The 72089-nt window shown below is 33.4% G+C and overlaps 3 protein-coding genes across 5 annotated transcripts in view; all 3 read left to right on the top strand.

The window, feature by feature from the left end:
- LOC103567665 (killer cell lectin-like receptor subfamily I member 1) overlaps window positions 1–7596 on the top strand; it is a 12275-nt gene extending 4679 nt beyond the window's left edge. For both annotated transcript variants that reach the window (XR_011539981.1, XM_070619082.1), the window contains exons 3-6: window positions 432–530; window positions 674–742; window positions 6311–6906; window positions 7433–7596. Coding sequence is in view for 1 of the 2 variants with exons in the window: in XM_070619082.1 (XP_070475183.1) it covers window positions 432–530; window positions 674–742; window positions 6311–6522 (380 nt within the window). In the remaining variant the exon portion in view is untranslated. The remainder of the gene's footprint in view (window positions 1–431; window positions 531–673; window positions 743–6310; window positions 6907–7432) is intronic.
- A 39184-nt stretch (window positions 7597–46780) lies between these two features.
- LOC103563738 (NKG2-A/NKG2-B type II integral membrane protein-like) lies at window positions 46781–52726 on the top strand. 2 transcript variants are annotated; one of them, XM_008539181.2, is made up of 6 exons: window positions 46781–47015; window positions 47415–47510; window positions 47990–48043; window positions 48579–48727; window positions 50376–50476; window positions 50796–52726. In XM_008539181.2, the coding sequence occupies exons 1-6, from the start codon at window positions 46829–46831 to the stop codon at window positions 50920–50922; spliced, it is 714 nt and encodes a 237-aa protein (XP_008537403.2). In that variant the 5' UTR covers window positions 46781–46828; the 3' UTR covers window positions 50923–52726. The 2 variants fall into 2 exon arrangements, with proteins under 2 accessions (XP_008537403.2, XP_070475182.1); XM_070619081.1 differs by lacking the exon at window positions 47990–48043 and having other exon boundaries at window positions 50796–51699.
- Window positions 52727–55464: 2738 nt separating this feature from the next.
- On the top strand, window positions 55465–65774 carry LOC103563734 (NKG2-A/NKG2-B type II integral membrane protein-like). The gene is made up of 7 exons (XM_008539177.2): window positions 55465–55706; window positions 57477–57671; window positions 58043–58141; window positions 58627–58680; window positions 59302–59453; window positions 63745–63848; window positions 64079–65774. The coding sequence occupies exons 1-7, from the start codon at window positions 55577–55579 to the stop codon at window positions 64197–64199; spliced, it is 855 nt and encodes a 284-aa protein (XP_008537399.1). The 5' UTR covers window positions 55465–55576; the 3' UTR covers window positions 64200–65774.
- The last annotated feature ends 6315 nt before the right edge of the window (window positions 65775–72089 follow it).

Genomic DNA, 72089 nt, shown 5'->3' with positions numbered 1-72089 from the left:
ATTAATATTCACATGGAATTTAGAATTCAATATTTTTATTTGCATGATAAGTTTTTTCCTAGGTGTATTTAATTTCCAAGTTTGACAGCAAAGAGAGTACATTTTAGGATTGCACAGTGTTAATTTGTAGAACACTAGGCAAAGGATGCTGGAAGATGCTGGTGAGAGTGGTTAAGGTGTCATACCTTGGGCCTCAAATGAGATAGGGGAGAAACGAGGTCAAAAAGGAGCTATAGTGAGGAAGGAAATTTGGGTATCGAAGAACTGGTGTTCTCATTGTGGCTAAGGGGTAATTTTATTCAGGACAAACACATTAAAAATTAGAAAAATATATAGTTGCCCTCGGAGAGTGAGATATAACGGTTTTAAGTTTCATATTTGATGACTTCTAGGAAATGATAAAACTTAATCATTGTTTCTGTTTTCTTTAGTGTCTGACTACCTATCTATAGCATGGCAAGCAACAACTGGGAGTCTAGGGGTCTTGTGTATAATCTTGATGACAACAGTGGGTGTCTTGCTTGCAAACTGTAAGTGATCGAGAAAGTAATTTGTTGTTACAAAAAGTATATCAGCACTATATTTCATTAACTTGTTATCAAGACTGAATTTTTACATTGTTTTAATAATTTTATCCTAAATAGTACTAATACTACCATTATTTTTGTCATAGTATTTTTTACCAGAGAAGAGCAAAACCAAAAAATAGCACTTATTCCCAGTCTACCTTCTAAAAATGGTGGTAAGTATTAACTTTGTTCAGTCAACTTCTACTGCTTCTGATTACTGGGGCTAAAGGTTACATTTTTCTGAAACCCATAGACCTTCAATGAATCATGATGAACAAATGCAGTTTTATCTATGCTCAATCTCTTCTCAGGGAAATAGTCTTATTGAGTAAAATAAGAAAGACGACACAATAGAAGGTGAAAAGATCCAAAGTATTATATAGATGAGGTAACTGTTGTTTGTGATTTTATTATTATAAGGAGAAAAATGAGATTTAAAATATGCTAAATGCCAAATATTAGCTATTCATATTGCTGGTGTTTTTTTTTTTTCCTATTCACCTAGTTTGAAAATAAAAATTAACCAAATAGGAAATAATTAGAAAAATGAAAATTAAGTGAATTTTTATTACACACACTCTAACATGGTTAAAATTTGAAAAGACTGACAGAAACAAGTGTTGGTAAGGATTTGGAGCCAATGTACTAGCACACATCCCCAGCAATTCCATTGTTAAACATTTCAGCAAGAGAAATGAAAACGTATGTCCACAAAAGGCACATACACAAATGTTTGTAGACATTTTGTTTAAAATAACTCAAAATTGTAAGCAATCTAAATATTAATCAACAGATGAATGGATTGATAAATTGTGGTTTAGTCATATAAGGGTCTACTCAGCAATGAAAAAGAATGAAATACTTATACACATAACCTGGATAAATGCAAAAACATTATTCTGAGTGAGGTCAGATGAAGAAAAGTTCATATTAAAGAATTACGTTTATATGAGTTGCTAAAAAATAATCTACGGTGATGTAAATCAGACCCATGGCTGCTCTGGTGAGGTGGGAGTGTGGGAGCATTAGTTGGAAAGGAATATTAGCGAACTTTTGAAGTGATGAAAATATTCTAAATCTTAATTGGGGAGGTAGTTACAAAGGAATATTCATTTGTCAAAATTCATCAAATTATATACTTCAAAGCAGTGATTTTATTGTATGTAAGCCACACCTCAATAGAGTTGATTTAAAAATAGTACAGGAAGACCTAATTAAGGGCAATGGTTTCTTGGTTGCCCATCCTCCTCTCTTAGTCTTGCACTGGCAAATGCTCTCAACTCTTCAAGCTCTTTCTTTACTACCTCTATGTTTCAAAATAATACGCTTATACTGCTATTTTTTGAGTTATTCATTTTAGATAGTATAAGTTGTTTTCTTATCATTATTAGTAAGAAAACAATGGCCATAGCTTTCCATTCTTCTTTCCCATTTTCTCCCTAACGTGCTGTCATGATCACATGATGACCTCTCTACTAAAGCCCTTTGGTCTCTATTTCAAATCTGGATTAACTGCACTCTAGATAAAGTGCTCAATTACACAGGATTTCTTTTGCTGTTTTTTTTTGTGTGTGTGTTATAAATCCTACATGGATTCCGTATTTTAATTTTTTATAGGTTTTGTGTACCATTACTTGCTTCTTTCAGAACTTAGTGACCTCCTAGAATTAGTTCGTGGGACATATATTTTTGAGTCTTTGAATTATCTTTAAGAGGTTTTCTATTTTGCTCTCTTGTTGAAAAAATACATTTTATAAGATATTATTGGTTGAAAAATGCATTTTATAAGATATTATTTCATTTTCTTCTTCCTTCAATGTACTTACAAGTGTAACAGTATTTATATGATATCCTTGGTGACATTTTTAAAATTACTTTCAAATTTTTTTAGCTTATTTCTTATTTTATTCCTTTCTTCTGAAATTTCTCAATAATATGCTTTTGTGTGGAAGTTGTTTATTTCTATTTTTTATTTTAATTGTATACTCAGTGGGTTCTTTCAGTCTACAGTCATAGCTACTTAAAATTGAATTATTATTTTGATTTTTTGCTGGATTATTAATTTGAATTTTTGTTATTTCTTTGTTAGCCTTCTCCATTCTATTTCCTTTTTTAGCAGTTTTTCCTTTTTTTATTCTGGGATTCTTTTTCTGTAATTTTATCAGTTGTCTTTGTTTTATTATCTTCCTCTCCTGCTTTCTACATTTCTGTTCTTGTTCTAGTCTGCTTTGGTTCAGACGTTAGCTTGTACCTCTCCCATATTTTAATTATCTTATTTTTATTTTCCAAGAGATCGGTTTTTGTTCTCTGGTTTTTAAAATTTTTTACAGGAACTTGTTCATCATTGAAGGAACCCAAATTATGTATTTCAGATAATTTTACATATATTGAGTTTGTTCGGGATTTTTAGTTTGCCCTTTCTATTTTCTCTCCATTTTTAAATTTCATGTTTTTGTTTTCCATGATGATGACTTTCATCAAATATCTTCCAATCCTGACTATTTAGATGCACGTTAGAGTGTTGCATTAAAAAGGCTGAGTAGGAATCTGTTTGAGTTAGAAGGCACTTGGTTGTAAGTTGTTTGGAAGCCAAGTGCCCATTTTGTTGCAAGCATGCCCCTTTCCTCCCCCAACCCCAAAATGTTAATTTCTGGAAATTATGATATCTAAAGATGGATTTTATATTATTATTGCCTGTAGGGACAATAGACTTACCTGCTGTTATTTCGGAGAAAAGACGTTAATGGCAGCACCATTCACTAATGGAGCTTAGCCCTGTTATATTTTGGCCTCGTCTTTCAGGTCTACCTTCTAATTATTTGTTCCCCTTGATCTTAAGCCTGTTGATTTCAATTCCCCAAAGAATTACCTTCTGTTCATCTTATAGACTAGGAGAATGGGAAGTTAAATTTCGGTAGGCAAAATGGGCAAACAATATTTCCGAACATAGTTTCAATCCATCCTGGATCTCCACCATCCCTAATGCTTGTCCTTCAGTATTTTATGACTCCACATCTGATCTTCTTAAGGTTTTTGAGGAATGAATAATCTAGTTTCTCAAATGCTGACTGTTTACGTTGTCATCTTCTCACATTTGCTCAATCATTTAATATCATATTATTTCTTTTCTGTCTTCTAGGGATTCAGTTAAACATATTGTCAGCTTTTTTCTCTTTCTTTCTGTATTTCTGCATCCCTCTTCCTCTTTCTCTTCTTCCTTTTTCTCTTTATTTCTTATTTCTTTACTACTGCTTTGGTTGCATTTCTAACTTTAATGGTTAATAGATACCTCTCAAGCTCTATTCCCCTAAGAGAAAGGAGGTTTGAGATTACTGTGAGGAGGTAGGGAACCAGAGTTGCTGCTCTAATATTCACCTAAAGGATGATGCCCACCAGCTCGGGCGTCTATGTTTATATGTCAATGAAACCCAGCTTCCCCTTTTCTCTTGCCTATCTTCAGTTGTCTAGATGGATAAAATTTTGAAAATTTAAAATAAACTGTTAGTTTTATATCTAGTTTTCCAATAAAACAAAAGAAATCATCAAGGGTTAAAAATGGAGAAAAAGTTTGAAATGAGAGTGATATACTGACTATGAAGTTACCAGTATTTGGGTTATTTCCTTTTTTAATAAATCAACAGTCTGGATGGAACGGCTACAAGAGAGGCAGAGGATGAGGCTTTCACTTAACGTGAACAAGAGAATTAAAAATTAGTTTATCACATAAAGCTTGAGGTTAATGAGAAAAACATTCTATGTTAGCTCAAGTTCTAGTTGAATATAAAGACCTCCCTGTAATTTCCTAGACAGGCATACTTAGAATGTAAACTTGCATTTCCTGTGGGATGCTGAGTTTGGAGGATCCCAGGTCACCACAGGAAAGCAGATGTAGATCATCCATCTAAGATAAGAGTACTAAATCAGACCCAGGTATTTGTTATATGTGAAAATTAATTTAAAATACCAAATTGCATAGGGAAAAAGTCATGAATTGTACTTAGTTGAAATAACAAAGAAAATGTCTAGATGAAATGCATTCAGGTAATGGAAGTGTCAGATACAGAATAAAAACTAGATGTCTTTCAAATATTTAAAGGGATTATAAGTGAAATTAAAGATATACAAAAATCCGATATGGAAAATACGACAGATGTTTACAAAAGGACCAAACAGGAACTTAGTCTTTGCCTGGATGTTTTAAGAAACAGAGGCTGAGGCAAGGAATAAAGGGATGAAGCTTTATTTGAGAGAGGAAAATCCAGTTCCGTAAGGGTGAGTAAAGAGTGGGAACATGAAAATTAAAGTAACGAAAATAATGTGCTGTGATTCTGCTTATTATTTCACAATGAACAGCAAATTGACACAGCAAATCACTTAGGAAGTGTATTTTTGTTCAGTAAGCTTAATTGTTTTGGAAAGACTGCAAAGGGCACCTATGTATTTGAATAATCCATGACGGAGAGGAAAGAAAAAGAATAAAACATAACACGTAGAGTGAGGGTGGAGGCAAAAATATGAATGAGAGAAATTTGTAAAAGAAGAAATTCAAAGTATAGTTATTATAAGGAAAGATGCTCACTTTCACTGGCAATTAGGAAATGTTTTTATTAAATAATGGTATATTATTTAAAATCTGAAAGATTGGTATAGATTTGTAAAAATATGAGAATTTGAAAATGTTAAAATATACCAAGCAGATTAAAGGAAGACATACACTGTTGGTGAAATTATGGTGAGTAAAATCAAACATAGGGTTTCTTTAAAAATTATACTTTTTACTCTTCACTATTTATCTCACATAGATTCTTGTAGAGATACACTAGCAGACATGTAAAAGGATGTTTGTTACAAAAATTCGTGAAAAAGATAAAAAAATTTTAAAATTGATCATTAAACTCAAAGGCTTAGATATCTGTGATATATATATACACCATTACATATATAATAATAATCATATATATGTAATGATACATATATTATTATTATACAAATGTTAACATTATTGGTCTTGATCTACTTGACTTGACATGTATACTTCTTGCAAAAATAATGTTGAATGAAAAATATGTTGATGTCATCTCAATAAACAAAAATGCAAAATAATATGTTTTTATGCCTCTGAAAATATATATCAGTATTTAAAATGACCTTGATGAGAAGAATGTAAACCAATGTTTCTCCTCAGAAAGAGAGAGAGGAAAAGAGAGAGGGGAAAATGCAATTGTCTTCTTCAAGACAAAAGCAAGTTTAACTCTGTATTTTTGATGATGATAAAAAGATTATAAAAATATGAAAATTGTATATATTTATTAAATAGTTAAATGACAATTTTAAAGTAATTACTGAATTTTATTGTATGTATTTAAAATCAATAGTAATCTTGAAGAAAATTGAAATTGTTTATTAATTGCCTTTTTTGTTTGTATAATTATATAGTTTAGACATTTAAATAGGCATGCATAATTTTAGTCATGTCAAACATGTTTATAATATTATTTGAAATGTACCTTCCTTATAGGTGCAATTTCATAACAATTTTTAAACTGAAAAGTCAAGTCAGCAAAATATGATTATTGTTAGCTATAGGTTGTATAAAATTACTCAGAAGTGTTACAAACAATGCTCAAATTTTGCTTTCTATTTAATATCTATCTGTGTAACAAACACAAAGATCTAGTAATTGTGTTAATAGTAGTTACTCATAGTACAGAACATGCATTTAACATGTTTATATTTTCTAGAATGTTCCTGTGATCTTTGTTCAAGTCACTGGATTGGATTTGGAAATAGCTGTTATCATCATTCCAGTGAACTCAAAACCTGGCCAGAGAGCCATGCTGCCTGTGCCAAGCTGAATTCCCATCTTCTGAAGATAGATATCAATGAAGAGCTGATAGGGCAGACACTTCTGCTTTTGTGTTATACTGTAACTGTATTTGTTTGGAAGCATTAGTGATTAACACCATAATGTGGGAAACCTGAAGTTCTCAAAAGTATAAGATATTTTCTTACTTAGACCAATTTTCTTATGGAGAAATTAGAGAAACTCCATCATTTGAACATTTAATGCTAAAAAGAAAGAACATTAACAAATAGGATATCTTGAGAAAAATTCTATTACTACCAAGTGGATGTGTATAAGCCCTTGGAAGACCTTTTATTAACCATTGAGTCAGGAAGGAGAGGATTATAATATGCACACATTTCTGATTTATGATTTTTTTTCCCAATAGGAAATCTTATCAATCTTTCAAATGAAAGGATGGATAGGTCTCAAAATCAATGAAACAAATGGGTTCTGGTTATGGGAAGATGGCATCAAAGGGATCCAAAGTGTGTAAGTACAGTGAAAATAACTGGACTTTTCTGAGTGTATGTGGGATGTGCGTGTGTGTATGTTACCTGTATAAGGCATAGAAAGCGCAACTAAGAAAAAGAAAGAACCATGGTATTTGAGGATCAACATGTAGGAAATAATCGTGAGAGAATTGCCAGCCCTTTCTAAGTAATTTCATCTTTAAGACATTTACATTTTTAACTTTACTGGACTCTTAGAAGAAATTTGTGCATAGTTTTAGGCGAGTTTATAAATTATGTTTATAAACTTCTATCACATTATTATTATTTGTTATTTGACTCATAATTCTAATTAAACAAGCAGGGTAGGATTAAACACTGTCTAATATTCTGTTAGGTTTAATGTTTTGTTATTGAATACTGTCAATCTTCAGGTTATTTTATTTTGTTCTTGTTTGATTTGTTTTATTTTTTTTTATGTTGTTTATTCTTGCTAATTTTAAGGTTGGCATTTAAAATTGGCATTTTCAGATACCACACCTTGCTTTTTAATTTTTTTTACACAGAGTAAAATTTCTGAAAGGAGAGAACCATAGCTGTGCATATATAGAAGGAAAATATGTTTATGCGGATGACTGTTCATCTCGGAAAAGTTATGTCTGCGAGTTTAGTATTTAGCAACTGGTTTACTAACGCATGCTCTTATTGAGTTCTAATTAATAAAACATTTACAAAATACTTTGGTTATTTATTGCTTTTATAAAATGCTTTATAAGTTATTGCTAAGCTGGTTTTGAACTCAGAATATTTATTTACATTTTTAAACCTTTAAATTGTATTGGGAGGAAAATTTGCTACCCACAAATTCCTTGGGGGTAATTATCTTCCCTATCAAAGCACACATTATTATCAATTCATCAAACAAAGTTATAAAACATCTTTTGTGAATTAAACATCTTTGCTAAATCATGGCAATACAAAGACAGGAAAGGTTTCTCTATCAGTTAGGATTCTGGCATGAAACAGACACCATTTCAGATTGCTCAAAAGATTTAATGAAGGTACTACTTACAGTGGTCAGGACAGGTTTAATGGGGAAACAAGAAATAAATAAAATTTAAGGTAAGAAAGATTAAGACACTCAGAGACTAGCAACAGTCAGAAGCCATTACCATTGCTAGATGGTGATAGTAATAATAATAGTGAAAGTATCTGGCACTAGTTCTGGAGAGCCAATTTTTCACATTTCTTCGTTTCTTCTCAACTCAACTTTTAGTATCTTCATGTTGGTAACATGAAGTGTACCAACATGGCTTTGCATTATGAAAATCTGCAAATACTCTGACTCTTGCCTTCAAATATTTCTGTGCTGCCCCTTGGCCAAATGCACTATGTAGCCAGCTAGAGTTGTGTTCTAGTGGTTAAGATTTGGTGCTCTCACTGCTCCAGTCCAGGTTCTTTTCCTGGTCATGAAACCACATCACCTGTCTTCTGTCATATTTTGGCAGCCGCATGTTGCTGTAATACTGAAAGCCATGCCAATGGTGTTTCAAATACTATCAGGGTCAATTCATGGTGGTCAGGTTTCCACAAAGCTTCCAGACTAAAATGGACTACAAAGAAAGACCATAGCCATCCACTTCTGAAAAAATTGGCCATGAAAACTTTGTGAATGGCAGCGGAGCATTGTTTGATATAGCACCGGAAGGTGAGAAGATGGTGCAAACAAAGACCCAGCATGGTTCTTCTATGCTGTACATAGAGTTGCTAGGAGTTGGAATTGACTTGCCAGCACTAACAATAACAACAAAAGCCAGCTAGAGAGGGAAGCTTAGGGAGCAGAGCAAGAAAAGATGAAAAATAGATTTGGGTGGGATGTTACAAATCTAGAATAATCAACAGGTTACTACCTTTTTTCCACTTATCATGCATAGCTGCCCTTCATATAGATAAAAATTATCTTACCTATAACAGAGGGACAGCACAAAGATCCTTCAGCCAGCATAGGGTAGTGGACTAATATCAGTTCAGTGAACATCCAACTTGCAACTTAAAATGTAGTTCTGGACATCACCAGTCCTTCTTATACAAAGTAACAGAGAAAGGTGGGGAGAATGCAGAGTCCCTGTCTGTGTAACTGATTATGAGGACAAACTTGATAATTTTAACTTTCTTCTTCATCAGTTAACCTATGTTTCTTTTTCCTGCTCAGGTTTGTTAACTGATGACATGAGTTAAAGCTCTATTGCACCTGTATACAAAATCCTGTCTCTAGTGTATTACCAGAGTCACCCATTGAATCATATTATTGAAGATGTGAATACTGGAAAACTCCTGAATGAATTACTAGTGTTTCAGGCATAGTTCTCTTTATCCTCACTGTATAACAGCAACACAACATTCCTTTGATAACTGGTATCATTAACTCGAGCTTCTATAGCAAGTTTCTTTGATTCTTTGTTACATGGCATGGAGTTCAAAAGGCTAAAGGAAATCCATAAGATGATCCTCTTGTCCAGTTGTTTATTGAGAGTTTCTTCTGCAGTAGATTCTCTCTGATGGGAATTTGGGTAGTACACAAATATTTTAACAGTTTTTTCTTATTCTTAGAGATCTATTAAACTTATTGTTATTTTACCAAGACTCTGATAAGTCTGCAATGATTAGACATTGATGTTAAACACAGAGAAAAACAGATTGACTGATTGGAGTTCTGACCACTGGGTTGACATTTACTTCACCACTTTCTTACAAGGACATCTCTAAGTGGAATTCTAATGCTACAGCTGTCCATATTGAACTAGTGCCAGTATCTTGTACAGGACTGTCTGTAAAGTAGGTCACTATTTTTCCTATTCTTTTCATCTGTTTTAGGTAAGTACACCAATCTTGTGTGTGAAGAGTCATCCCATGATCTGTGGCACACTAGGCACATAATAGAATCCAGAGTTTTTATAATGTATCATTCACAAGGTCCAAAATATAAGTAAATATTATTATGCAGGCTCATTTATAATCTATAAAATGTGAATGTATTAGTTTCCAGTGGCTACTGTAACCAATTACAAAAAACTTGGTGGCTTTAAACAATAAACATTTATTCTGTCATAATTCTGGAGGCCAGAAGTCCATATGAGTGTCGTTGGGCCAAAATCAAGGTGTCAATAAAGCCAAACTCCCTCCAGAGTAGAATTCACTCTTTGCCTCTTCCAGCTTCTGGAGATTGTCAACATTCCTTGGTTTGTGGCCAGATTACTCCAATTTTTAAGCCTGTGTCTTTAAATCTCTCTCTACCCATCTTCACATTGCCTGGTCTGTATATCAGTGTTAAATCTGCTTCTGCCACCCTCTTATAAGGATGCACGTGATTGTCTTTAGGGACCACTTAGAGAATCCAAAATAATATCCCCATCTTAAGATCCTTTACTTAAATCTTTTGCCATATAAGATAATAGTCACACATTCCAGGAATGAGGACCTGATATATTTGGGGGCATTTTTCAGCCTACCACAATGACTAATAGTTAAGAACAAAAAGAACAGATAAAAACTAATAAAAACAGATAAAAATGGGAGCAGGGTGCTCCCATTTTTGCATTTAGCATAAAAAAGCTTTAGAGCACTTTCAATACTTTAAAAGAAAATGTGGTTAGAGTGAGTGAACAGATATGGAATCTTAGCAGAGAAATGAAAATTATGAAAGAAAACCAAACAAAATCTCTAGAATTAAAAGAGCCATAACTGAAATGAAAATTTCTAATACTTAAAATATTTTAAGATATAATGGCTAAAAGCTTTCCAAATTTAGTTATAAAAATATAACTTACATAAAAATTCAAGAAGTTCAGCAAACCTAAAGAAGGATAAATAAAAGGAAAACTCTGCATAAAGACATCTTTGTCAAACTTCTGAAATTTAAAAATGAAGAAAATATATTGAATATAATCACAGAAAAATGATTATGGAGAGACTGCAGAACAACTTTAAAGGCTGAAGGAAAAATAAATTTAAAAATGCCTATTGAGGGCTGGCCCAGTGGCAAAGTAGTTAAGTGTGCATATTCCACTTTGGCGGCCTGGGGTTTGCTGGATTGGATCCCAGATGCGAACATGGCATCACTTGACAAGCCATGTTATGGCAGGTGTCCCATGTATAAAACAGAGGAAGATGGGAACAGATGTTAGCTCAAGGCCAGTCTTCTTCAGAAAAAAAGAGGAGGATTGGCAGCAGATGTTAGCTCAGGGCTAATCTTCCTCAAAAAAAGAAATGCCTATGGAGACTTCTGGTTTCTGGTCCAGCATATAAGAAGCTTGGAAGTCATCACCTTCATCCTAACAAGAAAAAACTGAACAAACTTAAGATCAAAAACTCTCCTTATATTCTTCAGAGAATTAAGGTCACAGGGCAAACTACTGCCCCCCAAATTAGAGAGACGGGGGGCAGACATGGAGAGTCAAATTTCAATGGAGCAGAAGTCCAAGACCAAATATCACTGCTCAAGTAGGAAGCAGGGTAGGAAAAGATAAACTGTATTTGACATGTTGCCAGAATCTCAGTGTGGACAAGCATGAGACCTAAAACTCAAGAAAGGGGCAGTCCTAATGGTCGACCACAGTTTCTTAGTTTTACCCCTAAGAGCCTTACTAGTTCTCATGGTGAGTGTTGGAGAAAAAACTGGTGTTTCTGACATGGAAGGGAAACATAGCCAATTTAAAATACACTTAGAGAATTCTGTTCTTAAAAAGGCCTCCCCTCAATGGAAACTACTTTACCAGAACCTAATCAAGCGTACTTTTACCAGAGCCTAACCAACCTGGGGGAAAAGTAATACCCAACTGCAACCTACTCTAGCTTTTCATGTGATGGAAGGGAAATGACCAATGCCAGCCCCCTCTAATCTTTCTGTGTCACATTAAGTGTGAGGAGGGAACTAAGAAGCACTTGTGAATATGATAGCCCAGGGGCACAGGCTCATTAGAAGACTGAGATCTAATTATAAAACTATAGAGTGCTTTCCCTCCTCCCACATCCAACGAGTACATCAATAGAGCTCTTGCATAACAACGAGAATGCAGCTATAACAACTGCATGTCTTAGAGCATATTCAAGATATCTCTGGGGAAACCCAAAGAAAACAGGAGAGACAAAAACATGGAAACCAGAGGAATATTTGCCTCCAACATTTATAGCTATAACATATAATACACAGCTTAATTCTTAGGCAGATATGCAAAAAGTCTCACACTGACACTGAGGTCTATTTGTCTCAGTTCCTTTACACAGTAGATATATCATGAATAAATTTTGACAACAATAACAAAAAATACAAAGAATGCTAAAAGGTTCAAAGCACAGCTTGAAGAAACAAAGAAAACATCAGAACCAGAATCAGATATGGCAAATATACTGGAATTATGAGACCGGGAACTTTAAACAGCTATCATTAATATGATAAGAGCTCCAATGCAAAAAAGTGGGCAACATACATGAATTATTGGATAATATAATAAAGGAAATAGAAACTCTAAGAAACAAACAAAAGAAAATGCCGGAAATAACAAAAATGTATAAAAATAAAGAATATCTTCAAAAGGTTTAACAATAGATGGAACATGGCTGAAGAAAGAATAAATGAACTTGAAGAAATGTCAATAGCAACTTCTTAAACAAATGCAAAGAATAAAAAGAATTAAAAAGATGAAGAAGAATCTCCAAAGGCTGTGAGACAATTACAAAAGTTATAATATATGCTTAATAGGGATACCAGAAGGAGAAGAAAGACAGAAAGGAACAGAAGAAATATTTGAGGTAATAATGACTGAGAATTTTCCAAAGTTAAAGAAAAACACAAAACCATAGACCCAGGAAGTTCATAGAATACCAAGCAAGATAAATACTAAAAAGAAAAAAAAAATCGATACCTAGGTATGTTCAATTCAAAGAGCTAAAATCAAAGACAAAGGGGAAATCTTAAGAGAAACAAAAGGGGGGAAAACCCAAACAAAACCTTACCTATAGAGGAGCAAGGATTTCTTTTCAGAAACCATGTAAGCAGGAAGAGAGTGGAGTGAAATATTTAAGATGTTGAAAGGAAAAAAATAGTCATTATAGAATCCTGTACTCAGAGAAATTAGCCTTCAGAAGTGAAGGAGAAATAAAGACTTTCTCAGACAGACAAAAACAGATGGAATTCAGGCCACTAGATCTGCCTTGCAAGACATGTTAAAAGAAGTTCTTCAGAAGGAAGGAAATGATATGGGTCAGAACTAAGATCTAAAGAAAGAAAGGAAGCACTTTATGTTTCATATTCCTAATTGATCTAACAGATAAAAGTTTGTTCAATATACTGATAGCGACGATGTACTCTGTGACTGTAGCTTATGGATAAATGAAATGAATGACAGCAATGCTTTGAGGGAACTGAAGAAAGAATTGAGAACACTCTGTTACAAGATACGTGCACTACCTGTGAAAATGCAGTTACCTGAAACAATGTTGTTTGAAGGTGGACTTTGATTAGTTGTAAATGTCTACTGCAAACTATAGATCAACTAATGAAAAGGTAAAGAAAAAAAGAAGTCAATTGATATACTAAAAGAGGAGAGAAAATGGACTCAGATAAATGTTCATTTTAAATGAGAAAGGTAGAAAAAAAGACTGAAAAACAAACAAAGAACAAGGGCAATGAATAAAAAACTATTAAAAATATGGTATATATTAATCCACCTATGTCAATAATTACTTTAAATGTCAATGGTATAAATACACCAATTACAACACAGAGACTGTAATAGTGGATAAAAATCAAGACATAACTGTATGTTATCTACAAGAAACTCATTTTAAACATAAAGACACATATAGACTAAAAGTAAGGGGATGGAGAAGGATATACCATACTCACAAAAAACAGAAAAAAGCTATAGTAGCTCTATTAATTTCAGACAAAGTAGACTTCAGAGCAAGGAAGATTGTCATGGCTAAAGAGGAGCATTATATATTGATAAAGGTGTTAATTCTCCAAGAGGACATAACAACCCTTAATATGTATGCACCTAAAAACAGAGCACCAATAATACATAAGGCAAATACTGATAACACTGAAAGGAGAAATAGATCAATCCTCTATTATAATTAAGGACTTCAACACCCCTCTCTTAGGAAATGACAGATCCAGCAGGCAGAAAGTCAGTAAGGACATAGTTTCATAGGAAAGCACAGTTGATCAACTGGAGCCAACAACAGCAGAATATGTATTATTTGTAAACTCATACAAAATATTCACCAAGATAGACCACATTCTGGGCCATAATGCATACTTTAACAAATTCAAAAGAGCAGAAATCATGCGAACTATTGCCTCATACTACAATGGAATTAAAGTAAATCACTACTACAAAGACAGTGGAAAAATCTCAAAAAAATTAGAGATTAAATGATATATTTCTAAATATCACATGGATCACAGAAGAAGTCTAAAGAGAAATTGAAACAATATTCGTACTAAATAAAAAAGAAAATACAACTTATTAAAATCTGTGAGATGTAATGAAAACAGTGCCTAGAGGAAAATTTTTACGTTGAATGCATATATTAGAAAAGAAGGAAGATCTAAGACCAATAATCTAAGCTTGCACATCACAGAACTGGAAAAAAAGAGCAAATTAAATCCAAAGTAAGCAGAGGAAAAAAAGTAACAAAAATTAGAGTAGAAATGAACAAAATGAAAATAGGAAATCAATAGAGAAAATCAATGAAGTCAAAAGCTGCTTCTTTGAAAAGATCAAGAAAATCGGCAAGCCAGTCTAAGAAAAACAGGAAGAAAAATAGTTTATAAAACATTAACAGATCATCAAAATTTAAATTTGTAAGCATAAGTTTATCTTTGTATAAACATCAACAAGAAGCAACATGGTGAATGTAATTTAGGAGTACGTGTGGTATTTAACTTAAAACTTAAATTAATTAAAATTAAATATATTTAAAAACTCAGTTCTTCAGTAATATTAGTCGCATTTCAAGTGCTCAATAGCCACAAGTGGCTAGTGACCACCATATTGTACAGTAGAGATAAAAATAGTTCCCTCATAACATAAATTTCTATTGGGCAGTGTTATAAGGTTTTCAAATGCTCAAAGTTTTAAAATAAGACCAAATAATTTATCAAAGTCATAATAACAACTTATATCCTACCAGCAATGTATAAGCAATCCCACTGATATTCAGCTTCTCTGGCATATTATAATATCACTTCATATTTTGGCAAAATGAATGCTTGTAAGCGATATCTCACTATGGTGCTAATTTTCATTTCCTTTTACAAACTGAGGTGCATGTATTTATTGGCAAACACATTCTTCTGTACAATGCCTGTTTTTGTGTCTGTTCATGTTTCTCTTAGTTTTCTCTTAAATTTTCTCTTTAGATTTGTAGGAATTCCTTAACAATTCTTGATTAATCCCTTCTTGGTTACATTTGCAGCAAACATTTTTCAAATTTGTCACCTGTTTTTTTCACCTTTTTCATTTTATTGAGGTCATAATAATTTATAATATTGTAAGAGATAAAGTGTACATTAACATTTATCAGTCATCACATATATGTGCCCCTTTACCCCTTATGCCCACCCCACAGCCCTCTAACCCTCTGGTAACCACTAATCTATTCTCTTTGTCTGTGTATTTGTTAATCTTCCACATATGAGTGAAATCACGTGGTGTTTTTCTTTCTCTGTCTGGCTTATTTTGCTTAACATAATATCCTCAAGCTCTGTCCATGTTGTTGCAAATGGGACATTTTTGTTTTTTAGACTGAGTAGTATTCCATTGTATATATATATACCACATCTTCTTTATCCATTCATCAGTTGATGGGCACTTGGGTTGCTTCCACATCTTGGCTATTGTGAATAATGCGGCAATGAACATAGGGGTGCATAAGTCACTTTGAATTGTTGATTTCAGGTTATTTGGATAGCTGGGCCATATGGAATTTCTATTCTTAATTTTTCGAGAAATCTCTATACTGTTTTACATAGTGACTGCATCCGTTTGCATTCCCAGCAGCAGTGTATAAAGATTCCCTTTTCTCCACTTCATATCCGACATTTATTTTGTCTTGATAATTATGCCCATTCTAACAGGTGTAAGGTAATATCTCATTGTAGTTTAGATTTGCATTTCCCTAATGATTAGTGATGTTGAAGAGAAATAATAAAAATCAGAGCAGAAATAAATGCTATTGAATCAAAAAAGGCTGTAGACAGGATCAATGAAACAAAGAGCTGGCTCTTTGACAAGATAAATAAAAATGGCAAACCCCTAGCCAGCTTACAAAGAAAAAAGATAGAAAGCTCAAATAAACAAAATCAGAAATGAAAGAGGAAAAATAACAGCATACTCCACAGAAATACAAAAGATTACAAGTGAATACTATGAAAAACTATATGCCAACTAAATGGATAACCTAGAGGAAATGAATAAATTCTTAGACTCTTACAAAATCCCCAAGCTGAGTCAAGAATAGACAGACGATCTGAATAGACCAATCGCAAGGAAAGAGATTGAAACAGCAATCAGAAGCATCCCAAAGAATAAAACCCCAGGACCAGATGGCTTTCCTGGGAAATTCTACCAAACATTCAGAGAGGATTTAACACCTACCCTTTTCAAGCTATTTCAAAAGATTAGGGCGGATGGATCACTTCCTAACACGTTCTACAAGGCAAACATCACTCTGATACAAAAGCCTGACAAGGACCAAACAAAAAAGGAGAAATGCAGGCCAATATCGCTGACGAACATAGAGGCAAAAATCTCAACATAATTTTAGCAACCCAAATTCAGCAATTCATCAAAAGGATCATACATCATGATCAAGTAGGATTCATACCAGGGACACAGGTATGGTTCAACATCTGAAAATCAATCAACATGATATGGCACATCAAAAAATTGAGGAATAAAAATCACATGATCATCTCAATAGATGCAGAGAAAGCATTTGACAAGATCCAACAGCCATTTATGATAAAAAAAACTCTGAATAAAATGGGGACAGAAGGGAACTACCTCAACATAGTAAAGGCCATATATGACAAACCCACAGACAACATCATACTCAATGGGCGAAAACTTAGGGCCATTCCCCTAAGAACAAGAAGAAGACAAGGATGCCCACTATCACCACTCTTATTTACCATAGTACTGAAGGTTTTTGCCAGATCAATTAGGCAAGAGAAAGAATAAAAGAATAGGCAAATAGGGAGTGAAGAAGTGAAACTCTTGCTGTTGGCAGACAGCATGATCATATATATAGAAAACTCCAAAAAATCCATCAGAAAACTAATAGAAATAATTACCAACTACAGTAAAGGTACAAGGTACAGAATCAACTTACAAAAATCAGTTGCTTTTCTATACTCCAATAATGAACTTACAGAAAGAGAACTCAAGGAGACAGTTCCATTTGCAATCACAAAAGAATCAAGTACCTAGGAATAAATTTAACCAGGGAGGTGAAGGACTTACACAATGAAAACTATAAGAAATTACTGAGAGAAATTGATAATGACTTAAAGAGATGGAAAGAGATTCCTTGCTCATGGATTGGAAGAATAAATGTAGTTAAAATGTCCATACTGCCCAAAGCAATCTACAGATTCAGTGCAATCCCTATCAGAATCCCAATGACATTCTTCATGGAAATAGAGTAAAGAATACTAAAATTCATATGGGGCAATCAAAGACCCTGAATTGCTAAGGCAATCCTGAGAAAAAAGAACAAAGCTGAAGGCATCACAATTCCTGACTTCAAAATGTACTACAAAGCCATAGTGAACAACACAGCATGATCCTGGTACAAAAATAGGTGAAAGGATCAATGAAACAGAACTGAAAGCCCCAGGCATAAAACCGTATCTCTACAGACAGCTAATCTTTGACAAAAGTGCCAAGAACATACAATGGAGAAAAGACAGTCTCTGCAATAGATAGTGTTGGGAAAACTGGATAGCCACGTGCAAAAGAATGAAGGTAGACCACTATCTCATGCCATACACAAAAATAAACTCAAAAGGGATCAAAGACTTGAAGATATGACCTGAAACCATAAAACCCCTGGAAGATAATATTGGTAGTACATTTTGACATTTAACTATAAAGGATCTTTTCAAATACCATGGCCCAAGACAAGGGAAACAAAAGAAAAAATAAACAAGTGGGAATTCATCAGACCAAAGAGCTTCTGCAAGGTCAGATAAACTAGGATCAAAACAAAGAGTCAACCCACTTATTGGGAGAAAATATTTGCAAATCATATATCTGACAAGGGGTTAAACTCCATAATATATGAGGAAATCTCACAAGTGAACAATAAGAAAGCAAACAACCTGATGAAAAAGTGGGTAGAGGGGATGAACAGACATTTTTCCAAAGAAGATATACAGATTAAAAGATGTTCAACATCACTAACCATCAGGGAAATGCAAATCAAAGCTACACTAAGATACCACCTTACGCATGTTAAAATGGCTATAATCAGTAAGACTAAAAATAGCAAATGTTGGAGAGGGTGTGGAGAGAAGGGAGCCCTCATACTCACCGGTGGGAATGCAAACTGGTGTAGCCACTATGGAAAACAGTATGGAGATTCCTCAGAAAAACTAAAAATAGAACTACCATATGACCCAGCTCTCCCACTACTGGGTGTCTACCCAAACAATTTGAAATCAACAATCCAAAGTAACACATGCACTCCTATGTTCATTGCAGCACTATTCACAATAGCCAAGACATGTAAGCAACCCAAGTGCCCATCAAACGATGATTGGAAAAAGAAGATGTGATACATATATGTATATATATATATATACATATACATATATATACCTATATATACCTATATATATGCATACAAAATGGAATATCACTCAGCCAGAAAAAAAAAGACAAATTCATCCCATTTGCAATGACATGGAAGGACCTGGAAAGAATTATGCTAAGCAAAATAAGCCAGTCTGAGAAAGACAAACACCAGATGATTTCACTCATATGTGGAATATAAAAAGTACTTGGACAATGCAAACAGCTCAGTGATTACCAGGGCAAGAGGGATGGGGGTTGGGCACAGGAGGTCAAGGGGAGCACTTATGTGATGACAGTCAAGAAATAATGTACAACTGAAATCTCACATAGATGTACACTATGTATTCAATTAAAAACAAAATCTTCCAATCCGTAAGCATGGATTATTTTTCCATTTCTCTATGTCTTCTTCAGTTTCTTTCAACAATGACTTAAGGCTTTCAGTGTACAGGTCTTTCATCTCCTAGTTAAATTTATTCCTAGATATTTTATTGTTTTCCTTGCAGTTGTAAATGGGATTGCATTCTTGGTTTATATTTCTACTAGTTGCTTGTTAGTGTATAGAAACGCAAATGATTTTTTGTGTTGTTTTCCTACTCTAAAACTTTACTGTATTTGTTAATTATTTCTAATAGTTTTTTTGTGGATTCTTTAGGGTTTTCTACGTATAGAGTCATGTCATCCAAGAAAAGTGAAAGTTTCACTTCTTTCTTTCCGATTTTGATCCCTGTTATTTCTTTTTCTTGCTAAATTGATCAGGCTGGGACTTTTAACACCATGTTGAAAGATTGTAGTGAGAGCATTCATTCTTGTCTTGCTCCTGTTCTTAGAGGAATAGCCTTCGGTTTTTCACCATTGGATATGATGTTCGCTGTGGGTTTGTCATATAAAGCCTTTATTATAATGGGGTATGATGAGGTACCATTTTTATTGAAAGTTTTTATCATAAATGAGTGTTGAATCTTGTCAAATGCTTTCTCTGCATCTATTGAGACGCTCATGTGATATTTATTCTTCATTTGTTAGTTTAGTGTATCACATTGATTGACTTGCAGGTGTGAAACCATCCCTGTGTCCCTGGAATAAATCCCACTTGACTACGGCGTATGATCTTTTAAATGTATTGTTGTATTTGATTTGATAATACTTTATTGTGGATGTTTGCATCTAGCATCATCAGTGATATTGACCTGTAATTTTTCTTTTTTTGGTGTCCTTCTCTAGTTTTGGTATCAGGGTAATGGTGGACTTGCAAAGTGTTAGGAAGCATCCCTCCTCTTCAAATTTTTGGAAGAGATTGAGAAGCATAAGTATTAAATCTTCTTTGAATGTTTGATAGAATTCACCAGAGAAGCTATCTGGTCCCGGACTTTTACTTTTTGGGAAGTTTTTTTTTTCTTTTTTTTAATTGAGTTAATGATAGGTTACAATCTTGTGTGATTTCAGTTGTACATTAATGTTTGTCATTCGTGTTGTAGGTGCACCACTTCACCCTTTGTGCCAACCCCCAACCCCACCTTTCCCCTGGTAGCCACTAATCTGTTCTCTTTGTCCACATGTTTAAATTCCTCATATGAGTGGAGTCATACAGAGATTATCCTTCTCTAACTGGCTTATTTCACTTAACATAATTCCCTCAAGGTCCATCCATGTTGTTGCAAATGGGATGATTTTGTTCTGTTTTGCAGCTGAGTAGTATTCCATTGTATATATGTACCACAACTTCTTTATCCATTCATCTGTTGATGGGCACTTAGGTTGCTTCCATGTCTTGGCTATTGTAAATAATGCTGCACTGAACATTGGGGTGCATAGGACTTTTGGAATTTCTGACTTCAAGCTCTTTGTATAGATACCCAATAGTGGAATGGCTGGATCGTATGGTAGTTCTATTTTTAATTTTTTGAGGAATCTTCATACTGTTTTCCATAGTGGCTGCACCAGTTTGCATTCCCACCAGCAGTGTATGAGGGTTCCATTCTCTCCACAACCTCTCCAACATTTGTTACTATTATATTTAGATATTTTTGTCATTCTAATGGGTGTAAGGTGATATCTTAGTGTAGTTTTGAGTTGCATTTCCCTGATGATCAGCGATGACAAGCATCTTTTCATGTGCCTATTGGCCATCCATATATCTTTTTGGAGAAATGTCTGTTCATGTCTCCAGCCCATTTTTTGATCGGGTTGTTTGATTTTTTGTTGTTGAGTTCTGAGAGTTCTTTATATATTATGGATATTAAGCCTTTGTCAGATATATGACTTGCAAATATTTTTTCCCAGTTAGTGGGTTGTTTGTTTGTTTCAATCCTGTTGTCATTTGCCTTGAAGAAGCTCTGTAGTCTGATGAAGTCCCATTTGTTTATTCTTTCTATTTTCTCCCTTCTCTGAGAAGACATGGTGTCCAAAAAGGTCCTTTTAATACTGATGTCAAAGAGTGTACTGCCTACATTTTCTTCTAGAAGCCTTATGGTTTCAGGTCTCACCTTTAGGTCTTTGATCCATTTTGAGTTTGTTTTGGTGAATGGTGAAAAAGAATGGTCAATTTCCATTCTTTTACATATGGCTTTCCAGTTTTCCCAGCACCATTTGTTGAAAAGACTTTCTTTTCTACATTGTATGCACTCTGCTCCTTTGTCGAAGATAAGCTGTCCATAGATGTGTGGTTTTACTTCTGGGCTTTCAATTCTGTTCCATTGATCTGTGCACATGTTTTTGTACCAGTACCATGCTGTTTTGATTACTGTAGCTTTGTAGTAAGTTTTGAAGTCAGGGATTGTAATGACTCCCGTTTTGTTCTTTTTTCTCAGGATTGCTTGAGCAATCCGGGGTCTTTTGTTGCCCCATATAAATTTTAGGATTCTTTGTTCTAATTCTGTAAAGAATCTCATTGGGATTCTGATTGGGATAGCGTTAAATCTGTAAATTGCTTTAGGTAGAACGGACATTTTAACTATGTTTATTCTTCCAATCCATGTTCATGGAATGTCTTTCCATGTCCTTATGTCGTCATCCAATTCTCTCAGAAAGACCTTGTAATTTTCATTATATAAGTCCTTCACTTCCTTAGTTAAATTTACCCCTAGGTATTTTATTCTTTTTGTTGCTATTGTGAATGGTATTGTGTTCTTGAGTTCTTTTTCTGTTAGTTCGTTGTTAGAATATAGAAATGCTACTGATTTATGCAAAGTGATTTTATACCCTGCAACTTTGCTGTAGTTGTTGATTACTTCTAAGAGTCTTCCAATGGATTCTTTGGGGTTTTCTATATATAAGAGCATGTCGTCTGCAAATAGCGAGTTTCACTTCTTCCCTCCCTATTTGGATTTCTTTTATTCCTTTATCTTGCCTGATTGCTCTGGCCAGGACCTCCAGTACTATGTTAAATGAGTGGTGATAGAAGACATCCTTGTCTCATTCCTGTTTTCAGGGGGATGGCACTCAGTTTTTGCCCATTGAGTATGATGTGGGCTGTGGGCTTGTCATATATGGCCTTTATTATGTTGAGGTAGTTGCCTTCTATGCCCATTTTGTTCAGAGTTTTTATCATAAATGGCTGTTGGATCTTGTCAAATGCTTTCTCTGCATCTATTGAGATGATCATGTGGTTTTTATTCCTCAGTTTGTTGATGTGGTGTATCACGTTGATTGATTTGCAGATGTTGAACCATCCCTGTTTCCCTGGTATGAATCCCTCTTGATCATGATCTATGATCCTTTTGATGAATTGCTGAATTCTGGTGGCCAAAATTTTGTTTAGAATTTTTGCATCAATATTCATCAGTGATATTGGCCTGTAGTTCTCTTTTTTCGTGGCGTCCTTGTCTGGCTTTGGTATCAGCGTGATGTTGCCCTCATAGAATGTGTTAGGAAGTCTTCCATCCTCCCTAATTTTTTGGAATAGCTTGAAAAGGATAGGTGTTAAATCCTCTCTGAAAGTTTGGTAGAATTCCCCAGGGAAGCCATCTGGTCTTGGGGTTTTATTCTTTGGGATGTTTTTGATTGCTGTTTCAATCTCTTTCCTTATGATTGGTCTGTTCAAATTGTCTGCTTCTTCTTGAGTGAGCTTTGGGAGATTGTAGGAGTCCAAGAATTTATCCATTTCCTCTAGGTTATCCATTCTGTTAGCATAGAGTTTTCCATAGTATTCTCTTATAATCCATTGTATTTCTGCAGAGTCTGTTGTTATTTCTCCCTGTTCATTTCTGATTTTGTTTATTTGAGCTTTCTCCCTTTTTTTTCTTTCTAAGTCTGGCTAGGGGTTTGTCAATTTTATTTATCTTCTCAAAGAACCAGCTCTTTGTTTCATTGATCCTTTCTACCGCCTTTTTCGTTTCAATGGTATTTATTTCTGCTCTGATTTTTATTATTTCTCTCCTGCTGCCTTTGGGCTTTATTTGTTCTTCTTTCTCTAGTTCAGTTAGGTGTAGTTTAAGATTGCTTATTTGAGATTTTTGTTGTTGGTTAAGATGTGCCTGTATTGCGATGGATTTTCCTCTTAATACAGCTTTTGCTATATCCCATATGAGTTGGTATGGCGTGTTACCATTTTCATTAGTTTCCAGGTATTTTTTTATTTCTTCTTTAATTTTGTCAATGATCCATTGCTTGTTCAGTAGTGTATTGTTTAGTCTCCACATCTTTGTGCCTTTCTCAGCTTTTTTCTTGTAATTAATTTCTAGCCTTATAGCATTATGATCAGAGAAGATGCTTGTTATTATTTCAATTTTTTTAAATTTGTAGAGGCTTGCCTTGTTTCCCAACATATGGTCTATCCTTGAGAATGTTCCATGTGCACTTGAGAAGAATGTGTATTCTGCTTTTTTAGGGTGAAGTGATCTATATATGTCTATTAAGTCCAATCGTTTTAATTTTTCATTTAGCTCCACTATTTCTTTGTTGATTTTCTGTCTGGATGATCTGTCCATTGATGTGAGTGGGGTGTTGAGGTCTCCTACTATTATAGTGTTGTTTTTAACATCTTCCTTTAGGTCTGTTAATAGTTGCTTTATTAACCTTGGTGCTCCTATGTTGGGTGCATAGATATTTATGTGTTTTTTCTTCTTGATGAAGTGTCCCTTTGATCATTATATACTGTCCCTGTGTGTTTCTCTTTACCTGTCTTATTTTGAAATCCACTTTGTCTGATATAAGAATTGCAACACCGACTTTTTTTTCCTTGCTATTAGCTTGAAGTATGGTCCTCTGCCCCTTCACTCTGAGCTTGTGTTTGTCCTTGGGGCTGAGGTGTGTTTCCTGGAGGCAACAAATTGTTGCATCTTGTTCTTTAGTCCATTTTGCCACTCTGTGTCTTTTTATTGGAGAGTTCAATCCGTTTACATTGAGAGTGATTATTGATGCATGTGGACTTAAAGCTGTCAATCTGTTGCTCATTATCTGGCTTTCCTCCTTTTCTCTTCCTGTGTGCTTTATCCTACCCATTTGATACTGCAATTTCTTATGCTGGGTTTCTTAGATTTTTGCTTATTTATGTTTTGTGTCTCTGTTCTGTTGTTTAGTTTAGTGTCTACCCTGAAGTTTGTATTTAGAATCTCGTGTATAATATAGTCTATTCTCTGGCGGTCTCTTACTTACTTGACCTAGACCAATTTAGTCCCTTTGCTCTTCCCCTCCTAAATTATTATTTTCACTTCTTGTTCCAACTTGTGTTATGAGTTTGTAGTTAGAGCGATAAGATTGTCTTTGCTTTGGTAGTTTCCTTACCTTTATCCTAATGCTATAGTTGAATATTTGCTATCCTATTCTGGTTCTATTTCTCTGTCTCCCTGCTCTGTGGTTTGTGACCCCTTTCTCCCTTTTTTCTTTTTTCAAGTATGAGAGCCTTCTTGAGGATTTCTTGTAGTGGAGGACTTTTGGTTACAAATTCCTTTAACTTTTGTTTGTCTGGAAAAGATTTAATTTCTCCCTCATATCTGAAGGATATTCTTGCTGGATAGAGTATTCTTGGCTGAAGATTTTTATCTTTTAAAGCTTTGAATATGTCACTCCATTCTCTCCTAGCTTGTAAGGTTTCTGCAGAGAAATCCACTGAAAGTCTGATAGGGGCTCCCTTGTAGGTAATTCTCTTATTTCATGCAGCCCTGAGTATTCTTTCTTTGTCATTCCTTTTTGCCAATTTTACTACTATATGCCTTGCAGTGGGTCTTTTTACACTGACAAATCTAGGAGATCTGAACTCTTCCTCTACACACATTTCTCCCTCAATCCCTAGATTTGGGAAGTTCTCTTCTATAATTTCATTAAGCACACTTTCTGCTCCATTTTCCTTTTCTACGTTCTTGGGAATTCCTATGATCCTTAAATTCTTTCTCCTCATTGAATCTGCTATCTCTCTAATACTTTCCTCATTGCTTTTAATCCTTAGTTCTCTTTCTTCCTCTGGAGCAATTCAGCCTGTCTATCTTCAATTATGCTAATTTGCTCTTCTATGGAGTCTACCTGGGCATTCAGGGAATCCGTATTCTGTTTTATCTGGTCCATTGTATTTTTCATCTCAAGTAATTCTGTTTGATTCTTCTTTATAATTTCAATCTCTTTTGTGAAGTAACTCCAGAACTCAGCTTGTTTCTCTATCTTTCTCTCTACCTCATTGAGTTTTTTGATTATAGCTGCTCTGAACTCATTTTCATTTAGTTTACCTAATTCCAAGTCCTCAGGACTTAATTCTATGTTTTTATTGTTTTCCTTCTGGTCTGGGGCTTTTATAAATTGCTGGATGGTAGAGGAGCGGTTTTTTCGTATGGCGGTAGAATTCGGTTGCAGTTACCACCTGTCGCCACTAGATGGGGGGGCGAGAGCCACGTGTTCTGAGCTCCCTGCCTTTGGGCAAGATGTGGGCGCCCAGTGCGCTTTGCCGGGGTGGGGGTGGGGGTGGGGGCGGTTTCTCTTACACACCGATCTGGATTCCATCAGTTCTGTTCTCTGGTCTCCCGTCTGGCATTTATGGGGTCCAGCGGGTTTCCACTGTACCAGCAGCAGGAGTCCTAGACGATGCCCTGGTCGTGGGCCCCTTCCCCACTCCTTCCTGGACCCGCCCCGCCATCCCGGTTTCTAGGGGATGGAGCATGTTCTCTCTTACCCCGTTCCAACTCCTCCGAGACGGGCAGTAGGGGCTCTGCTTTCTGTCCTTTGATACTGTAGGTCTCTGAGTCCTGGCATTAGGTTCATTAGCTGAAATATTAGGTTCATTAGGTGAAATTCAGGTTTTTTTTTTTGTTTTTTTTTCAATCCTTTGCTGCACTTTGGAGGGGAAAGAGTCCTGGGTCAGCTCACCCCGCCATTTTGCTGTTTGGGAAGTTTTTGATTACCATTTCAATCACTTTACTTATGAGTAGTCTAATCAGATTTTTATTACTTCTTCATTCAGTTTTTGGAGGTTATATGATTTTAAGAATTTATCCATTTCTTCTAGGTTTGCAATTTGTTGGTGTATAATTTTTCATAGTATTCTCCTGTCACCTTTTGTATTTCTGTGGTGTCCATTGTAATTCCTCTTTCTTTTATGATTTTTTTTACTTGAGCCTTCGCTCTTTTTTCTTAGTGAGTCTAGCTAAAGGTTTAATAATTTTATTTATCATTCAAAGAACCAGCTCTTAGTTTCTTTGATCCTTTCTATTGTGTTTTAGTGTCTATTTCATTTATTTCCACTGGTTTTTATTATTTCCTTCCTTCTACTGACTTTGGTCTTCATTGCTCTCCTTTTTCTACATTTTTCAGGTGTAGTGGTAGCTTGTTTTGTGGTTACCATGGTGTTTTATGTAAAAGATCTTATAGATGAGATAGTCCATTTTCTGATAGCCTCTTATCTCCATCAGTCTAAGCGTGTGCTATCCTTTTCTTCTTCCACTCTATGTTTTTGTTATCACAAATTATTCTTTTTTTGTGGTGATTTTGTGACTAAATTGAAGTGTTTATAGATATTTTCAATGCTTTGTGTCCTTTTATCTTTTATGCTTGTTTGCTAACCTAATCTGGTAGAGAGCTACAATTTTCTGATTTTGTGTATTTATCTCTGCTCAAAGCTTTGTAAACCTTTGTATTTTTATTTCAAGTAGGAGAACTCCCTTCATTATTTATTTTAAGGCTTGTCCAGTGGTGATGAACTCATTCAGCTTTTGTTTATCTGGGAAATCTTTTATTTCTATGTTATATCTGAAGGATAATTTCACTAGATTAAATATTCTTGGCTGATAGATTTTGTCTTTCCATATTTTGAATATATTATTCCATTCTCTCCCATCCTGTAAGATTTCTACTGAGAAAGCTACTGAAAGTCTTATGGGAGTTCCTTTCTAGGTTACTTTCTTCTCTCCTGCAGTCCTTAATATTTTTTCTTTGTCATTGACTTTTAATAGCTTTAATATTGTTTGTCTTGGAGAAGGTCTTTTTACTTTGATGTAATTAGTTCTGTTGTCTTAATATATTTGTATATTCAGCTCTTTCCTCCAGTTTGGGAGTTGTCTGCTATCATTTCTTTGAAATATCTCTCTGCTCCTTTCTTCCTCTCTTTTCCCTCTGGATACCTATACTCCTCATGTTACTTTTCCTAATTGAGTCACATATTTCTTAAAGAATTTCTTGACATTTTAAAAATCTTTGTTTCCCTCCTCCTCCACCTGAAGCATATCTAAGCATCTATTTTTGAACTCACTAGTTGTCTCCTCCATAATTCTGCTCTATTTTTTATGCCTTCTACATTATTTTTTTATCTCATTGTGTTCTTCATATCCAGAATTTTTGTTTGGCTTTGTTTTGCTTTTGAGCTTTCATCTCTTTGGTGAAGTATTCCTTCTATTTATTGATTCTATTCCTGAGCTCCTAGAACTGTCCTTGCTTTTCTTGTAATTCGTTGAATTTCTTTATGATAGCTATGATTTCTCTATCAATTAGATTGTAATCTGTGACTTCAGATTTGGTTCCTGGAGAGTTGTCATTTTCCTTCTGTTCTGCCATATCACTGTAGATCTTCAGGGTGTTTGATGAATTGATCTTCTGCCAGCTCATTTGTGGTAGCAATCACCTTTTCCTATTTGGGTTCAGCTTTGCTTACTTTGGTTCCGGTCACCTGGAACTTGTGTTCCTCCACTGGTTGTCTGCAGGCTCTGATGCTTCTGTCTGGTGCATGACCTGTGCTGCTTTTTCAAGGTTGCCTTGGGGTTCTGGTTGTGCCACTGCAAGGAGTGCTAGTTTGGTGAATGTCACTGTCACTGGTAGGAGCCTGGGGACCTGGGGACTTATATGCAACCCCCACTGCTGGTGGAGCTAGTGTCTGGGTTTCCACCACTGAGGGCTGGGTCAACAGTTCTACTGTGATTCCCGATGCTTCTGGTTTCAGATTCAACCTGCCATTGCTGGCAGAGGGTAGAGGCTCTTTTTCATGTTCTTGCCCTGTCTGTTTGTAATTGTGCCAGTCAGGTCACTATTTGTTCACGTGGGCCGGGCTGCCACTGTTCAGCAGGTTGTGTTCATGCAGTCTGGGCCAGAGTTACTTGGCAAGCTGTATTCCTGTGGGCTAGGCCACAGCTGTTTGGCAGGTTGTGCTCCTGTGGGTGGGGCCACCACTGAGAGGGGTGCCTTTGTGTGGGCTGATTGGTGCCACTTGTTGGGGAGCATTCAAGTAGGCAGGACTGCTGCAGCTTGATGGGCATTCCCATGGGCTGGGCTACTGTCATTCCACAAGTGTTCACACAAGGGCTAGGCAGTCCCTATCTCCACTCACAGTCACACTGGCAGCTACGTGAGGATCCATGTCCTGAATTGCTGCCACCAGTGAGGGGGTGGTTGCTGCGCCTATAGTTCCACTGCTTCCCAGGGGTGCATTCCACCAACTTTCAGAAGTAGAGCTGAATGGATATGTAAGGCATCCTATTGTGCTGTGTAGGGAATCCTCTGTTGGTTGATGTATGTCCATTTAGTTGTAACTTAGAGGGGATACACAAAGAGAACAACTCACTCTTTCATGATGCTGATGTCACTCTCAGTGTTAGATTGTTTATTTGAGATTTTTCTTGGTTTATGAGGTAGGCCTGTATTACCAGAAACTTCCCTCTTATTACTGCTTTGGTTGCATCACATAGGTTTTGGTATGTTGTGTTTTCTTTTTCATTTTCATTTGTCTCCAGGTATTTTTTGGTTTTTCCTTTGATTTTTTTCTTCAACCCAATAGTTGTTAAGTAGTTTGTGGTTTAGTCTTCACATATATGTGACTTTTCCAGCTTTCTTCTTCTACTTGATTTCTAGTTTTCTACCACGGTGATTGGAAAAGATGTGTGATATTATTTCAATCATCTTAAATTAATGGAGGCTTGCCTTGTTTCCCAACATGTGGTCTATTTTTGAGAATTTTCCACGTACACTTGAGAATAATGTACACTCTGCTGCTTTTGGATGAAATATTGTATATATATCTAATACCTTCATCTGGTCTAGTGTTTGATTTAAGGCCAATGTTTCCTTGTTGACTTTCTGTCTATATGTCCTATTCATTGATATTAGTGGGGTATTAAAGACCTCTACTATTATTGTGTTACTGTCAGTTTGTCCCTTTAGGTCTGTTAACAGTTGCTTGATATTCTTTGGTGCTTCATTCTTAAATGCATATATATTAATAAATTTTATGTCTTCTTGGTGGAAAATCTTGCGTCATCTTTTGTCTCTTGTTATCTTTTTTTGTTTGAAATCTATTTTGTCTGATATAAATATAGCTACCTATACTTTCTTTTGGTTGCCATTTGCTTTGAATATCATCTTCCATCCCTTTATTCTGAGCCTATTTCTGTCTTTAGAGCTGAGACTGGAGGAAGCATATTGTTTTGTCCTGCTTTTTAATCCATCCATCCATTCTGTGTTTTTTGACTGATGAATTCAATCCATTTACATTTAGAATGATTATTGGTACATCAGGGCTTAATGCTGCCATTTTATCTTTTGTTTTCTGGTTGTTCTCTATTTCTGGTTTCTTTTTCCTCGTGTCTCTGTGTGCCATTTCAGTTTTATGAAATTCCATGATGTGTTTCTCAGTTTAGCCTTTTATTTTTTTTCTTAAAAATTGACACCTGAGAAAGCATCTGTTGCCAATCGTCATTTTTTATTATTCTTCTCCCCAAAGCCACCCAGTACACAGTTGTATATTCTAGTTATGAGTGCCTCTGGTTGTGCTATTAGGGCACAACCTTTGCATGGCTTGATGAGTGATACCATGTCTGCACCCAGAATTCAAACCAGAGAAACCATGGGCTGCTGATGCAGAGCACATGAACTTAACCACTCACCCACGTTTTTCTTTATGTTTTGTGACTTTCTGTGAGTTTTTGTTTTTTGGTTACCACAAGGTCTATATAAAAGTTCTCTTAGATGTGATGGTCCTTTTTCTGCTGAAAGCATCTTATCTCCATTTGCCTATGTAGGTTTTATTCTTTTTCTCTTCTACTTCTATTTTTTTGTCATAAATTATTCCTTTTTGTATTGTGAGTTTGTTACCAAATTGAAATGGTTATAGTCATTTTTTATGCTTTCTTTTTCTTTAGGCTTTATATTATAATTCAGTTTTAGTTTTAATTTTATCATTCTGTCTGTCTATTTTATCACTTTGCTGAAAGCTTTATATACCTTTGCCTTTTTGTTTTAGGTAGGTGGGCTCCTTTCAATATTTCCTGTAAGGGAAGTCTTTGGTGGTGAACTCCTTCAGCTTTTGTTTGTCTGGGAGAGCCTTTATTTCTCCTTCATATCTAAAGGATAACTTTGCTGGATAGATTATTCTTGGCTGATAGTTTTTATCTTTAATATTTTGAGTAAATCATTCCAGTCTCTCCTTGCCTGTAGAGTTTCTGCTGAGAAATACACTGATAGCCTAATGTGCATTCCTTTGTAGTTATTTTCTTCTCTCTGGCCGCCTTTAATATTCTTTCTTTGTCATTCACTTTTGTCATTTTTAATAATATAATGTGCTTTGGAGAAAGTCCTTTTCGCATTGATATAATTAGGTGTTCTATTACTTTCATGTTTTTGTATATCCAATTTCTTCCCTCGGTTTTGGAAATTCTCAGTTATTATTGTTTTAAATAAGCTATCTGCTCCTTTCTCCCCCTTTTCCTCTTGGGTATCCACTATCCTTATGTTGTTTTTCCTAATTGAATTGTATATTTCCAGTAGAATTTCTGCATTTTTCAAAATCTTAGTTCTCTCTCCTCTTTCACTTGAGTCATTTCTAGATTTCTATCTTCTAGCCCTAATTCTCTCTTCCGTATGATCTGCTGTATTTTTAATGCTTTCCACTTTATTCCTCATCTCATTAATTGTGGACATCTCTTGAATTTCTGGGGTTTTTTTTTGTTTTTTTAAATAATTTTAATCTCTTTAGTGCAATACTTCTTGTGTTCATTAATTTTATTTATGAACTCCTTGAACTGTATTCTGAGCTTTATTGTAACTCATTGAGTATCTTCCTGACAACTGCTTAGAATTCTGTCAGTAGATAACAGTCTTCCATGACTTCAAGTTTGGTTTCCGGAAAGTTGTCATTTTCTCTTTGTGCTACAGTGTTACTGTAGTTCTCTTCATGGTGCTTGAGTAGTTGTTCCTCTGGTGGCACACTTGTGTGAGCAAAGGCCTTTCTTATTTTGGTAAGGCTTTGGTTACTTTGACTCTGAACTGTTTCTTTTGTATTTGAGATCCTGCACTTTCCACCCTCCAGTGCCTCTACCAGAGGCATCATCAGTGCCCTCTTTGTGCTGTTCATGCCTCCAAGGTTGCTGGTGCCTTGCTGCTTCTGATGTCCTTGCAGTTTCAGGTGTCACCAATGGGGTAACCAGGCTTGAAGCATTTATGCTGCTATCCATGTTACCTGGGCTTCATGTTCCCTCACTGAGACAGGGGGAGGAGGACAGTGGGCTGGGAGCTTGGGTCGCAGGCACCTCTGTCATGTTCGGTTTAGTTGGGTCTGCCGTTGCTGTTGCTATGGGTGGGGCAGGCAGATGTGCATTTGGGGGGCACAGAGGTCATGGGTTTTGTTGTCATTATTACCTGACTTTCCATGGACTCTCCATAGATTCAAGTGCTGCTGCCATGTGAACTGCTTGTGCTATTGCTCCTGGGTTACCTGGGGGTGCTGGCAGTGACACTGCCAGAGTTACTGAGTTCATGAGTGTTGCCACCATTGTTAGAAGACTTCAGTCTTGTATGCTGACCCCACTGTTTCCTTCATATATTTAAGATATCTGATATATTTATAATGAATATATCCTCCTAATTAACCCTTCATCATTATATGATGTACATCTTTGTCTCCTGTAACAGTATTTGACTTAAAATCTATTTTGTCTGATATTAGTACAGCCTCACTTGCTCTCTTTTGGTTATTATGTACATGGAATATGTTTTCCATCCTTTAATTTCCAAGCTAAGCATGTACTTAGATGTAAAGTGAGTCTCTCATAGACAGTATAGAGTTGGATTCTATTTTTTTACCCACTCATGTAATATATGTCTTTTGATTGAGAGATTTAACACGTTGGTATTTAAAGAATTTACTGACAGGAATGATGTACTATTGACATTTTATTTGTTTTTGTATGTCTTATGGCATTTTTGTCTCTCCTTTCCTCCTTTATTGTCTTTATGTTTCATTGATTTTTTTGTGGTGAAAGACTTTTATTTTATTTTTTCCCTTTGTGTTTTCTACAGATATTTTCTTTGCAGTTACCATAGGGATTACATAAAATATCTTAACATTATAACAATCTATTTTAAACTAATACTAATGTCAAGTTAACTTCAATCACATAAAATATTCTACTCTTTTATAACTTCACCCCAAATCTTAAGTTATTGATGTCACTCTTTACACCTTTACATATGTTATACCCATTAATATACATTTATAGTTATTTTCATGCTTTTGACTATTAAATCCTATAAAATAATTAAAAGTGGAACTTAGTAATCAAAATACAATAACACAGATTTAACATTTGTCCACATATTTACCTTTACCAAAGAACTCTGTATTTTTGTATGGCTTTAAGTTTCTGTCTAGCATCCTTTTATTTTAACTTGAAGGAATCCCTTTAGCATTTCTTGAAGAGCAGGGCTTTGGTAATGAACTCTTTCAGCTTTTATTTATATGGGAAGGCACTATTTTTTGCCTTCATTTTTGAAGAACAGTTTTGGCAGAAACAGTATTCTTGGCTGACTTTTTTTTTTCTTCCAACATTTTACATACATAATCTCATTGCCTTCTGGCCTGCAAGGTTTCTGCTCAGAAATCAGCTTATAATCTTATAAAGGTTCCCTTATATGTGATGAGTCATGTTTCCCTTGTTGCTTTCAAGAGCCTCTTTGTCTTTGAATTTAGACAGATCAATTATAATATGCCTCAGTGTGGATTTTGGGGATTTATCTTTTTTGGAGTTTGTTGAATTTCTTATATTTACATCTTTCTTTAAACTTCAGAATTTTTTGGCCATTATTTCTTTAAATAAGGCTTTTGGCCTTTTCTCTCTCTCTTCTTCTAGGACTCTTATAGTGTGTATATTGGTCTGATTGATGATGTCTCATATGTTATTTAGACTTTGTTCACTTTTTAAATTTCTTTTTATTTTTCCTCAGATTCAATAGTTTCAAATGACTTATCTTCAGACTCACTGATTCTTTCTCTGCATGGTCGAGTCTGTTACTGAATCCCTGTTGTTCATTTTTAATTCAATTATTGTATCTGTCAGGTCCAGAATTTGTTTCTTTGATATAATTTCTAAATCTTCATTAACATTCTCATATTGTTCATAAATACTTTCCCTGATTTTGGTTTTACATTTCTTTCTGTGTTCTCTTTTAACTCATTGAGCATGTTTTTAAAGTTGTTGTAAATTCATTACACACAACTCAGACTACTACATTTCCTTAGGGTTGGTTTCTAGATATTTATTTTGCTCCTTTGAGGGGACTGTTTCCCTGTTTCTTTGTATGCCTTGTGATATTTCATTGAGATTTGAGCATATAAAGAAACATCCATCTCTCCCAGTATTTACAGCCTGGTGTGTGCAGGGAGAGATGTTCACTAATCAGTCTGGCATAAAGATTCAGAGATCTCTCAAACCTTTTTTGTTGTGTCTTTCCTGGGTGGTTCAGGTGCTTTTAATCCAGTTCACCTGCATATGGTTACTTTCCAATGTCTTAATTTCCCTGAAAATCTCACAACTGCTTCTTTTCAGATGCCTTAGATTTCTATTGTATTATTGTGCCCCAGTTCTCTTGCTTTCAGGAGCCTGTGGCACTTCAAAACCCTGCAGCTGAAATATAACACAGCACCTATCACTGGTGTACCACCCTGGTATTCAACCATGCCACCATTCCCATAAGGGCTCTGAGTCAAGTGAGACAGAAACCAATTCCTCAAGCAGACCCCAGACAAGCCAGAATGCTACAATCATGTTCCACTCTTTTCCTTATATCCAGAGGGAGAAGTTAGGAATTTGACAGTTTCCTCCCAACCACGCACTTCCGTGATTGGGAGGATGTGGGACAAGGGTAAGCAAAATGCTGTGACATTTTCTATTACTGAGAATGCAGGGTGTTTTGTTTTTGGTTGGGAATTTGGTTGCTACAACTTCTTAGCTGGTTTCTAGAGCCCTTACAAAGCTATTTGGGTCCTTATATTGTTCATTTGATGTTTCTGTAGGGAACCAAGCACCTGGAGTTTTCTAGTGAATGATCCTTCTCACTTCATTCCTTTACTGTTTTTTTCATGTACTCGCTTGTGTATGTTCATGTCTGTGTATGTATAGTTCTATGGAATTTTACCACATATCTATGTTTCTGTGACCACCACAATCAAGAAAGAAACTAATCTAACCACAACAAAGGAATTCCTTTATACTGTGCTTCATCCTTATCTGTTACCCTAGCTAAGCATTGTTCTCTTCTCCATCCCTATAATTTTTGTATTTTCTAAAATGTCATGTACATGAAATGGTACACTATGGAATCTTCTAAGATTGGCTTCTTTTTTCACTCAGCCTAATGCCCTTCAGATTCATCAAAGTTTTTGCATGTGCCAATTTGTTTCTTTTTGTTGCTGAGCAGTATTCAATTGCATGAATGTGTCACAATTTGTTTATCCATTCTCCTATTGAAGGAAATTTTGGTTATTTTCACTTTGGGTCCATTACAAATAAAGCTGCTGTGAAATTACATGGACAAGTTTCTTTATGGGTAAAAGTTCATTCTTTTGGGTAAATGCCCAAGAATAAAGAAACTGGCAAACTGTTTTCCAAAGTCGTTGTACCATTTTACATTTCCACCAGTAAAATGAGTGGTTTAGCTGCTGTTTTGGATGCAGCTACTCTGCATTTGCTATTCCCACTTGAGAAAGAAAAGACAAGCTATGGACAGGGAAAAAATGTATGCAAAGTATATATCTTACCAAAAAAAAAAAATGTGTCGAGATAGACAACCTGCAAAACTCAATTATAAGAAAACAAACTACTTAATAAAAATTCATGAAATATTTGAATAGACGCTTCACCACAAATATATATGAATGGTAAATAAGCATATGAAAAGACACTCGTCATCATTAGTCTTTAAAGAAATGTAAGTTAAAATCACAATGACATATATTGTCTAGTATAGTGGCTAAAATTAAAAAACTGATCATATCAATTGTTGGCAAGGCTGTGTTGAAACCAGTACTCTCATACACTACTAGTGAGAATATAAAATGGCACGACCACTTTATAAAACTTTGGCAGTTTTCAAAAAAACAAGCATAAACCTACATGACTCGTCTATTCCACTCTTAGGTAGAGAAACTCAGAGAAAAGGAAATATGTCTCCACATAAAAAATTGTACACTGATAGTCATAACAGCTATATTTGTAATAGACAAAAATTAGAAATAAACCAAATGTCAATCAGAAGATACATGGATAAACAAATGGTGGTATAAATTTACATGAACTATTACTCAGAAATTAAAAGGAATAAACTATTGATACACAGCAACATGAATGAATATCAAAATAATTATGCTGAGTGAAACGAGTCAGAAAGAAAGAGTACATACTACATAATTCTACTTATATAAGTTTCTAGAAGATGCAAACTAATCTAAAGTGACAGAAAGCAGGTCAGTGGTCACATATGGATGCAAGTGGGCACAAGTTGTGGATTATAAAAATTTGCACAAATTTTTTATACTGATATATATGTTCACTGTACCTGTGTCAATGGTTTCACAGGCGTGTATATATGTCAAAACTTTTAATATTGTACACTGTAAATATCACATTTATTGTATGTCAATTATTCTTCAATAAAGCTTTTTTTCCTTTTTGGTGAGGAAGTTCGGCCCTGAGCTAACATCTGTTTCCAATCTCCCTCTATTTTATATGTGGGATGTCAGCACAGCATGACTTGATGAGTGGTGTGTAGGTCTATGTCCAGGATTTGAGCCTAAAAATCCTGGGCAACCAAGACAGAGTGAGCAAACTTAACAACTACACAACTGTGCTGGTCCCATCCTCTGCCAATTTTTTAATTGGGTTGTTTGGAGTATTTTTGTGATGCTTTTTAGATACAACATTAATGGTGTGATCCATGGAAGACATAATTGACAATAAATGAAGATTTAAACATACATATTAAAAGTACACACTATAAAAACATTGGATTTTAAAGAAAAAAATATTTTCAGTATCTAGGCAAAAATATTAAGTCAATTATTAAAGAAAAAATCAGGTTGGCTTTAGATTTTTTTGACAGAAACATTTTATGCCAGAAGATAATGAATTAGTATATTTAATATACTCAGAGAAAGAAACTGCTAGTGAAAGACTTTTTAGCCAGCCAAACTGACCTTTACACATAAAGGCTACCTAAATACTACTAAAATATGCACAAACTCAGGGAATATTGTTCCTACGAGTCCTTTCCCAGGCTCAAGGAAAGACTGAAAAAGATTTACGGGGCCAGCCCCATGGCCAAGTAGTTAAGTTTGAGTGCTCTGCTTCAGTGACCCAGGGTTGCATGGGTTCAGATCCTGCGGGCAGACGTGGCACCAATCATCAGGTCATGCTGAGGTGGAATCCTACATAGCACAACCAGAGGTACTCACAACTAGAATATACAACTAAGTTCCAGAGGCCTTTGTGGGAGAAGAAGAAGAAAAAAAAAGATTGGCAACAGATGTTAGCTCAGCTGTCAACCTTTTAAAAAAGCACTTAAATATATAAAGCAAACATAGAACTGAACAGAGAAATATACAGCAATACATTAATACTAAGAAGCTACAATATCCACTGTCAATAATGAATAGATCAACCAGACTGAAAATCAATAAGGCAACTGCAGAAGTGAAAGAGATTATAGACCAAGAGGACCTAAGAGACATATACAGAACAATTCACTCAACAGCAGTAAAATACTCTTTCTGCTTAAGTGCACATGGAACATTCTGTAGGATAGATCACATCTAGGTAACAAAACAAGTCTTAAAAATGTAAGAAGATTCAAATAATTCCAAATATCTTTTCTGGTCACAACAGATTGAAAAATAAATAACAGTGAGAAAATGGGAAAAATTAATAACAGACTCTTGAGCAATCATTGAGTAAAAGAGGACATCAGAGGGAATTTTAAAATTACCTCAAGGCAAACAAAAATGGAAACACCACATACCAAAACTTATGGGATGTAGCAAAAGTAGGTCTACGAGGGAAGCTTATAGCAATAAACAGCTATATTAAAAATGAAGAATTGTCTCAAATAAACACAGTAACTTTACACCTTAACAAACTAGAAAAAGAAAAAGAAATTGTTAGCAGAAGGAAAAGGTAAGAAATATTACAGAAGAAATAAATAGAGAATAAGAAAACAATAGAAAATACCAAAGAAACTGAATTATTTATTCAAAAAGTAAACAAAATCAACAAACCCTTATCTAGACTAAGAAAAAGAGAAAAATCTCAAGTAAATTCAGAAATGAAAGAGGAGACATTACAAAGGATGCTACAGAAATAAAATGGATCATAAGAGAGTGTTCTGAACAATTACAAGCAAATTGGAAAACCTAGACAAAATAGATAAATTCCTAGAAACGTAAAACCTACTGAAACAGAATCAAAAGGAAATAAAAAACCTGAACAGACTAATAACAAACAGGAAGATTTAATCAGTAACCAAAAACTACCCAACAAAGAAAAGCTCAGAACCAGCTGGCTTCACAGGTGAATTCTACAAATATTCAAAGAGAAATTAACACTTTTAAGCATGTATACACACTTAAGTGCTTCCAAATTATAGAAGAAGAGGGAATGCTTCCAAACTCATTTTATCATATCAGCATCATCCTGATCCAAAAGCCAGACAAAATCACCACAAGAATTAAAAAAAAAAAAAAAACCCAAACACTACAAGTCAATACCCCTGATGAAAATATACGTAAAAATTCACAATAAAATACTTGCAAATCACTTTAACAGCACATAAAAAGGATGATGCACCATGCTCAAGTGAGATTTATCCATGGGATATATGTTCAACAATCAATCAGTATGACACATCACATTAAGAATGAAAGGTAAAAAATACATGTTTATCTCAATAGATGCCAAAAAGTATTTGGCAAAATTGAGCACATTTTCATGATAAAACCTCTCAAAAAATTAGGTACAGAAGGAACTTACTTCAATACAATAAAAGTATTTTATGGAATGCCTATAGCTAATATGATACCCAATGGTGAAAAAAGCTAAAAGCTTTCCCTCTAAGATACAGAACAAGGCAAGGATGCTCACTCTCACTTCTATGCAATATAACATTGAAAGTCTTAGCCAGAGCAACTGGGCAAGAAGAAATAAAGACATCCAAATTGGAAATGAAGAAATAAATTATCTCTGTTAGCAGATGGTGTGATCTCATATGTAAAAATCTCCAAGGATTCCAAACACATATGCAAAAAAACCGATTAGAACTAATAAACAAATTCTTTAAACTTTCATAATACAAAATGAACATACAAAAATCAATCGTATTTCTATACACTAATAATGACTTATCCAAAAAAGAAACTGGAAAACAATCCCATTTAAAATAGCACCAAAGAGGAATAAAATACCTAGGAATAAATTGAACCAAGGTCGTTAAAAACTTTTACACTGAAAACTATAAAACATTGATGAAAGAAATTGAAGAAGACACAAATAAATGTAAGCACATCTCATGTTCATAGATTGAAAGAATTAATATTGTTAAGATGTCCATACCACCTTAATGTAATCCCTATCAAAATCCCAATGTCATTTTTCACAGCAATTTTGAGCAAGCTGGAGGTACTCCAATTCTTAATTTCATAATATATTTTAAAGCTACAGTAATCAAACCAGTATGGTACTGGCATAAAAAACAGACACATAGACTAATAGAAGAGAATTTAATGTTTGGTAGAATTCACCTGTGAAGCCATCTGGTCCTAAAAATAAAGCCATGTGTATACATTCAACTGATCTTTGACAAGAGGCCAAAAATACACAATGAGGGAAGGATAATTCCTTCAATAAACGGTGCTGGAAAAATTATGTATCCACATGCAAAAGAATGTGGAAGTGAGCCCTTATCTCACACCATGCACAAAAAATCAACTCAAAATGGCTTAAAAACTTAAACATAAGACCTGAAACCATAAAATTACTAAGAGAAATCATAGTAAAAAAACCTATCAATGATTTCCTGGATATGAACCCCAAAGCATAGGCAGCAAGGGCAAAAATAGAGAAATGGGATTCCATCAAGCTAAAAAGCTTCTAGACAGCAAATGAAACAATAAACAAAATGAAAAATCAACCTAAAAATGGGAGAAAATATTTGGAAACTATATGTATGATAAGGGGTTAATATGTAAGACATATAAGGAATTCATACAACTCAATAGCAACCCAAAAATCGTTTTATAAAATGGTCAAAGGACATGAATAGACATTTCACTAAATACTTACAAATGGACAACGTGTATACGAAAAAATGCTCAACATCTCTAATCATAAGGGAAATGCAACTCAAAACCAGAATGAGATAACACTTCACACCTCTTTATCTGGCTATATTTTTTTAAAAAAGAGCCAAAAGATAAGTAATATTGCCAAGGATATTGAGAATGGGAACACTTATACACTGTTGGTGGGAGTGTAAATTGGTACAGCCATTGCTGAAAACAGTATGGAGGCTTCTCTTTAAATTCAAAAAAGAATAACCATTTGTCCCAGCCATTCCATTTCTGAGGATATATCAGAATGAATTGAAGTTAGGCTCTCAGAGAGATATTTGCACATGTATGTCAATTGCAGCATTATTTACAATAGCCAAGATGTGGAAACAACCTAAATGTCCATCAACACAGAAAGACAATGTGGTATGTACATTTAATGGAATATTATTTAGCCTTGAGGAAGAAGGAAATACTGCCATTTGTGACAAAATGAATGAACCTAGAGGACATTATACTAAATGAAAGAAGCCAGACACAAATGGACAAATACTGCACGATCCTGGAATTGTGAGCAATCTAAAATAGTCAAACTCATAGAACCAGAGTGTAGAATAGTGGTTACTAGGGACTGATGGTAGGGCATATGGGAAGGTATTGATCAAAGGGTACAAAGTTTCAGTTATGCAAGATGAGTGAATTCTTGGGGTCCACTGTAGAACATAGAGCTTATAGTTGACATTACTGTTTTGTATACTTAAAATTTGCTAGGACGGTAAATTTTATGTTAACTGCTTTTACCACAAAAGAAGAAAATACTGAAAAAATATAAAGTTGGTGGAACTTTTGGAGGTGATGGACAGTTTTATGGATAGTTTTGTGGTGATTGTCTCATGGGTATATACTTATCTCCAAACGCTTCAATTTGTATACGTTAAATATGTCCAGCTCTTTGTATATCAATCATGTCTCAATAAAGTGGTTTATAAAAAAAAAAGTAAGTTTTTTAATACATGCAGGGTTTCTCAGATTTTTCTGTTTGTTGTACTGTATTTTGTTAAGTTATATTTTCTAAGAATTTTCTATCTCATATAGATAGTAAAATTTACTCATAATTTACTTTAATTGTGTATTTAATATCTTTAAGAACTATAAAACTGCTCCTATTTTATTCTAGATATAAATTTTCTGTGCCTTCTATTTTTTTATTCAACAGCTTTTTTGTGAGTATATCAATTTTATTAAACTTTTTCAATAAAAAACCCTATGACTTTATTGGTCCTCTTTGTCATAATTTTTGTTCTTTTGCTCTAATACTACTGTTTATTGTTTTTGTCCATATACTTAATTTTGATTTAATTTGCTTTTCAGTTTTAACTTCTTGTGCTGATGCTCAGTTATTGATATTCTACTTTATTTTTTTCTAATATATGTATTTAGGACAATCAATTTTACAATAAAGACATTTAATATATTTTCATTGTATTTAATACAAAATTATGAACATGCATTATGATCCCCAATCTGCCATTTGTTTTTATCAATATATTACTAAATTAAAATTATATAAGATCTTCCACTTTTTTTAGTGATCTCTATTTAGGGTACACTATGGTTAGAGAATTTGTCGTGATGATGGAATTTTCTACATCCATTGTTAAAAAATGTCTAGTGGAACCAAAGAATCAATTTTTAAATTTTATTTATTTTTAATAAATTAAAATTTAAGTTTGAATAGCCACATTTCAAGCACCGACCTCTCAAACTTGGCTCCTGGTTAACGCATTGACAGCACAGTTATATATATTTTTTAATTTATTTTCTTAGAAATGTGAGCAGACAGTATATTTAGGGAAAAGTTCCATGTGACCTTGAAAAAAATGTACTCTGTACTAGTAGGTCTTGTGTGCTTATGTGTGCATGTGAGTATGTAGGTGTGTGTGTGTATTGGTAAATTTTCCTAATTTTAATTTAAATTTGAATGTTTATAGCCTTACTATTATACCAACTTGTTTGATAACTAATGAGAGGGAAGTGCTTAAATCTCCAGTTGTGGTTAATTGTTTATTTCTTCTTTCAAATCTATGTTGAACTTGTATTTTTAGATACATAGAAATTTTTGAAAAATTGTAATCCAAATTATTTGGATAGTCAATCATTATGAAACATACTTGTTTATTTCCAAAAATGGTCTTGCCTTATTATGTGATAATACCTTTATATAGCGATTTTCTACTGAACTGTGTTAGACAGAATATATTTTCTCTTCTTATTTTCATCTTTCCTTTTTGCTTACATTAAAGATGTGTCTCAGACAGATGAATAGCTAAAGAAAATGTAATACATATGCATGAATATATGTCTATACGATGGAATAATGCACACTCTTAAAAAAGAAGAAAATCCTGTCATTTTTAACAACATGGATGAACTTATAGGACATATTTCAGATTTGACTTGAAAATTATTCTATTTATATTTAATATAATTATCATTTGTTGGGTCAAAATCTATCATTTACTATTTCCTTCCCATTTGCAAGTACAAATAGGCATTATTTTCATTCTTCTTTAGGATTAAATATAGTTTTTATTTCTCCGCTTCCATCTATCAAATCTTTTTAGTTCAAAATGCCTTAATTATACTTTCAATAGTGCTCTACATTTCACAGCATATATTCTTTTTCATTAAAATTCTAACAAATTTGTATTTTTATCCTTTCTCACAATCTTATTACCCTCTCTACTTACTGCTTGTTGCCACATTCACATCTTTACAAACGTATATTTTTCAACTAGAATCTATATCACTAATATTTTATCGTTATATACATTTTTTGATGTGTACACCCAATTTTATTTCCTTTAACTCTTCTTTTCTTTGTGCATATCTAAGCTTTCATTTGACATGGTTTTCTTCTGTTAGAAGAAGATCCTTTAATATTTCCTTTAATGAGACTCAGTTAGTAACAAATTCTCTCTTTTTAAATTTGCTCCTTAAAAATGACTTAATTTTCCCATTATATTAGGTTATTTTGACGAAATATTGAATTCTTTTTTAGCCAAGACATTAGATTCTGCTATTATCAGGAATAGTCACAGTCATATGTATTTATGCTACATGTATATCATAAGTATATTCTTAATATTTTAATATTAATATATTTCTATATTATTATATTCATATAACATACAAATATATGTTATATATAGAGAGAGTTATATACAGAGAGTTATTTCACATAAAATAAATTTCAACAATTCCCACATTTTTGGTAGTTTATATCTTCAGAGTTCATATATACATATATTTAAAGGAAATTCTTTATATGATTTCAAGTTTATTTTGAGTTATTTTTATTGTCTTTATATTATCTAAGTATAGATTTCACTAAAACATAAATGCCAGAAGAATCAACTCATATTATTACATATAACAAAGTATATGATGTATACCATTATTTAAATGAAAACGTCAAAGTGGATGTCTGTAGGAATATTAGACATAAGTGTTTTCAATTTAAAAAGAGAGCAATAGTGAGCCTCACATTATTTGGCATTGTCAAGAAATGATTTCATTGTTTTAATTCTCTAATTTGTGTAATAGAAAAATTAGAGCAAGATGTTATTAATTTACTTCACGAAAATATAATAAAATGGAATAAATGGAAATAAATTTATTTCTAATAAATATATTTCTAATAAATATAAATGCATGCACACATACATAAGATTATTTATTTAAAATATAAATATAATTTATATTTATAAAAGAAAATATAATTATTAGAAATATTTAAGGGGCCGGCTCCGTGGCCGAGTGGTTAAGTTCACATGCTCCGCTGCTGCGGCCCAGGGTTCGGATCCTCACCGCTCCTCAGGCCACGTTGAGGCCGCGTCCCACATCCTACGACTAGAAGAACGTGCAACTAAAATATACAACTGTGTACGGGGGGTTTGGGGAGATAAACAAAGCAGGAAAAAAAAAAAGTTTGGCAACAGTTGTATAGCTAGTTAAGATCAGCAATTTTTATGACAAGCTCAACTATTAGTGCTAATTGCAGAGACATAACTACGGTGTAAATGCCATTTTTCTAGATTTAGCAAAACTTAAGATATGGGTTTGAATCTGAACTCAATTTCTTAGAGGCTGCATGGAAGTGAATATCCTTAGGAAAGATGGGTAATAAACATTCTCCCCTTTCTTGACACAAGATAATGATTAAATGATTAAAAAATTCCATTTGATATGATGGAGACAATTGGAATTTAACATTTGTTTCTTTGATATTCCTGTGTCATTTAACTGATTATTTAAAAGTCTTCTTTCACTCTCCTACCCGTTGTTTGGTTAGACGGTATTTTTAAAAATTAACTTCTCTTGTGCCACATAGTTTGACTTGGGTTTTTGTTATTTACACCAAATATTTCCAGTAAAATATAAACAGCTAGTCATGACTGGACGATGAATTAATGAACGATATAATAAGTAGTTATTTAATATTTCAACCTCTAGCATATATATATAGCTCAATATTGTTTATATTTATCCTTCCAAGGGACATTTATGTTTATCAGAGGAAATATGCATATTAAATTATTTATTTATAAGGAATAAAATTGAATGTAAGAACAAAGGCAGAGAAATAAAGATGCTATTTTGGGAATGATGGACTTTGTATACCAGGTCAATATGGTTGAGAATGTAGTAATTCCTCAGAACAATTAGTGACAAATACTATTAAATATATGTTGATAATCGGATTATGATTTTCAGAACTTTTCCATGAGAATATAAATGAAATAGTATGGAAATAAGGAAAAGATGTATACAATGCCAAGATTTAGCAACCTTATTCTAAAAGTAAAACTTGAGATCCTCCAAGTTTGCAGTGTTTGTGATTGCAATGGAAACAAGTTAACTGCATGGGTGGTCAAGTGTCTGTCCTCCCATATCCTGTAGAATATGAAGACAATTTCTCAGAGGCATTTGAAAATGGCCATCTAAACAATGCACTTAGAGGTCCATTTGTCCTTTCAATTGGAGCCCAAAGTCTCCTATATTCTGGAGATGTGTGGTGAGATAAACTGATTTCAAAACTCTAAGTGTAAGAATTTCCTGTTCAAAACCTTAACTGACACATTTATGAGAGACCTACTTTTTCCACTATTGCTTCATTCTGAGTCTTCAAAGGGCAATCTGTGAAGACCACAGATATTGTTTACTCCTGTCCTGGATCTGCATTTTAAAATTTCTCCTTTTATTACCCAGCTATATCAGTCCTCTATTATGAGAGTAACCTGGCCTCCCACTAGAGGATGCACCACTTTCTGGCCAACAGAAGGTATGTGTCACTACTCTCCTGTCTTTCCACCAGTCCACCTCGTTTAGTGGGAGATAACAAATGCTGGATGTGATGCAACTGAGTTACAATTAGTATACAACAAAATCAAAGTAGAACATTGGTGTTTTTATTTAAATAATTTAGAGTAAAAAGCGACCATAAAGCATAAAACATGTTGGAAGATTTCTTAAAGAATTCAAATTATTGCCTGTAGAAAATTTGTCAAGTTACATACACACATGAGTATCTGGGTTTGTAAATCAATATAATTTAAAGTGAAACTCATAAACATCACAAGGAACAATGAGTTTTGGATTTTATAATGAGTGCAAGATTTTTTTGCGTAAAAATATGTTAATTTATATTTTGCTTAAGCTTTATAAATAGATTCTTAAAAAGGAATTCATTGCATGATGAAGGCCAAACATAATTACTCACACACTTACTTGGATTGAATAAAAGCAGCTTAATTTCTAATAAAAATAAGCATTAGATAGCGTCTGCAAATTGCTAATTTAAAATTAATTATAAACCATCAAAAGGATTTTTAAAAAATTGAACAAACAGCAAAAAAATGTACTGTACTCATTAAAGAGACTCCTGCTTAAATTATTTTACAAGGTCTAACTGATAAGAATCAGAAATAATAACATGGAAATTGTGACTAAAGTATAATTAAAAAAACATTTATTGAAGGTATATAAGTGACAGGTCCAGTACTATTACATGCATTATAACTTACATACACTTATTTCCATTTTAGATTAGTATACTAGGTCACTAGGCACTAAGTAACTTTTTAAAGGTCACCCACTGTAAATTTCAAAGCCAGATTAATTCCAGATCTCTCTGACTACAGAACCCATTGACTGAATTATTACATTATATTATCTGGAATATTACAATTACTTATACAACCATAACAACCTTCACTGACTTTAACAACCATGAAATCTTTCTGGAAGTTTAAAACAACAGTGCTCTTACATAAATAACCAACAGTTTACCATTTTATATGTCCATATCTTAGCTATTAAATCAATTATCAATTAATTGTAAAGTAATTTTTAATCTTATTTTGTTGTTTTATTTCAATACTGCTCAGGTTATGGCTAAGTTTAGAGTATAATGTAACATTTTTCAACATATAAAGTACTTCTTTAAACTTTTAAGGATTTCTCAGAACTTTTCAACCATTCAAAATAAAAGACCATTTGATAACACCTTTAATAAATACACGTAAGTCACTAAATAAATATAATTTAGTGTAAGAAATTAATCTATATACCAACTTTCATATTCTCCCATTTTTAGAACAACCAGTATTTAATCATTATTGAATTTAAAAATCATCATAAATATTGGTGAATCTCTTTTTTCTAGCATAGCATTTTAATTTTTAATACAGTCATTCTGATGGTGTTACAATTTTTTTGTGGAATATGACTTTAATAAGGATATTATAATTCGTAAACTTCTTTATTCCTCACTAATTTACCACTTTTCATTATTCCAACTGATAATATATTGTCAAATGTAGAACATCTTTATAAAAGTATATTCTGCCATGAGACACTTGTTTAAATCTCTGAGCAATTTTAAAGCAGGACTTTAAATGCTTCAGCTGCGAGATGAGCACTAATAATCACCCTCAACCCCGCCCAGATTTACAGAACTAGGGACTTTGTCATTTCATATACCATTTATTCTTAAGTACATTTATCTTAGAGCACAGTCCAGACATCGCTCAGCTGCAGAGATGAATAACCAAAGAGTAACCTATGCAGAACTGAATGTGGCCAAGTATGCAAAGAGGCAGCAAAGGAAACCTAAGGTCACTAAAGGCTCCATTTCAGTAGTTGAGCAGGAAATAACATATGCTGAATTAAATCTTCAAAATGCTTCTCAGGATCTTCAAGGGAATGACAGGAATGACCACTGCAAAGGTAAAGCATTTAATAAACATACAGTATAACTGTTGTAGAATGTACAGCTGGGGTGCAGAGGTATGGCGAAAGAGTAGAGTATAAGCTTACAAATTTTTTGTTAGTGAGGATCAGAGCTTGAAGTTGGAACATGGTATTCTAATATGAAATCTGAGGACTAATTTCATTCAGGCATTGTTAAATTTCTAGTCTTTGACAAACGTCTCATGGAGCATTATATTTACTGAAAATGCAATGGAATATTCTGAGAGAAAGATTACATTGGTAGGTATGGGTTTGGTGTCCAAGTTTATATATATATGATTCCCTGTGCATGTGAGTTCCCTTGAATGTAAACTATCTAAACAATTGTCTCCATCTCTCCTTTCTCAGTGTTTCCATTTCTCTGTTTCCCTGCAGATTTACCATCACCTCGAGAGAAGCTCATTGCTGGGATCCTGGGAATCATCTGCCTTGTCTTGTTATCCACTGTGTTAACGATAGTTGTTATTCCCTGTGAGTTACTTTTTGAAAGATTATAAGAGAACTTCTTACTCTAAACATTTCATAGTATTATAGACTAGAATTCTCATTTGAATGTATACATTTAGGCTAAATGTAGAATGGTTACTGTGAATTTATCAAAAGTATAAATAACAGAATGATTGTAGAAAATACTACATATACATGTATTCTGATTTCATAAGTCAAAGATAGACTTTAGGAGACTGAAAAACCTTATTGAGGGGTACAAATTTATTTTTCTGACCAGTTAAACCAAATACTATCAGAGATGGTGAAGTTTGGTTCTTTAGGCTTTGAAATATTTTCCCACAAATCTTCATTACTTTATTATTTTTCCTGATAAAATCAATTTTATTCTGAATTATTCTAATCTTAGACAATACACTATATTACAAACTAAGAAAATGAAATTATTCTGATTCATTTAGATCAATATTAATTTTTTAAAAGGATTGCTTTAATTTTTCTAGTTAGTAAAGTAGTGGGGCAGAACAATTCATCCCTGATAACAAGAATCGAGAAAGGTACGTGACAATTTTCAAAGTTCTGATATTAGTGTAGTTTGTATTTTGTGTCTACCTTAGTCTAGGCAAAAATGACAGGTTTTTTTAGGGGTTAATAAATACAAAATCGAGCAATGAAGGGTTCATAAATAGTGACTATAGGAGAGTATTTCTTATTACACAACAATAAGAACATATATTCATTTAAAATCATTGGACCCTTTGTTGTCAATTGCTCAAATTTCCTGCTGCTATAATATGAGATTAATAATTTTATCATTCTAAAAATTATTTTCATTCACTGAATGTCAGGACATGTATACAGTGGGTGATTTGCTTTTGCATTTGCTTTCCATGGGCACATAAATTAGGAGATGAGAAGCTGATCCTTCTCTGTGAGAGTGTGCATGTGTGTTTTGTTTTATATATACCAGCCTGTGAGGGTGCATGGCTATGTTATGTACATATATGTTTATACCTATGTGAGTATGTAAATTAATTTTCTGTTTTAAAAATTCAAATTATTTTTGGATAATGATTCATAATATTTCTTCAGCATATAATTGTCACTGTCCGAAGAAGTGGTTCACATATTCCAACAATTGCTATTACATTGGTAGTGAAAAAAAAGCGTGGAATGAGAGTTTGATGGCTTGTGCTTCTAAGAACTCTAGTCTGCTTTATATAGACAATGAAGAAGAAATGGTAAGATTTTAAATGTTTCATATACTTTATTAAAGGCTTATTTCAGTCAGTATTTTATTTGTAGAATTCATCCATATTTTTGTGCATATTGTAGGTTAATTTAAATTCTACAATCTTCCTTTGTTTGACCTTATGATATTTTACTTATATTTTTGTATTACTAATGCACATTTGATAATTTCCAGTTCTTACTGTTCATAGCAAACCAGGTTTCTATAAATGTTTTTTTCTAAAATAAATTTTGCCGTTTAATTTTACCACCCACCAAGGAAATTAAACATATCATGAGGGCACAGATTGATCACAGGTGAATAGAATCATGTAATTACAAATCAAATCACAAAAGAGAAGTTTCCAGCCCTCAGCAGCCCCACCTCCGGGTGTATACTTAGTACTTCTCATTTCTCCTTATTTAACAACTGCCCTGACTTTTACTGTCACAGAATCTCCTCCATTAGTTGAACTTCGTATTAATCGTATCACACAATGTGCATTTTTCCTCCTCTCTTTTCACTCCCCTATGATATTTTTGCAATTCGTCCATATTATTGCATTTATCTGTAGTTTGTTAATTTTCATTGCTGAATTATGTGAATGTAACATTTTGAAATCCATTCTATCCAATGTCCCCTGGCTGGGGACATGAGTCTCATGCCCACAGGGATAAAAAGACTTCCTGGGATGAGTACTTTAGTACCTTTGCTGGTCCCACCTCCACCCCTCTGCACTCTCTCACACACACCCTGGTGTCTCTTGGTGGGGGAAGAGAAGCACTTCCTCTGGCTTCTGGTTATTAGCGGGTTTCCTGATCCATTACGCTTCTAAGGCTTACCTAGTGTTGCTGGACTGGATTTGTTTCAACACAGTGGAGGAACGGCTTCCTATTGCTGGGTTGGCTGCTGGGAAGCAGTGGCCTAGGTCACTTCCTTCTGTTGGATGCGGGATATAAGATGTCCTATCACTCTGTTGTTCTTGAATCCCAGGGTCTCAATCCATTTTGTCTTTCTCTTTTCATCTTTCAGATTTCTTCTTTAATTTTGTCTTCCAGTAGTTCCTGAATTTATAGTTGTACTTAGCAGGGAGTAGCCAGGAGAAATTAGTCTATGACACCTTGTCTGGGCAATAAGATTTTATGAATATAGAAACAGATAGATTTCGGGCCCAGAATTACGTGGGGTCCAGAAAACCAAATTTTTGGCTTTCATGTCATTTATTTCTCCAATGGCAATCCATTAACTTTCTTCTAATCAAGAAATATAGTAGAAAAAAACATTGATTTAATCACAACATTTGAAGAAATTAATATCACAGTATCTGGAAACTTATTTAAAGTCTTGCTATGTTAGTTTTGTCAACATTTGTATCTATTAAATTACATGAATCAGAACTTTCCTTATTATCATAATAAGAAAATGAACCTACTAATTATAAGTGTTTAAGTGTTAATTTTAATCAAAACTACAATGACGAAAGTTTTTGACAATATGGAAAATGCTTTTCAACTTATATGGTATTTGATTAAAATCTAACACTCTCATTTCATTCTGAAAATTAAAGATCCTATGAAAGAATAAACTACTTGCATGCTAACAAATAATAAAAGCTTTTTTAGTGATTATTTAAGTAAAAGTTCTTTATTTTGGGGTAGAAATTTCTGAATTCCATATCACTTCTATCATGGATTGGAGTCTTTCGTAACAGCAGTGATCATGCGTGGATGTCAATAAATGGCTCAACTTTCAAAATGAAGTAAGTTGTTTTTAATAATGCTATATAGAAGAAGAAAATATAGAAAAGAAAAATTCAGAACAATAATAGTAATGCATTTCTTTAAGTTGAATTATAGATATGAAGAGAGATGTTGAAAATTAAGGAAATGTTGATACAAATGTTAAAAAAGGCATTCCTCAGTTTTTCTAATAACTAATTCTTACTAAATGTCATATGAAAAATGTCATTATCCATTTTCAAAATATACTTTTATTATAGTTACCCGGAAAATGTTATTGTTTTACGAATTGTCTCCATACAATATAACAACGGAATTATGCATTTTTTTCCATTACAGCATAACAGAATCATCATCTGGTAAATATAACTGTGCTTTCCTATACTCATCTGGCCTCAAAGCAGAAAGTTGTGGATCTCCAATTATATATAATTGCAAGCATAAGCTTTATAATGGAAACACCTGAGTTTGGATTCTGTTGGATAACTTTCAATTTCATGAAATGGAAATAATATTATGATTGCATAAGTCTTAATATTAATTACATTATTTGTTTTATTAATGAAAATTTTTTCAAAAGCAATGATTGGAATATAAAATTCACAACAAAATGTACAAGCATCTTTATATTGTGTCTGGCTTTTTTTACTCAACATTATATTTGTGGCATTCAAACTTTTTAAAAGCTCACATGTTTTATGAGTCCACTTATATGAAATATCAAGAATAGGCAAACCCATAAGAGACAGAAAGCAAAATAAAACCACAATGATCATTCTTTATTGTCTTTTTTAAAAATCACTGCTTATGTTATATTTAGATTAACATATTTTTCTTCATTCATGTTCCCAAAGGGATTAGACTGAATATTCATTTATAGCTACATACTTGACAGGTTTTGTTGTTAAGGCTCTTTTGGGAAGCATTTCTCTTTTTCTAATACCAGGAAGCCTTTGTGGAAGAGTACTGTTATATTTTCAGTGTTATTATTCACTACTGATACCATCTGAGCTTGTAGAATTTTTTTGTAAAAAGGTTTACATAAGGAATCTGATTTCTTTAATGCATGTTAGTTTTACTCAGGCTTCTGTTTGTTGTAGGGCAATGAATAATTTCCATTTTCTAGGTATTTTCTATTTCATATACATATTAAAATGCATTCATTATATGGCTTTATTATCTGTTTAATATTATAATGATACTTTCATGTTTAATCTAGATATAAAAGATTTATGTCTTATCAACTTTTTCTTCAACAGTCTTTTATCAATTTTATTAAGTGTTTGCAATGAGAATAACTTTGGCCTGGTTGATCCTCTCTTCTGTAATTTTGTTCTGTGTCTTGATAGTTTTTTTCTTTTGCTGAAGAAGATTCACCTTGAGCTGACATCTGTGATGATCTTCCTCTACTTTTTTAGTACGTGGGCCACCAGCACATCATGGCCAATCACAGAGTTGTGTATGTCCATGCCTGAACCTGGGCCACTGAAGCAGAGTGTGCCAAACTTAACCAGTAGGGCACCAGGGCTGTTCCCCATCATGATTTCTCACTATTTATTGTTTTCTTCCTTGTACTTCATTTGGATTTAATTTCTTCTAATTTTAGCTTTCTCGTTTTTAGTTTCTTGTGATACATGCTCTCATTTCTGCCTTTCTTTTTTCTTTTTTGTAAGATACGCAGTTAAGGCAATCAATATTTCACAAGACAGATTTTGTTGTTATAATTTCCATGTAATTCATATAAACATTGTAAACATTTATTGTGATTAATTATTTGGCTCATATGTTATTTAGAAAAATGTTACTGAATTTCAAACTGTATGTTAGGAGTTTTCAAAGTTTTGGTTATTGACATCTATTTTTGGTAAACTCTAGCTAGAGAATTTTCTGTGAAGCTGGTAATGTTCCATCTCTGTTTAAACATATCTAGGGTGACTGAGAAACTGATATTAAAATTTATCTATTTTTAATTAATTAAAAATTAAATGTGAATCCCCACATTTCAAGTGCACACTTGCCAAACTTGACTAGCAGCTCCTGCCATGACACCACAGTTCTGTTTATTTTATATTAAAGTGCTTAGAAATATGAGTATACAGTGTATTTTTGGAAAATTGCCATGTGAACTTAAATATATGTGTATTCTATATTAGCATAATGTGTGTGTGTGTGTGTGTGTGTGTGCATATATATCGTGGTTAATTGTCTGGTTTAAATCTTTATAACCTTACTGATATACCTGTTTGTTTGATAAACAGTGAGAAAAAATGGTTTAAAGCTCCATTCATGATTTTTCACTCTCCACTTTCTTGAAATCTATGTTGAACTTGTATTATTAGGTACATATGGATTTAAAACACATCACTAATGGTTTGGATACTCAATCTATCCTTATGAAACAAGTGTCAGCATTTCTGACAATGGTTCTTGCCTTCCATTGTGACAGTGCATTAACTATATCAGTTCTCTACTGGTTTGTGTTGCATCATGTATTTTTTCATCTTTTACTTTCATCTTTATTTATGTTTATGTTAAAAGAGTGTCTCATCAAGACAAACATTTTAAATGTAAACACTCTTGGAATTTAAATTGAATATTATTCTATTTTTATTAAATAGAATTATTAAATTATTATGTAATATAATGTTATTGATTTATTTGTGCAAATAGAAGAAGCAGTTAACTGTTAAGTATAATGTAGTTTTTTAATTTGGGGTGAACACTACTATTTCTTCAAACTCTACCCTTTCTTTGTTTTCGTATCTTTCACAATTAATTTTATTTTCACTTTCCTCTTTTAGGATTTATTAATTTAAATGCTTTAGATATTCTTTTATTTGTGCCCTACATTTTTCAGCTTACATTCTTTACTCACTAAAGTCTACCAAATTAGTACTTTTACGCCTTCTCAAACAGCAAAAAGACATAACTGCCTTCTACGTTTGTTTGCTGCTTATGCAATGTTTGCCCCCTTAAATTCTAATACAAATATATATTTTGATATATCAACATAATTCGTTTTCTTCAGCTCTTCTTTCTTTCTGCATATCTAAGTTTTCACCTTGAATAAGTGAAAGGATCTTATTTAGAGGATCCTTAAATATTTCCTTTAGTTATAGTCCCTTGGTAATTAACTTCTCGCTTAAAAAATTTTTCTTGTGGCTAGCCCTGTGATGTAGTAGTTAAGTTTGGCGCACTCTGCTTTGGCAGCCTGGGTTCCTGGGTTCGGATCCTGGGTGCAGACCAACACCACTCGTCAGCCCTGCTGTGGCAGTGACCCACATACAAAGTGGAGGAAGATTGACACATATGTTATCTCAGGGCTAATCTTCCTCAAGCAAGAAAGAAGATTGTCCACAGATCTTAAGTTGGGGCTAATATTCCTCAGCAAAAAAAACGTAATTGAAAAAAAACAATTTTCTTGAAAACGAATTTGCCATCATATAAAAGGACATTTTCACTTATTGACTTCCAATTTATCCATGTCTCTTAGGTCACTAGGTATAGCCATTATTAGAAATAGTCACTATATTTATATATTTATATATTTATGATATATGATATATATTTATATATTTATTGTATATGATATACATAAATGTGTATATTTATATCATAAAAAGTGTATTAGAATTGATCTTATTATTTTGAATAATTTTTATTGGGGCTTTATATTGTCTGAGCATAGATTTCACTAGTTAAATGCCGGAAAGTGAACACATACTTCTACTTTTGTATATACCTACATACTTTTATATATAACATTATTTAGTCGAAAATAGCAGAGTGTATGACTATAGGAATAGCAGATATAAGTGCTTCAAATTTAAAAAGGTAACAGTGAACTTTACATTGTTTGACATCATTAATGAATACTTTGTTACAATTCTGTAATGTGGCAAATAGAAAAGGAGAGATTATCAATTTAGTTTATGAAAAAATAATAAAATATAATAGAAATACACAGATAGCCAGCCATCATTAGCCATTTTTATAGAAGGCTCAAATATTAGTCCAGGTTACAAGGACATAACTATGGATCTAATTCCATTTTTCTAGATTTTAAAAAGTTAACAGTTTGAGATTGTCTGAACTCAATCTCCTAGTGACTGTATTGAAAGTGGATTTCCATAGACATGGTAGGTAAACATTCTCCCTTTCCTTGATACAAGATGAAGAATGATGAAAAGGATTCCATTTGATACAAACTAGATCATTTAGATTTAATGTTCTATTTCTTTTGATGCTCATGTCACATTTAACTTGTCTTTTAAAAGTCTGCTTTTTGGTCCTCTCATTTTTTGGTTACGTGAAATTTTAAAAAATTATCTCTGTCTTCCCCTTACATGGCTAGACTTGGGTTTTGTCATTTACTACAAATGTTCTTATTAAAATACAGACAATTAGTTATGATTGTAGGATGTATCAATGATAATACAATGAGTGGTTATTTAATATCTCAATCTCTGGCATGGTGATATTTTTCCATATTTTTAATGTTTTATCCTTCCCAGAGACAATTATTTTCATCGGGGAAATCTAAATAACGTATTTAAAATAATAAAATTGAATGTAGGTAGTTTAAGAACTAGGGCAGAGAATTGGAGAAGATACATTTGGGAACCAATGTCTTTGCAACAGTTACAATAAGGTTGAACATATAGTAATTCTTCAGAATAATTAGTGACAAATATCATTAAATATACAGTGTTAATGGGATTATGATTTAAGAAATTTTTCCATGATAATAGAAATGACATAACAAGGGTATAAGGAAAAGAAGTATGCGATGCCATATTTTAGCAACTTGTCTGAAAGTAAAATTTAAACATCTAAGATACTCTCAACAAGACCTAAGTTTTCAGTCTTAGTGATTGAGATGGAAGCAAATTAACAGCATGAGGTGATCAAGTATCTCTCGCCTGATATGTTTTAGAATAGGGAAACAATATCTCAGAGGCACTTGCTCATGTACAAAGTGAATGACACACTACAAGCTCAAAGTTTCCTGTATTCTGAAGGTATGCGAGGACATAAACTGTCTTCAAAATAGCCCAGGTGTAAGAATTTCCTGTTCAAACTTTAAGTGACACATTGATGAGAAATCTGCTTTCTCTCCTATGGCTTCACGCTGCATCTTCACCAGGCAGTGTGTGAAGACCGCAGTCTGTGAAGACCGCAGATATTGTTTGTTTACAGGAGTAACCTGGCCTCCCCCTACAGGATGCACCACTTTCTGGCTAACAGAAGGTATGTGTGGCTACTCTTCTGTCTCTCTACTAGCCCACTCATTTAGTGGGAGATTACAAATGCCAGATATGATGCAACTGAGGTACAGTGAGTATACAATCAAATCAGAAAAAAACATTGGTATCTTTATTTGAATAATGCAGGTAAAAACAAGAATAAAATAAAAGATACGTAGGAGGATTTCTTAAAATATTCAAATTCCTGCCTTTGAAGGATTAGTTAAGTGCATACCCACATGCATAATTGGGTTTGTAAATCAACACAACTTAAAGTGAAATCTTATAAGCATCATGACAATAAACAGTTAACTTTGGTTTTTATAATCAACATAGATATAAATATATATTATTTTTAATTAGCCTAGCTTTTAAAAAAAGATTCTTAAAATGAATTCATCAAATCATGAAGGTCAAACGTAATTATTCGTGTATGTACTTAGATTAAATAAAAGCAGTTTTATTTTTAATCAAAATCAGGATGAGTTACCTTCTGTAAAATGCTGGTTAAAAGTTAACTATAAACAATCAAAAGATTTTTTTTAAGTTAAACAAAAAGGTTCAAAACAGATATACCACACTGATCAAGAGACTCCTGTCTCATGAATTATGTTACATGGTCTGATTGTTATAGTTCAGAAACAATAACATAGCAATTAGGTTAAAATAATAATTAAAATAATACACATAGTATTGAGATCTTATAAAAGCCAGATTGAGTAATATGTGTTTTAGATACATATATCTTACATATTTTTATTCTCATTTTAGATTAGTAAACCAGGTTGTTAGACACTAAGTAACTTTTTAAAGGTCGTACATTGCAAATTTCAAAACCAGAATTAATTCCAGATCTCGCTGATTGCGGAGCTCATTGACTGAATTATCAAATTACATTACCTGATTTATTACAACTGTTTGCACAACTAAATCTACTCTCACTGACTTTGACAGCTGTGGGATCTTTCTGGAATTTTGAAGCAACAGTGCTCTTCCATAAATGATCTACACTTTTATTTATCATTTTATGATTTTGCATCTTTGCCATTGAATCAATAGCCCATTTCTAGTGTCAAATAAATATTTAATTTTTTTGTCCTTTTGTTTTCAATATTGTTTAGGTTTTGAATGGATTGTGTGTCATATAATATTTTTCAACATATAAAATGTTTCCTTAAAGTTTTAACGATTTTTCATATCTGCACAATCATTCAAAATAAAAGATTATGTGATAGTATCTCATCCTCTTTAATAAGTAAATGTAAGTCACTAAATTTTAGTGCAGGAAATTCCTATATATGTTAACGCTACTATTCTCCCAATTTATTAACACTCAATTTTTAACCATGAATGGATTTAAAAATTGTCATAAAGATTGGTGCATCATTCTTTTCTTAATACGGCATTTTAATTTTAACTCAGTTATTCTAATAGCATTAAAATGTTTCTATGGAATCTGACTTTAAGTTACAAGGATGTTATTATTCATGAACTTCTATATTCCTTACTAATTTATTGCTTTACATTTCTCCAACCAATAGCATTGTGTCAAACATATAATATTATTTTGAAAACCACTTCTTCTATCATGAAACACATGTTTAAAGTTCTAAGGAAATTAGAACCACACTTTTACATTGTTCATCTGCAAAATGAGTACTATTACTCATCTCACACTCCACCCCTTTAGGTATACTAGTGATCTTATGATACACACCATTTATTAACCACTTAAGTGCAGCTTTCATAGAACACTGTCTCTAACATTACTCAGCTGCAGAGATGAATAACCAAAGAGAAAAATACTCAGAATTGAATCTGGTGAAGGACACAAGGAGACAGCAAATGAAGCCTAAGGGCACTAAAAGCTCCATTTCAGTAACTGAACAGGAAATAACTTATGTGGAATTAAACCTTCAAGATGCCTCTCGGGATCTTCTAGGGGATGACAAGAACGACCACTGCAAAGGTAAAACATCTAACAGACACACAGTCTAACTGCTCTAGGATGGGCAGCTGGGCGCAGAGGTGTGGGAAAAGGGAATAAGCTCACCTAATTTTTATATGTGAGGATCAGAGCTTGAAGTTGGAATATGGCATTCTAATACGACATCTGAGGACTAATTTCATTCAGGCATTGTCAAAATTTCTAGTTTTGACTAACAGCTCATGAAGCATTATGTTTACAGAAAATGCCATGGAATATTCTGAGAGAAAGATTACAATGGTAGATATGAGTTTGGGGTCCGAGTTTATATGTATGATTCCCTGTGCATGTGAGTTCCCTTGTATGTAGTCTCCATTTCTCCTTTCTCAGTATTTTCATTTTTCTCTCTGCAGATTTACCGTCACCTCCAGGGAAGCTCGTTGCTGGGATCCTGGGAATCATCTGCTTTGTTTTATTATCCACAGTGGTAACAATGATAGTTGTTACCAAATGTAAGTAAATTTTTGAAAGATTATAAGGGAACTTTTTACTTTTATGATCGTCAGTGCCTCTAAACATTTCATAATATTATGGACTAGAACTCTCATTTTAATGTATGATTTTAAACTAAATGTGGAATGGTTATTCTGAATTTGTCAAATTATAAATAACAGAATGAATATAGAAAGTATTGCGTATGTATGTTTTCTGATTTCATAACTCAAAGACATAATTCAGGAGACTGAAAGACCTTATTGAGAAATAAATTAGATCTTGAGATTGATTAAACTAAATACTCTAAGAGATGGTAAGGCTTGGTCCTTTAGACTTTTGAAATATTTTTCCTTTGGTCTTCATTGCTTTATTAATGTTTTGGTAAAATCTTATAAAATTAGATTATTCTAATTCTAAACAATACACCAAATTTCAAAGTAAGAAACTATGACTTATTTAGATAATAGTAATTTTTATATATTCATTACTTTAATTTTTATAGCTACTTTAATTCTGGAGCAGAACACTTCAACCCTGATAACAAGGAACCAGAAAGGTACATAATGATTTTCAAAGTTGTAATATTAGTATAGTTCACACTTTGTCTCCATCTTAAGCTAGGAAAAAATGATAATAGACTTTTTTGGTGAAAATGAATTAAAATTGAGTAATGTTCATAAATAATGATTAGAGGAGAGTATTCCTTCTTATGCAACAATATGAAGAAATTTCATTTAAAATCACCATACACATTGTTGTGGATTGGCTCAAATTTCCTACTGATAAGAGATAAATAATTTTACTATTCTGAAATTTGCTGACTTTCAGGCCATATGCAGAGTGGATACTTTTCTTTGTGTGCTTGCATTCTAAATTAGTGGCACATAAATTAGGGGATGAAGGACTGGCCCTTCTCTGTAAGTGTGTATGTAAGTGTGTTTTGTTTTCTTTATGTGTACCAACGTGTGAGGATGTATAGATATGTTATGTACATATATGTTTATACCTATGCAAGTACGTAAGTTAATTTTCTTTTTTTTGCTTTATCTCCCCAACCCCCCCATACATAGGTGTGTATCTTAGTTGCAGGTCCTTCTAGTTGTGGGAAAGTTAATTTTCATTTTTTAGAATTCAAAAATTCAATTGCTTTGAATAACAATTCATAATCTTTTTTCAGAATATCATTGTGGTCATTGCCCGAAGGAATGGTTAACATATTCCAACAATTGCTATTACATTAGTATTGAAAGAAAAGCATGGAATGAGAGCTTGATGGCCTGTGCTTCTAAGAACTCTAACCTGCTTTATATAGATAATGAAGAAGAAATGGTAAGATTTTAAGTGTTTCTAATATTTTATTAAAAGCTTATTTCAGTCAATATTATATTTGTAGAATTCATCCATGTTTTTCTACCTATCTGTAGTTTTTAATTTTACAGCCTGTTGTTATTCTTGTTTGAGTTTATATTTTATTTATATTTTTATGTCACTAATGCACATTTGATAGTTTCCAGTTCTTGCTTTTCATAGAAAACCATGTTTCTATAAATGCTTTTTTTCCTAAATTAACTTTACTCTTTAGTTATACCATGCATCAAGGAAACTAAACATATCATGATTGTGCAAGTTGATCACAAACTGAAAAGACCTACGTAATTACAGTTCAGGTCATGAAATAGAAGTTTCCAGCCCCAGGCAGCCCGCCCCTGGGTGAACTCTCAACACTTCTGCTACCTCCTCACTTAACCACTGTTCTGTTTTTCAACATTATAAAGTATCACTGCATGTTTTAGAGATTTATATAAATGGAAGATTCAGTATGCATTCTTGTGTCTTCTTCACTCCTACCTTATATTTTTGCAATTCATCCATACTTTTGCATTTACCTGTAGTTTGTTAATTTCAGCTCTGTATTGTATGGATTTGACATTTTTTAATCTATGCTACTGAGTAAAAAATTTAGTTACTTTTTAATACATGGGTATTACGGATAATTTTTTATGAAAACCCTTGTGTATATCTTTTTCCATATGTATTAAAAATTTGTATATTATATATAAATATGTCATATAATAAATTATATTAATATACCATTATATTTATAAAAATATGATAATTTATAAATACTATTCTATTATTATAATTGCATTTTGCATAATTATAATATATTGTTCTCTATGCATCAGAACGAAATTGCAGCGTCATAAATATAGTGTAAGTCAAATTAATTAAATTGTCCCAATATTTTCCTAATTTTCTGTAAATACATATTTTATCCAATAGTCTCTTGATCCAAAACTTAGTCTCTCAGGAATTTTAAAGTTCTGATTGTTATATAGCAGTATCATTATGACATTAATAGACATTTTACTGATCCCTAGTGGATTGAACATATTTTTCTGGGCTCTTAATTATTAAGACATTCTCTTTTGCAATAATGGGAAGTGCCTGTTCATGTGTCTTGTCTTGTCCTTGTCTTGTCCACCATTTCTCTTATATGATGTCTGTCATTTACCTTCCTAGAAGTTCTTGTTATATTTTGGATATCTGCTCTTTTTTGATTTTATGAGACACAAATATCTTTTTTTGACTTTGTGACTTACATTTTTACTCTCATATTGGAGTCTTTTAATGACCAGAATTTATTAATGTTATCAGAGTCCAATTTTTCCTTTTTGGTGTTAGCGATTATTTTGAATCCATTTCAGAAATTAGTCCAAGTTTGTGAATATAATCTATATTGCTCTCTAGGTTGTATCTTTTTTTTTTATTTTTTAACTTTTACATTTAGGTCTATAATCCATTGGGAATTTATTTTTTGTGATGCTGTATTTGTGATGCATGTGAAGATGAGATGGAAGTGAAGTTTATGCTTTTCTACATCATTACATAATTGATGGAGCATAATTTATACAAAGATGATCTTTTCCTTCATAAATATCTTTCCTATATTTATGAACTTATATATACACATATGTGCTCTAGTCTGCTTTATATGGATAATATGTACTCTATATTATCTTTGTATTGATGATAATATATATTTTATCACAGTCTATACAGTCTGTCGTAGTCTACAGCAATTTGAGTGAAATGGAGAAGGTTTACTTTCCTTTATGTCGATTTACTATGTATATTTATAATTGTCCTATATATTTTATTTACGTATATCGAGAATTAAATGGAAGAATGTTCAATATTTCTTCAACTGATAATTTTACTTCAACTATCAATTTAGAAAACACAAGAGGAGAAGGAAAGTCTATTGTATCTAATGATATTTTTATTCTTTCTTTTGTTCTCTCTTCCTTCCTGAAGATCCATTTAATTTCTGCTTAGACGATTTCTTTTATCTATTCTTTTAGACTGGGCCTGGATGATGACACATTTTCTGAGTTTCTCTTTATCTGAGAATGTCTTGATTTCCCCTTCATTCCTGAGTGATATTTTCACCAAATTTTTCTATGGATTTTGGTTGGAATAAGGCAGTTAAGAGTCTAAAAGCTTCCTGTTTCTCTAGCCTGCCCCTTTCCTGGTCCTTTGGAGAGAAGAGACTTTTCTTGGGGTTTTTGTCCCTACCCATTGGAGTTCTAGTTTGCCTGTTTCTCCAGCATCCAGCCTGGGATATACGAGATCAAAAGAAATTCCCAGTTCGCTCACTGTAATATCACTCCTCAGGTCTCAAGTCCCGTTTCCGTCAGCTTTCTCATCACTTTTCAGACTCTTCTCATGTTTGTCTTACATACAGTGTCCAGTGTTTTTAGCTGTGTTTAGTGGAAGGAATAGCGAAAAGTATCATCCACTCCTTCTTTCCAGACGTATTATACAGTAAAAGTGCTACCACTGACAAGTACATCCGCTCCATCTTCCCAGAACAGGAGGTCCGATCTGTAGTAGTTTTAATTTGAATGTTCCTGAGATTGATGATATTGATCATCTTTTCATGTACTCACTTGCCATCTGTATTTTTTTTTTGGTGAATTATCCATTGAAATATTTTGCATATTTTTTGTTATTTGTTTTGAGAGTTCTTTATACCTCCGGGAAATAAATTAAGAAGTTGTTCATTCATTGTGGCTTAAAATTGTTTTCCTGTCCCTTTCTGTCTCTCTTCTCAAACTATATTTATGCCTATCTTGGTTTTCTTGATACTGTCTCAAAGGCCTCTGAGCTGTGTTAATTTTTCTCTCTTTTTCCTCTCTCATCTTCTCGGAAAAATCATTTCTATTATTCCATCCTCAATTTCATCACTTCTTTCTTCTGCATCTAAAACTTTCTGTAGAATCAATCTGATGACTTTTTCATTTCACGTAATATATTTGTCAACTCAGAATTTCTATTCAGTTGTTTTATATAATTTTTATTTCTCTATTGATATTTTCTACTTGTTTTGTCACTACCATCATATTTTCATTTAGTTATTTGAACATAGTTTACTTTATAATTTGCATATATTTATAATAATTACTTTAAAATATTTTTCTAATACATCTAACATTTAATCTCAGTAAAAGATTCTATTGTCTGACTTTTTCCCTGAGTATGGAAGACATTTTCCAATTTCTTTGCAAGTTTTCTACGTGTTTAAGTAGACACTTTATAATATAGTGTGGTAAACATGGATTCTATTTCATGTTTCTTAGGTTTATTACTTTTTGTAACATGCGCAAACTTTTCTCCAGAATCTTTTCCTCTGAAGTGTGCCTGTGATATTTCTGCCAAGTTTTTTCAAATTCTTATTGTTTGTTTTTTAGCTTGACTTCCTAGGAATTATGCTTGTGATTGCATTGCTTAGTTGTCAGCCAGTAATCTTTTTAAAAGCTTGTATTGAAATAATGCAAGTCAGTAGGGCTTCCACCATCTACCATTTGTTTGTGTGTGTGTGTGTTTTGGGGAGGGCTTATAACTTAGTAATTAGTTCTCACATGTGCTTTGGTTTTTACTTGTTACGAGGATCATCTTGGTGTCTTCTATAGATCTGCACATTTTTTCCATCAGTCAAGGATGTGTAGAGCTAATGTCGTCTCTTCTATTGTACTTTCATTTTTAGTACCTTCCCATTATATTTATAGTTGGCACTCTGCTTGACACAAAGGACACCATAACCCTGAACTAGAAAAAGTACGTGTTTCCTCATTAGTTACTTAGCAAATTCAGCACTTTGAAATGAAAAAGTCATGGACTATTTAGTGACCCATTGTTCTCTCCTAATCAAATCTACCCCTTTGGCAACTACAGTATTGGTTTTGCAGCCTTCCCCAAATCGTAAAAACTAAAATTTTTCTTGCTCAGTGAGCTGGGGTGGGGATGAGGGTAGACATTAAAGCAGTACTAGGCCAGAAGACTACAAATTTGCTCTATTTTTTTTCCACTTCACAAATTATTGTTAGTCTTTGATCAATTCTCAGAGCCTTGAAATATTGTCAGTTTTTCGTCTTCACTTAGTCACACTAATACATTTACCTAACTGTCCAATTTGTAACATTGTATTTTAAATGGAGAGACTCTCTAAAGTAAAAAAAATAAATAACTTTATTTGTTATCACCAAATTAAAATTAGTATAAAAATTTATTTATTTTATTTTAAATTTATTTACATAATAAGATTTCTTTTCTATAGAATGTTTTGAACTCCTTGAATGTTTTTTTGTGGATTGGACTCTCTCACAGCACCAGTAAAAATGCATGGCTGTGGCCAAATGGCTCAACTTTCTCTTCCAAAGTGTAAGTTTCTTGAGTAGTTTTATACTTTATGCCTTGAAGGAATTAATCTTAGAAAGAAAAAAGAAGCAATATATGAAGAATTATATAAACACAGTCATTTAAACTTTTCCATAGAAAAAATATATTGGAAATATTCAGATTTAGATATATAACTATTAGTCTAAATATAATATTTATTCATCAAAATGTTGTCATATTTTACTAAGATAAATGATATCTGTGTATTTCAGGTTCCCAGTATCTTCAGGGAGGGATAAGAATTGTGCATTCTTGGATTTTCCCGAAAACAAACTTTCTCCTGGATCTTGTTTAGAAACAAAAATATATGTTTGTAAGCATCAGGCACTTTAGCTTAACTAAATTTGGTGTAATGTTACTGTGACCATCTGTAGAGAATATATTTGTAGTTTCTTGAAAAGCCATAAAATTATTTTCTTAGAATTATTTTTTGTATTTTTTTTAGAGTAGCTTTAATTTCATAACAAAATCAAGAGGAAGATACAGAGATTTCCCATATGGCCCTTGTCCCTGCACATGCACAGCCTCCTCAACTCTCAACATCACTCACCAGAATGGTATATTTGTTACCAAGGATGAATCCACATCGATGTATCATAATCACCTTAAGTCCATAGTTTGCCTGGGGCTTCACTCTTGTTGTTGTAGAATTATTTTAAAATCTTTATTTATATTATTTTTTAAATATATATCCAGGTACATATTATATGTTTCTTAAACTTTTACTATTTACTAAAATAATCATATATAAACATCAAAACCTAATATCAAGAACTGTTATTTCTAAGTCTCAAAAAGGTGAGTAATTCCACTCATATTTTCAAATTACTCCATTTGTCCTAGACCTTGAAGTTGTTCAAAATGAGAATTCAAGAGCCTGGAGTGGTAAGGTGTGTAAGTCAGAGTCAACTCAAGAGACAGAAACTAGGGGAGGCCTGATGGAAAGAATTATTAACTGTTTTTAGAGGGTAGCCTAGGAAGAGGGGATAATAGAAAATTACGAAGAACACCTTAGGGTTAAAGGAGAGCCCCCTAGGAAGGAATCTACTTTGCAGCCAGGTCTACTCCCTAAGGATGGGTTTCAGATATCATTGAAGACAGAGTGGCTGCAGACAACTTCATGGCAGACATGTTCACTGGATTGCCCTGGGACAGATTGGTTCCTCAGTCAGCAGGCTGAAATTGGTGAGGATGGATCTCAGGCTGTGACTGGCAACCAGAAAGACATCCCTGCCAGTGTTAGTAGGCAGAGGGTAGAGGGTAGGAAACTATAAATAGGACTGGACACAAAAACTTTCTGTAGAGTGAATACCACAGCTGCATGCGTACAGCGTGCCACCACCTTATAGTAGCCAAAGGAGAGAGAACATCATGAAACCAGGAAGAAGAGCCTTTCTCCTGCAGTGCCTGTCCAGTGCCTTTAACTACACAACTTAGCATAATGCGAGCTGACAAGGGAGAAAAGTTTATAGGATCTAGCTCCATTATCTCAGAACAGGGTTTGAAGGATAGATTTGGAGGTGAGAGTAAACAAATTGTTAATTGGCAGTCAAAGGTATATGCAACAACCACAAGGCTGTTGTACAAGAGTCGTTTGGATGTACCCCACTTCCTCAAAGAATGGAACCAACCTGTACCTTTAGAATTTGTTTTAGTGCAGCATGTTCAATGGTTACATTTATTTTTGGCAGAGGTTGGCATTTTCATTGGGTAATAAACAGTGCCCTTTGGTATTTTTTACATGTCTGTTCATTTCCTCTACTGGATTTCAGATATTTTAGAAGGTGTCTTGTTTTACTAAATTTTCTATTTCTTCACTTCTGTCGCTCTTTATTATCATGAATATAAAATATTTTGATGGAAAAAATAAAATGTTAATGAATAAAACAGTAAATAAGTTGATGAAAATCTTTGTGTGGGTCAAGCAGCTGGTTATCGACAGAATTTGAGATAAACTTTAGTAAGTTGACAAAAACTCAGAACTATTTCTACCATAATTCAATTATAAGAGAGAGAAAGCTTACATATGATTACTATTTACAAAATAAATTAATATTTCATACACATTTATCTCTGATTATACACATATTCTTTATTATCTCTATGTTTATTCCTTGTATTCATATAGAGAAAATACATGAATATTAAAAATTAATTTCATGTAAACTGCAAATGGTAGGTGTAACTAAATGCTACAGTTGTGTTACAAAAACCCAAGCTGGCATTGACATTTAAAAATAAGCATTTATTTCTCATTCACCCATTTGTGGTTTGGCTGGGTTTCAGTTCGTGTAGGCTGGGCATATATGGGTTTGGCTTTAAATCACACATTCAGCTCAGATCTTCTTTCTATATTTTATCCTGAAAACAGTGGGTTACTTGTTACATGACCTTATGTAGCAGAGATTAGCAGCTCTCAGAGGGGCAAGCAGAAATGTGCTGCTTAATACTTGAGCTCAGAACTCATAAGCTGTCATTTCCCATTCACATTACATTGTCAAAAGAAGTCACATGGCCAACTTGTTAATTATCTGTAAAGTATACACTTCCATAGCAGTCAGAAGGAGGAAATATAGATTCACTGATAAATAAGCTCATCTACCGTAATAGCCATAGGAATATTTGTCTCATTATATCTCATGAGACAAGTTTATTCCTAAAAGAAAAATATTGGAAAACAGAAAAAAATTAGTACTTTTTTGACTTCCCATCTAGATTTTTGTTTCCTCTCTGCCAAAAATTCTGGTCAAATAGTTTTGTATAGTGGTAAAGATCATCATATAGATTTTTTCACCAAGGTCTTTGATCCATGTACAAATGGGGAGTGAGCAATATGGTGTAAAGTTTAAGGACATGGGCAATGAAACTAGATCACTTGAGTGTAAATTCTATATGCACCCTATCAGCCCTGTGACTTAGTTACATAAACGTGCTGGCACAGTTTCTTCTCTTGTGAAATATGATAGAAATAATTTCTTACTCATAACGTTACTTGAAGAATATTTGAAAAGCACTTGAAAAACGCCTCCTGGCAAATAAATATTCACTAAATACCAGTTATTTTTACTTAAAAGCTTTATGCTTCAGTTCTATTACCTGTCACTTGACGACCATAATTGTAGCCACCAAATAAGGCTGCTCTTAGGAATAAATAATATAATGCCTAAAAAGCCTTAAAATAAAATCTAACTATATTAAGTGTTTGCTATATGTGATCTTTTCACATTTTACTTCCTTAACTATTCAATGAAGTCTGATTTGCAAGAGGATCCAAGTTCTAAAACTTTGTCTTCCTTCTCTCACCTATGAAAATCTCTGTTGTTCCAATAAGCTGGTTTTAGCCAGGCACCAAAAGTACATCTCATTTAACAATTCAATTATATATATCAAAGATATTTTTATTTTAAAGTAGACTTTTAACAAATTCAATATATGTCATATGTAAACATTAACGAGAGTAATGATTTACTGGACATGTATTCCCATTATTGAAATCAAGTTTCAATTGCAGTTCTTTTTCTTATTGGTCAAGAACCCTAGCCTCCTCCCCGATGTGTTCTTTTTTTACATATGGAAATGCTATCTTCTTTTGAATTGAATAAATTTTAAAGGAATTGCCAAATGTTGGCAAGATAGCTTTTAATGGTTCCTAGATTTGAGACCAAGTGAAAGGCATAAAGAAGGGGCCTAAAGTTTTGTACGTGTATGTAATAAGCCATGGAAATTACTTGGTGGAGTGAGTTTAGGTCATACCTCCAAAATACTGGGTATATATAAATATATGTGGAACAATATTAGGGGGATGCTAAACAAAGGTGAATTTAGAATGGAACAGTCGCAAAGAAGTCAGTGATATAAAGATGACAATGGTAGTTTTTTCTGTGTCTAACTTTGTGAGAATGTACTACCTTCAGTGTGGAAAATAACAGGCTTGCTATTCTGGACTCCAGAGTTGAACAGTATCATTTCAGTACTAATGTCAAGGAAAGATGGTGCCTTTTAAAAATTTACTATATGTTGAAGCAGAACAAAATGTGTGTTCTTTGCAGGCAGCCAGTTCCAAAGAGAATGAAGGAAGGGTTAGATTGTGTATGTCCAATCTTCTGTTCCCAATTTACTATTCTGAAAATTCTATTTTCTGCCAATTAATGAGTGTAAAGTTATGGATAAAATAATATTATCATTTAATAAGTGTCATTCTGCTCTAATTTTGTGAGTCTCCCCCCTAAATTACAACCATTGTTTTCTGTGGCTCCTCCTATGGCAACATGAAAAATTTAGGTTTTCGTCTCCCAAAGGCTCTGAGTTGGATAAAAACCATGCACTAGTTAAATGAGCCCAATGTCTTTCTGTATGCCAAGTTTATATTTTTCTGCTCTATTTCACCTTTTGTTCCAAATTATATGTGTCAATGTTATCCAAGATTCCCTATTAGAGATTCTGGAATAAAATTCAATAACAACATAAAGGTACTACAATAGAAAAATGCATAAATACATACATATAAATAAATGCCAGCAACAGAGAGGAACCTCAAAATTTAATAAGCACTGTAGAGATCATGATGTTCTCAGAAGTAAAACAATTAAAAATCTCTTTCAAATTAAGATAAAAACACATTGATACTAAAAGAATTTGTCTTCTGCTTCTGATAGGGCTAAATATGATCCTCCTGGACTCTACTACTGATAACCTGTATAAAATCTGAACAATCACATACACGGACACACACACAAACACACACACACACATACAAACATCACCCTGAAGGCTGGGGAAAAAAGGCAATGAGTTTGGAAAAACAGTTCAGACTTAGACAGAGGAAATGTCACAGAGAGTTACCTGGTTTTACCACTTGTAGCCTGAGAGCAGACCAATTTCAACGGCATTTAGTTTGGCTAAATTTCCAATAAAACCGTGCAGTCTTTCCTATCTAAAAACACAGAGGATAGAATTCAAGACAACCACAGCTGGAAAAGAATGGAGGAATCGCAGAAAGGAGAGAGGCAGAGAGTGGGAATAAAATATTTAATGTATTACCTCTGCCCCAAATCCCGGTTGACACCAAAACAATCCTTCAGTAAAAAAGAATGAATCTAAGGATAAATTAGAGAATTAAAATGAGATTTGAGCTGCTAGCCAAGAGATAGTTTTCAGGACTAGTCTAGCTAATTTAATTGCCTCCTAAAAAAATAACATCAGCGCTCTTCAGAAAAATGTAACTGAATCCAGATCCTCACAAGAAGTTCAACATTTAAAGTAACTGAACATGAAAAGCAGAAAAATGTGATCTGTCTCAAGAGAAATGGAAACTCCCCTGTGTCTTCCTGATATTGTCTTTTCAGAGCTTTTGAATTGTCTAGTCTTCGTTAGCATTTATTTCAGAGATATTATGTGTGTACATATATTATTTGTAAATATATGTATTTGTAAATGTATATATTATATATTTATTTATATTTCTTAGATCTTTATATATATAAAATATATTTTTTTCACTTTTGCTATATTCTTCTAGCATTTTATTTACTCCATCTGCCTATTCAATTTAATCAGGCTAGCTGAATTTGTAACTGTTATATTCAATTTAATGGCTGTGGTTTATTGATGTTCCTCGTGAGAGGATTATATAGCTCCACCCTGTTGAATTCAAATTGGACACTTCTGAGATGAAACATTAAGAGATAGTTCATGGCTCTCTGTAGCTTTTTTCTCTCTGACACAAAGACCCGCAATGTTCCATACAGAGGCTGCTTCATAAAACTTTTTCCAAGAGTGAGGCTGATGCAGGTGAGGGGTTCTACAGCATAAGTAAAAATAAAACTCTCTTGCTGCAGATATAAAGTTTTTTTTTTTGCAAACCTCCAATATTTTGGCATTGTTACTGCAGGATAACCTTACCTATGTTGATGGATATAAAGGTCTGGGGTGCTTTATTTGCTTTGTATTTCCTTTTGATTCCTGGCAAAGACAATTGTGTTTCCATAATTGAACTTCTCAATAGCTTTCTATGCAGTCATTTTTACTTTACTAGAGTATTCCCTATATATATATATGTATATATATCACAAAGGACCTCCATATGCTTTTTAGAGACAAAGGCATAGATATGCTGGGAGAACATTATAATACAGGCACTTTTTGGCTATTTAAATATAAGAATGAAAAATAAATTAAATAACTTTTTTCCATTTAAAAATATTGTTGGATCAAGATTAATAAATTTAGCACATATGGCTATTTCACTTCCTGTGGCAAATCCATTGAAATCCTAAGAAAAAAATACTTAAAAATAACCATTTATGTGTGTGTGAGGAAGACTGGTGCTGGCTAACATCTGTTGGCAATCTTTCTCTTTTTGCTTGATGAACATGGTCCCTGAGCTAACATCTATGTCAACCTTGTTTCATTTTGTATATGTGACCCCACCACAGCATGACTTGATGAGTGGTGTGTATGTCCATACTCAGGATCTGAATCTGTGAATCCCAGGCTGCAAAAGCAGAGCTTGCAAACTTACCCACTGTGAAACCGGGCCAGCCCCCCCAAAATAACCAATTATTCTTACTAGACCTTGAAAACAATATCAAATGAACACAGAAAAAAATTTGTGAAATTATTTGACATGATAAAGCAAATGCAGTAGGATTCACAGAAAATTAAGTTAAACTAAAATAAATCAAATTAAATTACACATCAAAATTAAATTAAAATTTAAATTTTCAGTTGAACTTTTTAAAGGGCAAATATAGCAAATAAAACAGAAATACAAGATACAAGATCAGCTTCAAGGTAAAAGGTAATAAAAATATTTGGGTGCTTGGGATCATTGTCAGAGCAAGAAATTAAAGACATTAATTAAATTATTTTATTTGCTTTAAAGATGATCTAGGCTATGTGGCCTCTTTGAAACTTGAAAAATTAAAAAGCAATAGATTTTTCCCTGTTATTTTGGCTCTGAGAGAAAAGCACTCTAGAATGTGGTTTTTGGCATAGGAGATACCAGATTTTATGCGAAGTGTGGTGAAGAGTAGCATATCACAAGTTACGACCACCTGCAGGAGGTATGGAAATCTCAGAAGTCAGAATATAAGATATCCACATACCCTGTGCAGCTTCAAGATTCCTCCAACAATTTCAATATTGCTAAACTTCTTTGTATATTCTCTAAATTAGTTAGCAAATTAATAGACATACCATTTCATGACAGAAAAACATTGCTCGTATTTAAAGTACTAATTATCGATATGAATAGACAAATAATCACCAAACTTTTGAGAAGAGAAATCACCAATTAAAATAATAGGAGAAAAAGCTGGACAGGAAATTAATTGATCAAAGACAAGATTTCCACATAAAAGTAATCAGACTTCCTGGAATGATTTTGGAAAAATGATGGTTTCTGTATATAGAATTAAATCTCTCTTCATCTCAACAGCTACTACTCTGGTAAAAATAACAAGTAGAATAAGCAGCATGTATGATTGAAGAGTTTGAATATGAACCCCTCTCCACTTTGGAGATATTCAGCATAAATAACAAATAGAGAAATAAGAAACAAGGTATGAGAGATGAGGCATCTTCTTGAAACCTTCAGAAAGACTGATATTTTGTGATGATTGGGGGCAAAATTTAATATGAAACTATAAATATAAAATGCAATTATAAAATATAAATAGAAAATGGAATAAAATAGAAAACGTCTAGAAGTATTCTCAATCTAGGCCACATAGCATTTGGAAGCCGCAAGTCTAAATGGCAACTCAGGCAAAAAAAAAGACACCAAATTTTGGAATTCTTGATTATAGATAAGGTATAAAAACTTAAAGTCAATAAAAGTATAAGAAATAGAAATGGATACACCAAAACTGAAGTTTGCATCTGATGGTTGAGTGATGAGGAGAAGCCACAGAAATTTGGAAACGTCATCAACAGGAATTCTACAAATGAAAAGAAAACCTTTTAAATGAAAAATCTGTAGTGTGATTAAAAAACAAGAATGGGAACATTTAGGGAGAAAGTTAGTGAAGTGAAAAAACAATTGGAGAAAAGAGAAAAGGAGATAGGAACTATGAGTGATATTATGAAGTAAATGATAAAATTTCCAAAGTGGGAAGATATGGAAAATGAAGAAAAGTAATATTACAAGAGACCACAACTGATTGTGTTTGAGGTTGATAACACATATGATACTCAGATTCAAGAACCACAAGCCATCGCACT

This window comes from Equus przewalskii, chromosome 5, assembly GCF_037783145.1.
Source record: "Equus przewalskii isolate Varuska chromosome 5, EquPr2, whole genome shotgun sequence".
Lineage (NCBI taxonomy): Eukaryota > Metazoa > Chordata > Mammalia > Perissodactyla > Equidae > Equus > Equus przewalskii.
This window is presented reverse-complemented; position numbering and strand designations above follow the sequence as displayed.

What these genes read in the sequence shown, in the direction of transcription:
- LOC103563738 (XM_008539181.2), top strand. Translation starts at nt 46,829, where the DNA reads ATGAATAACCAAAGAGTAACCTATGCAGAACTGAATGTGGCCAAGTAT. An exon ending in AACGATAGTTGTTATTCCCT is followed by an intron (nt 47,511 to 47,989) that starts GTGAGTTACTTT and finishes TAATTTTTCTAG; the next exon opens with TTAGTAAAGTAGTGGGGCAG. An exon ending in TAGACAATGAAGAAGAAATG is followed by an intron (nt 48,728 to 50,375) that starts GTAAGATTTTAA and finishes ATTTTGGGGTAG; the next exon opens with AAATTTCTGAATTCCATATC.
- LOC103563734 (XM_008539177.2), top strand. Translation starts at nt 55,577, where the DNA reads ATGGCTTCACGCTGCATCTTCACCAGGCAGTGTGTGAAGACCGCAGTC. An exon ending in CAAGAACGACCACTGCAAAG is followed by an intron (nt 57,672 to 58,042) that starts GTAAAACATCTA and finishes TTCTCTCTGCAG; the next exon opens with ATTTACCGTCACCTCCAGGG. An exon ending in TAGATAATGAAGAAGAAATG is followed by an intron (nt 59,454 to 63,744) that starts GTAAGATTTTAA and finishes TCTTTTCTATAG; the next exon opens with AATGTTTTGAACTCCTTGAA.